The sequence below is a fragment of the Silene latifolia genome, chromosome X (assembly GCF_048544455.1).
Source record: "Silene latifolia isolate original U9 population chromosome X, ASM4854445v1, whole genome shotgun sequence".
Lineage (NCBI taxonomy): Eukaryota > Viridiplantae > Streptophyta > Magnoliopsida > Caryophyllales > Caryophyllaceae > Silene > Silene latifolia.
The window spans coordinates 344,336,706-344,408,794 of NC_133537.1; the positions used below are offsets into that span (position 1 = coordinate 344,336,706).

Below are 72,089 nucleotides of genomic sequence, written 5' to 3' on the forward strand. Positions count from 1 at the left end.
AGGAGGAGATGTGACCGATCGTCAGATATTTTTGGACAGTCCCATCTCCGGCGAAAGGGTAGTAGAAAAAGGGGGAACAAGAAGGGTTAGGTTTTGGGGGATTTTTAGAGATAAGTGAGATAAATTTTAGAGAGAGAGTTGTAGTATTGTTGTAGGTTTTGTCAATTACCACTCCCCTTAGCGGGCCGAGACCCTCCTCAATGATTAAATTGTCATGAACGAGTATTAAACTTATATTGCACTTGTCACACAACGATCATATTGTCAAAGTAAAAAGTAAAAAACCAATGTTGTTACTCGTTTAAGGCCTAGCTTGGCCAAAAACCGTGGAGGTTGTTCTTTAGCATTTTCGTATAAGTCGCTCGATGATAGTTAATGAGGGTTCAAATTAAATATCGCGTTGATTTGAGAAATAAGCACCAAACATTTTGACATTTGAGCGTTTGGTCGTGTCGTATTCAACATGTTATGATGATTACTCGTTACTATAACAAAGACCTCTATTTAATTGTAACGTTTAGGTTATCACGCATATACAAATTAAGAAAAAATAGTATTCACTTATGGTGAACAGGCTGACCTGTTAGCCGGTGAATTTAACTAGTTCGGTTCGCGGTTATGAACACCCCTAGTGACGAGGTCAAAGGTTGTATTTGGTTTGTACATATAAGAATTTGTATAAATCCTCACATATCTAACCCATATCTGAATTCAAGTTTTATTAACATATGGTATTTGGGCTAAATTCAAATTTGAGGATCAAATATAATTTTTCAAACACGCCATAATTAGGAATCACAAATTATTGGATAAGGCGGTCTCATAGCATAAGATCAACCGATTAACCAAAAAGCCCAACAAATATAAGAAAAAAGAATCACCTAAAAAGAAAGAAAAAAAATAACTGCTTTTACGTTACTCCCTATTAAGCACGATTATACTCTATTACTCTGCCCTTCACCTCTTTTGTTTGCCCTTATGCAACTCCATCCTCGCAAGTTAGCCATTAATGCCACCTAGAATGATAACCTCCAAACCAACCTCTGTCCCGATTACCTTCTTCCCGTAACTTTTCCACACAAGTATTCATGTCAAAGCCGTGATTTTATTATCTAAAACATTTGGTTTTCAAGCTAAATTGGTAGTCATTATCTAAAAATTTAGTTGACTGTATAAAGCAATATCTAAACTTGTAACAATAAGAAACAAAATAAAAAGTTGATTTTTGTTCATTATCATATGATGTTTTCCAGTGGGGAGTGCGAATTTAAAACTTTTAAATTATGTAATTTGAAACCCAAATTTTCAACTTAAAATTCTAAGTTCTTAATATAAAAAGATGAGTGTTCAAGTTAAAACAATAATTTGAGTTTAGAAGTATGGAATTTCAAGTTTAAAATTAGAAATTTCAAGATTAAATTTGAACCTAGGTAGTTGACGACTTTCCCTTTGCAGTGACGGTGACCATAATATTCTTCATCTATAGAAGGTGGTTAAGGTGTATCTGCAAGGTGGCGGCAGTGAGCAGGTGGACTACAAAGGTGGTGGAGCAGGTGGCAGTGGTGAGGCGGTGGGCCGCGAAGGAGTTGTCGTTGATGAGGGGGTAGAGGGTGTGGATTGTAGTGACAAACTGTCAATCGAATACAAGAGTTTTCAATTCTTTCGATTGGTTTTTATATAAGATCTTTTAATGAGCTAATTTATTATATTGGGCCCGTACTATGTTGTAAGATGGTGTTAGAGCATCTCCAATGGTAAGCAACAATTATACTAGCTTAACTTTACACATAAGTTGTTTAAGCTAAAACACTTTCAAGCTACAAACTATTCTAATGGTTAAGCTACTAAAGTTGTTGCTTAGATATACTCATATACATTTATTTAATTGGTGTACATCTCTTTTGTGGCCCATTTGAAATTTCTACTAATTTAATTTAGTTAATGCAGACTCGATAATTAAGAAAGTAGTTTGAATTTTTTTTATTTACAAGCAAATCCTTTTGCTTAACCATTAGAAATACTTTTATAAAAGAGTTACTGATTAGAAATTTATGACTCTAAAATTACATCCAAATTCAATACTCCATACTCCGTGTAATTTAACCCAACGCAACACTGAAGTCATTCCAACATATTGATGAAAAGCCAACCCATATGGGCATATCTATGTTACTGGAGCAGACTCAGGCCGAAGATGAAACACATCCAGTAGTCCACCACGCGAGATTGACCACACCGACTCAAACCCAATAAAAATAAAAATAAAAATAAAAATAAAAATAGATGATGTCGCGCTTCTGTTTTATTCCTTGTTCTAAAACAAAGCTACACATCTATCTGTGTTGGTTAAAAATCCCCCATTTATATTTTCTAGGGTTTCACTCAATTTTGGATCGGGGATTTCTAGTGCCCTTCATAATTCCTCAATTCCTCCAATTGACATCGAAAGGGCTTCTTCCTTTCAAACCCTAATTTCCTCAGGTATCATCTCTTCAATCTCTCTTAATTACTTTATTTCGCTTTCCTTTTCTTGAATCTGTATATATATTAATTAATTGAAATTAATTTTGTTGTTGTTACTTATCTGATCCGATGTCGTGGTTTTGGTTGTAATATGATGAGTGAAATAGAATGACGACTGCAGCTCGACCAACATGGGCACCAGCAAAAGGTGGAAACGAGCAAGGTGGTACAAGGATTTTTGGCCCGTCTCAAAAGTATTCTTCTAGGGATCTTGCGGCTCATACTTCTCTAAAGCCCAGGTAATAATGCCTATTCAATCATAATTTAACTTGCGCGCCTCTTGTTTTCTCATACTCAAATGCCTGTATAGTTAATGCGTAAACTTATTTCAACCCCAAAAGATTTTAACCAAATAAAATCTAATTGTCAACCTAATTGTTCACAAAAAGTCATTGCTAAGAGAAATCATTATCATTATCCTAAATTTTAAGTACAGACACAAGTTATGCACTTAGTTGTAAGGTGGAATAATGCACGAGTCTCACGTTTGCTCTAGAGGTCGTTGATGGATGATGCACTCTACTTAGATAGGAAACGAATAGATTTGGTTGAGAGACAACTGACTGATGAGTAGTGGTAAATAAATTACTCTTCATTTCTTTACTAGGTGTTTTGTCTTACGCACTCCATCCCAATTTTATTGTCTCCACTCCCCTCAATATTTATCTCAAAATTATTGTCCGTTTTCTAAATTTAGCATGTATTTACACTATAAATCAACTCATCTTTGCCATCTTATTAGCTTTTCTTGAATCCACCCAAAATAGAAATTAGTACAATTCATATTTACACTATAAGTCCACCCATGGTTAGTGTTAGTGTTAATGACATTGCGAAACTGGCTTCCTAGGAATATAAAAAAAACTTGTATAAAAAGACTGCAATCAGTGGCCTGAAAAAAAAAGGTGAAGGTAGACATGATATCCTCAAGCAATTGATCTGTCAAATATGAGTGTTGCTCGTATTGTATGATGGTTTAGAAACAGTTGCAACACTTGGATATATGCATGACAAAAGCGCGATGGCTATAATTGTCGATGAGGCACTAGCCAAAATGCCTTGAGATACCTTACGCGCGCCTTGGTTATTCAGCACTCTCTATTTTTTTTTTCTTATTTAGTTCTTTATTATACTAGTCCCTTTTCCTCAGTATACTTAGCTTTTATTCAATTACACATTTAACCTTCTTTAAAATCCAAAAAGGTGCACTATTGCATAAATTCTATTTTTGAAGTTACAAATCTGTTTGCAAAAATAAAATAAAATAAAACTGTGTGTGTGTGTGTCCAGTTCGCATGAGACTTGCAGCATCACCTTGCGTCTTTTAGAATGTGTTCTTCCTTATGTGGCAGTCCGTGGCAATACAGATATTCTCTTGGCATTGTGGTTTCTCTAAGACTTCTGGTGTTGCTGCATGCTCAAACTTGGCTGTTTCTTATTTGCTCAAAAGATCTGCAATAAAAATCAAGTCCACCTTCTTGACACGCGCTGGAATGCTCCGTATTTCTACACTTTGTAGGTGACTTAGTCATTAGGATCCTTGACTCTGGAAAAATAATTCAAATGAGCGGCATATAAAACTTTTAAGTATACGAGTATCATTTAAAGGAGAAAAATAAACCTGTAATTTTCCTAGAGCTAGCATTCTCACTTCTGGGTAGTTACTTCTATAATTATGGAGTTACGGGGTACATGGTTATAGACCAATTTTGCTTGGCTAGAAGCCATTCAGCCAGCTACGCTTACAGAAGACTACATTCAGGCTGATTTTGGCTAATTTGGATTAGGAGGCACGTGTGTCTTTTGGCGGTTGTGGTTTTCTTATGTTACCAACCGTGATATTTTTGAATCATGCGAAGCCGAGGTTTCCATTTCAATGGAGTCAAAGACTCGTTATTCATTGGTTCAGGGTTCTAATGAAATAAAGCAAAATTGTTCACTAAACTGGATATGATTCTTTTTATTGTCAAGTTGCAGTCATCACTCGTCCGATTTAGTTCGTGGTGCAGTTTTCATATTGGGTCATTCGAAAACAGTATTTTTTTTGTTGCTAGCACTCTAGGGCTGCGTACATCTGAACCTTCCCCCCCACCCCCTTACCACGCAATCTACAGGAAGCCGAATCTGAGGTCAAGACTCGGGTGGGATAGACTGGATGTAAACGCGGTGCAATGAATAATTAAGATTACGAAGAAATCTTCAATTTTCTTATTTGTTGTGGTATGGTTTTAAAATCAGTGCATTGCGGATATTTTCTCTGGCTGCTAACGTTTACATTGCTGTTCAGGAAGGATGGCCAGGAGACACAAGATGAACTGCGGAAGAAGGATTTCCGTGCTGAACTCGAGGAGCGGGAACGTAAACATTTTGGTTCGAAAGGGAAATCCTTTAGCGGTAAGTACAACTGAATGTTAACTGCTTGTGCTATTTACTTTTGGGCTTAGTTATTGGTTTAGCAATATTTCATGACCATTGTGCTGCTTGAATTCCAGTTCAAGATCCTTTCCCCCGCTCTTAAAGTATGTTGTGTTTATTTTGCAGAGGACAGAGATCGTAGAAAGGGAGGCCCATTTCTCTTAGAAGGTTTGTCTGGATCCCTTTTATTTTAGGTGAGGGTGGTGTGGATATACAGTTAAAATATTTGTAAAGTTGAAACGAACTTTTTATCTTATACAGGATCAAAACGAGATACTGATTTCATTCCGAAAAATGTAGATGCTGATGATTCTGATGTGGATGTAAAAAGTGACGACGAAAGGTAGTTACATAATTAATAAACTTTTGCCCCCACTTTTTACTGTAACAGTCGAGAGGGATACGGCACATGAAAACCTTCTCAAAGCTTTGCAATCCGACTCTCTCCAACTCACTATTTTGTCATTAATCCAAGGAATTGATTATGTGCTTTCAATTGGTGATCACTATCTATTCTGCACATAGACTTCTAGGTTCTGTTGCCCTCGTACTAGAACTATAAACTTTAAAATTTTACTTTTCGAGTGCATACCAAAATTTACATATCCTGTCCCCGTCCCTTACTACTTAGAGTCCTTGCAACATAGCCGGAAGCATAGTTGTTTCTGGAATTTGGTTTGAGGATGATATCTCTCCTTCACATGCAGCTATTTCTCATTATTATGCACTTTCTACTTACTTTTGCTAAGTATTGACTTACGTCTACTTTTCTGTTTAGTGATGATGATGATGACGATGACGAGGATGACACCGAAGCTCTTTTAGCTGAGCTTGAACAGATAAAGAGGGAAAAGGCTGAAGAGATGGCACGCAAGGTAAATTTTGATGAATCCATTTTTTTTAGCTTGGATGTGGTACAACTAGATTTGATCCATGTCAATTACGGAGTATCTTTTTATATGGTAATGTTTTTGACACATTCAATAAATGCAGGAAAGACAACAGCAAGAAGAAGAGCTGAAAACCAAGGAAGCAGAACTTATTAGAGGAAACCCACTGCTTAATATTAATAATCCCACCAACTTCAATGTCAAAAGAAGGTAAGAATTTCTATCCACCTTCTCTTTTCTACCTTCTCCTCTAATAACCGGTTAAAATATAGTATATTCGGCCTCATCCACTTGCCGTTCGACCCCACACGATATATATTATTTTAATCGTTTGTGAGAGATAAAGGGAGAAGGTGGGAGGGAGAAGGTAGATAGCACTCCTCAAAGAAGGTTAGCTTGTTGATAATATATTTTGCTGAAACCATCTAACCCCCACATAGAGGTTGTTTTCTTTCAAAAAGGAATTGCAAAGAATGAGGTGATGAGAACAAAATAGGTAGTAGAAATTTTGAAGGAGTGATGTGAGAAATTTTGAACAAAATATCTTTATTCAAGGCAAGGCGTGAAATGCGTGATAAACTATCTCAACAGTAATGGTTTTTTCCTTTTCTCCCAGTGAAAGTACTAGTTTCTTATCCCCAAGTTTTTCCTTGTATGTGGTGCAGGTGGGATGATGACGTTGTATTCAAGAACCAAGCTCGTGGTGAGACAAAGCTAGCTAAACGATTTATCAATGACACGATTCGTAGTGATTTCCACCGGAAATTTCTACACAAATACATGAAGTAGAGTGGTATATAACCCTGTTTGGGGAAAGGAGAAAGAAAAAGAGAGTGAACAATGTAATGAAACTACGAACTTCCCTTATTTCTGTGACATGAAAGTTGTTGGACAAAATCCTTTTTAACATATTGTTGCCTGATTCTGCACCTCTGCAAATGAATGTGCTTTAGGTTGTCTTCTACTTGTGTGTGTCGTATTGTAATTGACTAGTGGCTGCTAATCAGTGGTGTGCTTGCTGGTTATAATTTGTCGAATTTGGTTTATACTTTACGCCACTTTAGTATAGTGTTCTTGTTAGCGAGTTGAAAACCCGAAAAAAAAAGTGGGGGGTATAAATTATCGAGTTGAAAACCCGAAAAAATTACGAAATAGATTTTATTGTAAAAAAATGTGTGGGGTATGTTAAAGAGAGAGAAATGATGAAAGAGAGTGATGAGGAATAAGTGTAAATTATTGTTGGAAGTGTAAAATTAAAAAGTTGAGAAATAATGAGGTGAATGAGTAAGAAGTGATGAAAGAATGGGATGAGGAAGAGAATAGCTCATGGTTGACTATAGTCTACGGAAGATGAATGGAAAGGGAAACATGGACAATAAATGAAATTGAATGGAGTATTAAAAAAAAAAACTGAAATTAGCCAAAGTTAAGACTTTAGAACCCAACTTAGTCTTCCTATATGATCGGGTTAAACCAAAATTGAGTCAATGGCCATATCATATGCCCATCCATATCTATGTATCTACACCATATCTGACAAACTCTAGATTCAAGCTGAGCACGAGATCAAACACCATCAAACAAGCTGAGCAGCAAAGCTTTGCTCTATTTCTGTATGTCGAGCTAACTTTACACACCAACGTGAATACTTGGACTCAGGGCATTCAATGCCTTTTCAACCACATTCTTCAAGGAAACGTTCAAACAGGCAAATTGTCATTACAATCTCACATTTTCGATCCTATGTACACCTCTGCATCAGCTGACCCTAAAACAGAACTATACTTTTAGGGTGTAGCTTACTTGTACGTTCGGTCAATGTCCAAATTCTTATCGACGGCAAATTTGACTTCAGTTCTTTCTCTTTGCATTGCAGGTAACGGGCCGGGAGCTGTTGAATATCCAGTTCTTTCTCCAATTTGCCGAACTCGATCTCATAGTAGTCGTCATCCCAGTGCCGTCTCTTGGGTAGAGAGAGTTTGGACACTGCAAAGGGATAAACTAGTGTTATCGGCATGACGGCATCAATATACTACATCAGCCAAGTAGAAGTAAAAGTAGGGTAAGGTTTTACCTAAATTTTTGAATTTTCCTCCAACATCAAGGTCTCTGTGTAGCTTTTCACACTTCCACATATACTCTTCTTGGGTAAGTACGGATTGTTTCCTCCCGTGGTCCTCTCATTGATCTGCAAGGAGTTCGAAAGTACCTTCTTCACTCGGTTCCGCTGCCGATATCCAAGCATCCAGTATACGCCTATATGTTCTACGAGGGCTGTTTTGCAACTGGAAAAAAAAGGTCCTCTATTTTCACCATCTGTCTATTAGTAGAAAAGCTATTCCTTTAACAATTAACTAGTTTTGGAGCCCGTACAAATCACGGGATCGTTAATAATTGATCGTGTTTAAGAATTAATGAATAACTTATATGGAGTAGTCCCTCTCTCTCAATCATTTGTTTAATCTATAAAATATAATTAAAAGGCTACCCTAAAATGACAAATAAACGCCACATAGACAAAGTCAAGTAGGATCCAAAAAGCCACCTAGATTAAAATTTAATGTGACGTGGCATATTTAAATGTGATGTTGCATATTTTTAATATGACATGGCGAATTCATGTGACATGAATTATAATCAAAACAATACTATTATACTTCATACGAAATATTAGCCTTTCCTAATTCATGAGAAAATAAAATATAAACAAATCATTCAAAAAAATTATTTATCCAAAAAATATTGTGAGTTACAGAATAGTATATTTGATGGAAAACAAAAAAAATGATTTAAAGGCTGGAAACATTGGAATTGGAACAATGAATTGGAGAATAAGAATCGGTTTCTAACTAATTACTAATTATGCATAGCATTTATTATGCATATTATAACACTATGATAAGATCAAATTGACATATGTGCATCGTACTTTAACAGTTTGGCTAGCTGTTTGATTTGTAACCTGTTTGACAAAATAAAAATAGAACATAAGTGTTACAAAGGAGATTAAAGTGTAGGAAAGAGTGAAGGACAATAATGTAACAACATGTCAACATCTTATTAAAGATTTTTGTTACCATTCGATATTTCAAATACACCATTATAGAAAAAAAGAAAAACCGACAAAAGTGAAAGTCATTGAAACAAAGTAAAAATCTATAAAGAAGATCCATAACCATTATTTCCAATCTCGTGGATTGCTATTGATATGTGAGTATATCACCCTCCTATAATATTAATACAAACACAAAAAAAAACTAATAAAATTCTAATTAATTCAAAATATAACAAAAATATAAAGTGAAACAATTAATTTAGTTCTCTATGTATACTTTGTCTACCATACCAATTTTTTGAATAAATTTAAAAATTCATTCTCCTGCAATATTAATAAAAACATAAAAAATAACTAATAATATTCTTATTAATTCAAAATATAATAAGAACAAAAGGCGAAATAATTAATTTAGTTCTTTAGCTATACCTTACCTACCAATTTTTTGAATAAAGTTAGAAATTCATTCTCCTTCAATATTAATACAAACACAAAAAATAATAACAAATTAATGCAAAACATAAGAATAATAAAAGCGAAACAAATAATTTACTTTTCTATGTATTCTTTAGGTGCTATTTTTTTTGAATAAAATTGAAAATTAGGGTGAATATAATAGTTATATATATGGAAAATTCTATTACAAATTCTCTCAAATTTTATGAATGAAAGGAAAATAAAAAATATGGTACATAACTACTGAGTATATATAGTAATGATGAAAGGAAAGTTAAAAGGTCATTTCATTAAATAAAGGAAATAATGGTTAAATAAATAAGGTAAATAAATAACAAAATTTATGAGAGGAGATCAATAGTTTACAATATTTTTTTTCTTTCTTTTTTGTGTTTAATTTATACTTTAATTTTGAATAAAGTTGGAAATTCATTCCCATGCAATATTAATACAAACACAAAAAATAATAACAAATTAATACAAAACATAAAAACAATAAAAAACGAAACAATTAATTTACTTTTCTATGTTTACTTTAGGTGTTATTTTTTGAATTAAATTGAAAATTAGGGTAAATATAATAGTTATATTTATATATGAAAAATTCTATTACTAATTCTCTCAAATTTTATGAATGAAAGGAAAATAAAAAATATGGTACATAACTATTGAGTATATATAGTAATGATGAAAAGAAAGTTAAAAGATCATTTCATTAAATAAAAGAAATGATGGTTAAATAAATAAGGTAAATAAATAACAAAAATTATGAGAGGAGATCAATAGTTTATCATATTTTTTTTCTTTCTTTTTTGTGTTTATACCTTAATTTTTTTAACTTACATTTTTTAATTTTCTTAACTTGGTAATTGATGTCACTATTTTTTGTCATGTCACATTAAGAGTTGCTACATCACAATTAAACTTGCCATGTCACATTTTTTAGATTAGTCTTTTAATAAGATTTTATAGATTTTTTTGAATAAAATTGAAAATTAGGGTGAATATAATAGTTATATATATGAAAAATTCTATTACTAATTCTCTCAATTTTATGAATGAAAGAAAAATAAAAAATATGGTACATAACTACTGAGTATATATAGTAATGATGAAAGGAAAGTTAAAAGGTCATTTCATTAAATAAAAGAAATAATGGTTAAATAATTGATATGTGTGGCAATTGGGAGTGTGTTCGTGGCAATTGAAAGAGTGAGCGTGGCTTTTTTTCTAAGCCAATGTGGCATTCGTAATGCACGCATGGTTTTTTCTTCGCCTACGTGGCTTTGTCTACATGGCCTTTTAAGTTTACCCTTTTAATATAGTTTTATAGACGCAGGTTGAAACGGAAAAAAACTATAGCCAAACCTTCTTTTGTATCGAGTAGTCAAACATCTTTGGTCTTTTACTCAAGTGATCGGGCTGAGGCCAGAGGCCATGTATTGCAACGATCGTGCCCAATTCAGTCCCAAGTTTGCGTTCTGCTATATACTTTTGAAGGTCAACTCTCTGCTCCTTCTTCCAATCAGCAGTGTATCCCTTCAGGAACTGTCATATTTCAAGATAACAATATAAACTACTGTAACAAACATGAAAACAAACTATGGTACACCAGCATAACAAACATGAAAACAAACTACTGTTATTCGTATCCTTGATTTTATAACTTGGAGTGTCGGACACAAGGATTCGCACCCGTATTCATATCCGAGTCCGAGCACCATAGAAAACAAAACAATAATTGAAAAATAGGAAAGATGACTTACCGTTTCAACAAAGATATATCTTTCGGGACAATCTTGATCGACAAATGGGGGAAGAGGCCTGTAAACAACAAATAAATTCAGTATTATTATGTTACTAGTTTGGAAGACCGTGCGATGCACGGAGCTCCCATTAGGATTATCTGTAAAAAAATATATTCTTAAGTTGATAAAAAAAGTCCTACTATGTTGTCATTGCTGAAAGAAAAAAAAAATCGTGATTGATATAAATGATAACCGATGAATTATTAGTGCTTTTAGCATAAAAGTTTTGTCATCGATTAGTATAACATCAAATGACATAGTTATAGTATATGTCGTTAACTTTTTCATTGTTACAGTGACAACCGGTTTTTAATTAAATACAAAACGCTTTCTCTATAAACATGATGGAGCTCACCAATATCAACCCTTAATAACGGAGACATATCTTTATGAGTTTTGCAAATTATTTTATAACTACGTAAAACTGAACGATGTTACAAAAAACAGTTGGTATCATAATTATATATATTTAGTGCGTTGAGAGAAAATGTTAGATCTCTTACAAAATAAATTTTTCTTGACTATTTACACTTAAAAGTATATGCTCTTTATAGACATCTCGCAGTATCACTGATTCTATTAAATAGAATGCACAAGCACCTAGTAGTATTATCTGTGACAACACCAGTTAGTAGTTTATTTCATTTTTTAAAATAGTTGGGTTACCAAGTTAGTATAATAATCTCAGTTAGTAGTATATATTTTATGGCACCTCTGAAAACGTTATTTTACGTCACCATGGTCTGGTAATAGAAAACTATTAGATTTAACAAAAAGTCAAATTATGCTATAAATGGAAGCAAACAAAATTCGGAGGTTGATATAGATGAGGACATATTAATCATCAGTTCCAATAACAAAAAAGCAACGAAAGCGTTGTGGCATTTGATATTTAACTATATCAGTTGTATACTAACATTCACAGATATAGTTGGATTATAGAGTTACAATTCTTATTGTCTTAGCACCATCTATTTTTTACCGAAATAGTCTTTAACTACTTATCCTTAAAAACTTCATGCAAAATATATAATACGACATCTTAATTTGGTAAATTATGAAAACTTTTTTGTAAACAATGTCCTTCTTGTGGCCTTGATACATTTGGTCTCTATCATCGATGTAGAACCTTAATCTCTCGGATGACGTTGTTCTTGAAACTACATAAAGTTGGCCATTAATAAAAATTGGTTTCGGCAAGTAAATTTCAACATGATTTAATGACTGTCCATAACTCTTGTTGATTTAATGATTCAAATAACTGCTTTTATTCTTTAAACTGACGTTTCATAACTTTTAATCGTTTTTATTTAAACAATTTTACGACATCAGTTTTGTTTTCTAAACGGGTTAGTGGCTTGCACATAGTAATAATCATATGACAAGAAAGTGAGCCTTCTATTTGATTAAATTTCATTCAGATTTTGTAATTTTTTAATCAAACAATTTTGTTGGTTTGCCTTAACATGAAAATATCTTAATTTAAGTCAATTTGTGAAAATAGCGAATTTGGATTTCACTATTTTATATTTGTTCGAAAAATGACGGCAAATAGATGGTAAACGAGGTTAAAGGGTTTTGGTTGACATTTAACGACCCATTAATGTTATGTAAGTGGGTTGACACGAACACGACACAGATTTAATTGGGCTAGGTTTAGGTTGAGTACTCTACATACGAACCCGACACGAATAACATATTTACTAAATTAATCCCAAATTTTCTTGATCCTCAAATAAATATACTTACACTTTCCAAAAATTACATGACACGAAAACACGATACGAAATTAACGGATTAGGGTTGAGGTTTGATGACCTATTAATGTAACTGAATCGACACGAACACGACACGAGATTTAATTGGGTCGGGTTTGGGTTGAAGAGTTCGTGACCCGTTTAAATGTGACACCTGAACCCGACACGATTTGACTTGTTTGTCACGTCTACGTAGCATGGACTTAACATATATTGTCTCTGCTTAAGAACGAAAGAATCTTTGTATCTAAGGAAGTTATTACTATTCTCGAGTTCAGTACCTTTTGCCGACTTTGGAACCCGTAAGTATCTTCCTTTCTACTATGAATTTTCCAGGGCGATTGATAATAAGACAGGTCCTGTTAGATAATTCTCTTACAGAGTTAATGTTCCTCTACAACGTAAAACGGGCATACCACACTTGGTAGAGCATACTATTATGAGTTATATTAAAAAAAATTCATCATGATGTATACTCTTTCCCCTTCTTAAACTCTTCCACCTTGCTCCTTAGAGGTCAAACTTTTATAACTGACTATTAATATGTCAAAAATCATGATCAAACGTCCGCAATAACAATTGTGTAGAAGCAATACAGAAGATCATTGCGAAGAGGATGAAATACATTTAGTGTGAAATTCCTAAAAGATAATGAATCTTACTCCCAAAGTCCACACCAACTAAAATACCCGACCAAATCTCGCATAATGAAAATAAAAGCGACGCCTAAAAGTAAGAATGCCAAATGGCGGATAAGACATGACGAGTGTAGGCCTTCTCATACCCGTATTTAATAGAAAAATTACATGCCTCTACTTGTCGCAAGTAAATTTTCAAAACCATAACCGCTTCAACTTTGGGAGATCTTAAAATAGTTTCGTTCCATTTAAATGTCATATACTCGTCTATTCTATAATTTTCTCAAATAATTCTGATATTATTTTACCCATATATAACACCCATGGTTGGCACGATTTGAAATTCAGTTTGAGTCTAAAATTTTATTTATATTCGCTACATCCAAGACAAATGCGATATTGTTGGACACTGTGATAGATTTTTCCTTTTGATTAAATTAATTAGTTTTTTTATCTTATTGTAGAGCTAATAATAATTTTCATTCTTATGTAGAAAGCTAACATTTATTTTGAACCAATTACTTATTTATTCTGTTCCTCATGATTTTGGAGTATATATGTACCTAGTGGTACAGTGCCTAATTGCTAATATTTATTTTGAACCAAGAGCTATAATGGAGGTTATAAAATTAAAAATGGAACTTGAAATCAACTACTAACAATAGGGGCAAAAATAAGTAAACATTGGCAAAAAGAAAAATATAAAGGAGTAATTAATTAGATATGAGGAAGCTCGGTAGATCATGAAAAATCTCATATTTAGGATTTATTTCAAAGAAATTAGCGTTTGAGCAAAATTTCATTTATCTTAATATTTTTGTAAATATTTGATAGATAAATTATTTACCAAAATAAGAGTAGCATGTGAGAAATAAGTTACCTGTTTTTTTATTCATTCAACTTATAATATTAAATATAGAGAACTTATTACGTCCTTTTACCAAAAAACAAATACCTTTCTATTAGTTTGCCAAACATTTCTGGCTTAATCAATTAAATTATCATCTCTTAATTTTCAGTTACCTTTTAAGCTACATTTTTAGGTTTCAGTGAACTTTTCAGTTAGTATGACAAATGGAATTTAAGATTAGTAAAGTTAATTATATTTTACTCCCTTTTGAAATCTTTTGCTAAAATTACTCTCTTAAGTTGCATTTTTTTCCTAAAATTGCTTCAAAATTTCAATTTAAATGACTTATTTTCTTTGTTTTTGAACTCTCCCTCCATTTGTCTACATAGTTATACCTTTCAAGTATAAATTGGCTAACGCACAAACGGAATAAGTTCAAAAACTGACGAAATAGGTCACTTAAATTGGAGTTTTGAAATAATTTTAGGAAAAAATGCAACGAGGGAGTAATTTTAGCAAAAAAAATTCAAGAGGGAGTAATTTTAAAAATGTGAATTTCAAAAGGGAGTAAAATCTAATTAACTCGATATAGAATATGAATAATGTTTATATTATAATTAATATACCATATAATTAGTTACATTGTGTATTTTGAGCATCACCTACTTATACTTATATTAGAATAATCTTACTAAAATAAATTTAATCTACTTATATTAGGATAACTTTATTAAAATATTAAGAAATCTACTTTTATTAGAAGAATTTTATTAAATTTGTTTGAAATCTACTATTGTTAGGAATTCTAAAAAAATTGGACTCTCTAATATCGCTTGAAAAGTTTCTGGTTTATATTATAACTTCAAAAACAGATGAAATAGGTCACTTAAATTGGAGTTTTGAAATAATTTTAGAAAAAAAATGCAACGTGGGAGTAATTTTAGCAAAAAAAAATTCAAGAGAGAGTAATTTTAATAATGTGAATTTCAAAAGGGAGTAAAATCTAATTAACTCGATATAGAATATGAATAATGTTTATATTATAATTAATATACCATATAATTAGTTACATTGTGTATTTTGAGCATCACCTACTTATATTAGAATAATCTTATTAAAATAAATTTAATCTACTTATATTAGGATAACTTTATTAAAATATTAAGAAATCTACTTTTATTAGGAGAATTTTATTAAATTTGTTTGAAATCTACTCTTGTTAGGAATTCTTAAAAAATTGGACTCTCTAATATTGCTCGAAAATTTTCTGCTTTATATATATGTATTGATTGATTGATTGATTTAATAGGAATAATCCATTCTATGTCCTTCCTTCTCATTTTAATCCATCCTATAGTTTAACCCATATTAATCTGAACTATTCACCCGTTTTTCATGAAACTTAGCCTTAAATTTACCTGTTGCAATGGGTAAATTTCCCCATTATTCCTAACTTCGCTCTTTGTCATGTTAGCCAACTTGAAAACGCCTAAAAAGCTATTGTTGCCAAAGTTTTATTTAGAAATTGCAATAACTGAATTAATGAGCTCACTACAAGCTTATGAAGAAAGAATGAAAAGATTTTCCGACGAGCCACTAGAACAAGCATTGACTAGTGGCTGCTAATCAGTGGTGTGCTTGCTGGTTATAATTTGTCGAATTTGGTTATACTTTACGCCACTTTAGTATAGTGTTCTTGTTAGCAGATTAGTTTATTGGTGTAGTAAAGTAAAGGGTTTAGGTTAGGCCTTGTTTGGATGGAGTAGTAAATGGGAGGGAAATAGGTGGAGAAGAGCTTCATTGTTTGGTTAGAAGTGATTATTATTATTAGTTGAATGTTCAAGAGTACATACTACATTATACTTGGTATAATACTCCATAGTAAGTTGTGTCTACTACATCTATCCCGTTTTTACTCTTTTTGGTCTTTGATATTCAGTTTTGGTTAACACTGATCAGTAGAGGGAGCAAGTGTGCATCGTCCTGCATTCGCTCTAGTTGGAGTGGGCAAGGTTCTTGTGGGTACAGATATAGTACCCGCCATGAGTGATATATAGGGTGAAGGGTGGATTCTGCATCATTTGACCTATTATATTACTCCCTCCTATTCTATATATATTCTTCCCTATTTCCTAAAACGGATTATTCAGGTTTTCTTCCCCTTTCTTATTTTGGAAACTTTTACTCTTATTTTATTCATTTTTCTCTCCTATCACCAAACCCCACCCAACTTTTTTACTCATATTTTATTACTTTCCTTAATATTTTGGCCCCACCATTTCCTATTTAACTCATAATTATTCATCCCTCTCTCCTACTACAAAACCCCATCCAACTTTTTACTCTTATTTTATTCTTCTCCTTAATTCTCGTGCCCACAAACAAAGGGCAGAATACATAGAATTGGAGGGAGTATAAAAAAGATTCATATTACTTCGTATTATTATGGAGTACTATTTTTAGAAAGCCGTTTATCGAGTGGTGAATAATCAAAATCTTAAATTATAAAGCCAAATTCAAGATCTTTTGAAAATTTGTAGTAATTAAACCAATTCTTACTTAAAAAACGATTGCATAGAACTATACTATAGAGGGTTAATGAATGAGTAAGCGGGCAGATACGGTTTCAGAATTTTATTTGTTTTGAGAACTTGTACTGCCATGGATGTGGAGCAGGTAGTTCTGATTGGCTCCACTGTTGCCCAATCTCAATGGCAAGTTTCTGCTTATTATTATCACAAATTCTCATTTGACTGATGTTGTCTTAAGTTTAAGACGGATTAAATATATACCCAATCACATGGCAAGTTGCCTGGAAAATGCCAAAGTTTTTCTCTTTATTACCACAAAGTAAATATTTGGTCTGTTTTAAGATTTAAGACGGCCAATCCGTTTTAAGCAAGACTTGCCGGATTATTCTTATTCTTATTCTTATTATGAAGGGATGCGCGCAGCTTTCATTAAAATAAGAATAAAAGTTTACATGAAATTGGTGGGGAGCCGAGAAACAAGCTGGGCTCCCACACCCTTAGCAACAGCAAAGCTAAGTCAATTTGGACCAGGTACAGGTACAAATAAAATATTATTATTATTATTATTATTATTGTGGAACAGGTACAAATAAAATATGAGTTTTGCTTGCCTCCTATCTCAATTTGGACCATTGAAAGGAAATGGACGAGAGAGAATGAAGAGGACTCAAATTGGTGGGACGGATCACTGCCTCTAGCAGACAAAACCTTCTAAAACAATAATCTTGGCACCAAATCATACTCATCAGCAAGTAAATAAATATACTCCGTATATTGTAGAAGGACCACTCACATACACATATGCTGCTTTCATTACAGTTGATTATTACAGAGTATAAAAATAAAATAGAATTTTTAATCAAGTCACCAAAAAACGCTTCAATAAAATATACAAAATAAAGTTGAAAGTTGAAAGCCTCACCAAGCTTTGCAATCATGAGAAATGATTTTATACAACTTTTGACGCAAATCGCAATAACAATCAACGTAAGAATTACGAACGAACAGGACAGTCTGTCTACAGAAGCCTCCTTCAAATGCGCTGCCAAGAATAGCTGGGATATCAGTAATGTCCAGCAACCTGATTCGAGATTGCCAATATACACAAGACTGTCACTTGCACCCACGGTTAAAGCACTATCGAACACAACCATAAACTTGATACTGGAATGTAGGCATTGTGCTAGAGGTAGAGGTAAACCGAGTAGGATAAGATTCTACTTGTTGTTTTCCTTGGGTTCATTCAGAACAAATTCAGTATATAAGTCCTTTAAAGCGATGACAACAGTCGTAATCAGAGGTCCCATTATTGCTCCCTGGATGACAAAATAGTAATAATATCAGTGACCATGCTTGCTCACAAAGAAATGCAATAATGAAAGATCGTCCGTCCAACTCTTATGGGAATCATTGTAATTGTATCTCAAAACTTGGGAATTCCAACTGATATTTGTCGCTGAAAGTAAAAGGATCCCAAGTCCTAATTTGGATAGAGGGATAAGAGAGAAAGAGTGGGGAGTAAGGGAAAGGGAATAAAAAGTAGGCAAACAATCTCATATGTTGGAAACCAGTAGAGGAAAGAAAAGCCCCTTGTTCAATGTTCATCTATCAATGCAAACAAAAACAAAAACCTCAAATCATCTTTGCTATTGCTTCCTCCATATCCCCTTATCCCAAGGATTGTGAATTGTGATATAAAGATGTGACTTGCATATATAAATAATATATAGTAACGGAGCAATTGATCAAGAACAACCAAACAACAGTATAAACAACCATAAACAAAATTGCAGTAGCGCAATACCTCCAATGCAGACGGGAACAATGTCATTCCACCAATAATGCTAAGCCCGGTAAGGTATGCACTGTGACCCGGTATATCTTCCAGGATTTCGGATGCTCCGTATTCCAAGAGCACTAAATGAATGACTGATAAACATATGGCCAATATATATTTACCCTCTAAAAGAAGCTGTACAGCTGCTGGAATTGTTGCCAAACAAGTTGGAAAAAGTGGCAATAAAGGGCTAATGAATGCAAGCAATGTCGACATGTACACGAAATGAATTGAGAATAGCCTAAAAAGAAGCCAAGTCAAACAACCCTGTACAAACGCAACTTGTGCAGTGGCAAGCATAACACCAGAGATGGCCTTGTCAATAACTTCAACACACCGGGTTCTTGTAGCAGTCGAAATAGGAAGCAAGTGCATCACCTGATCCGTGACTCCTCCAGAGTCTGATGTTATAAGATAATACAAAACCCAAAAGAACACCATGGATTGTGATATGAAGTTAATAAAGCCAGCTGCTCCAGAAAGGATTGAGGCAACAATTGTGAACATAAACTTAGCGCCTCCCCCAACAACAGACTTACTGCTTGAAAACACACGCTGCCCAACATCAAGTCCTTGTATAGCAAACCCTTTAACCTTGTCAACCAAATCAACTTTGCTAGAAATAAGCTCCCTGAGAATGTCATCGAGATCGGTATAGATATCCCCCCATGCCCTGTCCTTAAACTTTGCCCTCAAACTAATAAGCTTCTCAGTATAAGGGGAAGGAGACATTAATTCAGTGGAATGCATAGATTCATTAGCCGGCTTGATAACAAACTGCTTAATCCCAGTGACAAACTCTGTCATATTATACTGCATAGCCAATCCATCAATCTGGTCGGAAACAGTATCATAAATCTTAGTGCTGTACTTATCAACCATCCCAGGCACATCATTATCATCCATCCACTTTTTAATCCCTATTTTCTCAGCATAATTATTCTCCTCCACATGAGACTTCAACGCAAACACAGCATCCCTACCCTCAACACCAATCTTATACGAAAAGAAGATAACGCAAGCCAAAAACCCGACAATCATGACAACTATCAATCCCACAGCAACCAGTGTCTCCAACCTCTTCAATATCCCCCTTGTAAAAAAGGCGGTCATCCTGCTCCTCCTAAAGCTGTGACTTCGGAAATTGGAAACAGTTTCCATAGTAGAGTCGACAGTATTGGCACTGAACATAAACCCAAAAGCCAAGATAAGAACCGCCCCAAACAAGCCAAATCTCTCATAAACAAGAACAAATACACTAAATGATAACAACCAACGCAACAACTTGGAAAACCCAGTTCTAGTCTTCTTCCTCTTGATCATTTTGTTGGCTACAAAATGAAAAATTGAATATTTGGTATTCTATTCTATTAATGAAGTAGAATTAAAGTTAAACAAGAAAATGAAGAATTAAATGATTGATTATTACCAGTAGGAGGCGGGGGGTTACGACGAAGAAGAAAGCTGAAAAGAAGGGCTTTAATATCAACAATGGTGCCAACAAAAACACGGAAAACGGAAACAGGAATAGCAAGGAAGGTCTCGGTGAGGCCCAAATGAAGAGGGTGAGACCAAAAGGAGACGAGGGTTCGTTGGATGCCACGCAATGGAATGGAACACAAGACAGCCCATTGAAGAGGACGGAGGTATGCTTCAAGGAGCCTGAATACGCCATAAACAGTTAGGATTGTGAAGAGGAGGAAAGCGTGGGCCATAGCTATGTACATGGCTAGTCGTACTTGAGGGTCGGTGGAGAGGGATGATGATGGTGGTGGTGGTGGTGGTGGTGGTGCCGCATCTGCATCTGCGTCGGTGGGTTTCCGTACGGAAGCTGATCGGAACATTTCGTGCCAAGGTGGGGTGGAGGTTGAGGATGTTTCTTCTGGGTCTGAGTATGGGACCAGGTCCATTTCTCTTCTGTTAAATGTTCCTCCTTGCTCTCATCTCATCTACTCATTTTGGATTCAATCATTCTTTCTCTTATCTTTATTTAATGACCCCAACTTACGTTATAGGGTCGCTTTACTAAAATCTCATTATCTCATGTCTCCTCCCAAATTTTACCATCCCCTGCTACTAAGAGAATAAAAATTCTCTTAGTTTTCCCTCCAAAAATCATCTAACTAAATAAGGTAATAAATAAAAATTTCTTTCATTACATTATTATCTTTTCAATGAATATAATCTTATAAATAAACTCTAATTTTTTAAATAAATTCATAATTATGATGTTTTCATCAAAATAAAGTAAATTTGATATTAAATTATAAAGTATAAGATGCTAAATTTTTCAGTAATGCAATAATTATTATTGTAGAGAATAACTTGACACATGCTTACTATTAGGTTCGTGACAAAAAACACACTAAAAAAAAATCACAACTTAAATAATTTTTTTTGTTAGTTTTCCATTTCAATTTTTTTTGTTTCATATCAAAATACAATCGAGTGAACTGATAAATATTAATGAGGTGCAAGTTTTAAAAGTATAAATTCTCCTATATACTAAGAGAATACAACTTCTCTAAAAATTTTTTTCCAAAGTGCTCAAATTTATATATGGAAACAAATTAGATTTTCATTTATTAAACTATTTTTTCATTTAAAATAATCTATACATAAAAATTGTATCTCCTATTATTAACTTCGTGACCTAAAAAGACGTTTTTAAAAAAAATTGATGTAGTTAAAATATTTTCATAAAAAACATAATTCATGAAATTATTAAATTCTTTTGATTAATTTTGATATTAGTTATTTTTTATAAAAATTTGCGAGATATAAATTTAAAATCTATAACTAATATACTAAAAATTAAAATGCCTATATTACCGCGCATTTGCACGGGATCTACACTAGTTAATAAATAATTAATTCTAATTTTCAAACATTATTAAAATTTTAGTACCGAGGATGTCTTAATCTTGTGTTTAAGACGGATATATTGTTCGGTAATTTTCGGTAATTTTATGAAAATAACACATCTTTTATATATTAAGAGAAGGCTCGTTTTGTTCGTTAAAGAATCTGTAACTCCAGAGAAGTAGCAATTCACATGATTATATATTTCACGTGAATTAGGAAAAAGTTGGTTGTTTGCCTGGAATGTGGGAGTTAGCTTTCACAGGAATTTTCACTTACCTAGGGGTTAATTAAGCAACTCCCTCCATGGTGGAGGAATTGGAGTTCGTATTGAGTTTTAATTCATGACATTTTGGGCAAACAAACAACACATTAATTATGCAAATTCCATGTACAATTCATGTGTTTTGAAAAGGATAACTAAACAACCTCTAAAAAAGTTGAAATATTTTTTCCTCCAGAATGCATTCCCAAATGAGATTAGATTTTCTTTAATTAAACTTTTATCCTTTCGTTAACATATAATCTCTTCGTGACACTATAATTTTTTAAAAATCAAACTCTAAATTGTAATCTTTTAATTAAAATAAAATATAACATAAGTTACAAACCTACTAAATTTTTCATTTCGTGTTACATGACCAACCATCACCCTTTTCCAATTCAATGAGGATTATCTGTCCCACTTTTGTGTCCTGTTGTGTGTGTCACTCTACTTACCTTTTGACACATTACTTATTACAAAATAAAATATTGCAACAAATATATAAACTTGTTGAAGTGTTATAAGGTAAGTGATGTGACACATATAATGAGACACAAAATGTGATAGAGGATTCTCACTGCTTCCAATTACCATCATCTTAAAACCCATATTTTGATCGCGGTGATCAACCCTAACCCATTAACTCTGACATCCTCCTTCCCCCAACTACCCGTCAACACAAAATCTCATTGAAGACGGGCGATATCCGTCACAAGCTTGTGACGGATACCGTTTTCTCTCACAAAGTATCCATTGAAAGGTGAGTGGGAAGCACATGGGGGGTGCCCCACCTTATCCCCTCTCCCTTTTTGTGAGAGGTCACAAGCTTGTGACGGGATTAGCCCGTCACAAGCAAGACTACCTGACCCATCAAACCCTCTTTTAACCTTATTCCAAAAAAAGGGTTCATCGTTCCCCCAACTACCATCAAACCTTCTTTTAACCTCATAAATTCAGAATTTCCACCTCATAAAAAGTTTTTGCAAATGACTCAATTCCCACAAAACTCCTTTAGGAATAACAAATATGTTGGCTCAATATGTATATATAGAAGTTAAGACCAAATTAAATAAGGCAAGTCTCCAAGTATAGAAAATTTCTTTATCCCAAATCGTCTTACTCTCTCAAGGATTACGAAAACTTGAAGCTTGGGAGGACTCTGCAATTTTTCTGTCCCAAATCTTGGGCTTACAAGAAGCTTCGGCCCCTATTCACACAATCTTCTGCTATGTCGAGAACTTCACGGGAAGCAGTAGTTCCCTCTTTTTCTCCTTCGCCCATGAATCATTATACAATTGTGGACATTTGTCCGCCTAGTAATTTGGTTAATTTTGATGAAGATGAAGTTGATTCTCATGAAGTTAATCGACCTCGTTTGTCACAAGATAAGATTTCCGATCACTTTAAGAAGGTTTGCAAAGTTTCATTGACTGAAGGCGCCTTTTTTTACCAACTTGGGAAGGTCGGTCCTAACCCCTTGTCATGTCAAAGTCAGTTTGTTTTCTCAGCCGTGAGGTTGCATTCAATTAGAGCATGTAGCCGAGTTGTGGGGAAGTGTTTTTGACGACACTGTTCGAGCTAAAGTAAAGAATAAGTCTATGTTGATAGTTAGTCGTTCATCTATTTTTTGCAGGTTTACCGAACACGAGCTTTGAAGATGGTTGCAGGTTCCAAGAGAAAAGAGGAAGGCTCGATCCAATTTCACCATCATCCCCCGTTTAAAAAGCGTTGTGTTTGTGTTTTTGATAATTTGGTTTGTAATATTAGTTATGTTAGTTGTGTTTCTAGTAGTTTAGGGGTCTCTACTGGCCCTCAGTTTGATTTGCAACAGGTTTGTATGTACTCGAATATCATGCAGTATATAAAAATAGTACACCTTTGTCTAAAAAAAACTTAGGAGGTCATATTTCAGTTACGTATTAAGTTTGTCTTGATGAAATAATGCTTGTTTCTTTGGATCACAACGAAATATTCAAGTACTGAAAAAACCCGCTCCTTCCTACAATCCTACCCAATTCATTGGTAACATTTAGTTTTTTGAGGTCAAACTTTGAAAATTTTAACATTTACATTTTTGAGGTCAAAGTTGGAAAACTTTGACCGTAAATTTCGAAAAAACCATGAAACTTTGAAAGACGAAACAAACATCTTTGGATTTCCAATGAAAAAGTCTATTATAAGATATATTTTTTGTAGAAAAAAAACGTATATAAATGAAAAAAATACGGTCAAAGTGTTGCCTCAAAGACCACCCAAAAATAGAGGTTACCAATAGATTTGATAAGCAATTGGCCTCCCTTGTGATGGGTTACCATTTGTGGCGGATATTTTGTGAGTTAAAATGGTAACAAAATGAGTTAGTGGAGAAAGGGGACCACATGAATAGTGTTGCAGAGAGAGAAAAAGTGGGTACTTTGTGAGGTAAAATGGTATCCGTCACTCAAGAGTGACGGATATGTGGCGTCACAAACAAGAATTTGTGTTTGATAAGAGAGAGTACTATTTAAGCACATCATATTTTTTTCCTCAGGGTATATATTGTTCCATTATTAAGAGGCATAACCATGGTTATCAAAATCCAAAATTGATCCTATAACTATACGTCGAATAAAAATTTGATCGATCCTGATCCCACGAATCTATCCAGAAAATCCTCCATCATTATTTGACTCCAATCGTACTAACCATTATTTATGATCATTCTTTCCCCCACAACGCCAGATCCGACCAACCATAGTTACGAAGTCTCTCGTCCCTTTTTTATTAAGATGGATTACATGTTACATATACACACGTAAAACTTAAAAACTACTATAAATTATTTATTCGTGACTTAACCACTTAGTGAACTCGTTCTAACACTAATATTAACAATACTAGTTTAGATCCCGCGCAATGCATGCGCGACATATATAAATTTTTATGCATTGCTTATATTTAATTGATACCTCGTTAGTTTTTTAATTTCACCTTGATCATGTACTTTGAATTGAGAAAATAATCGATCTATAAAACTAATTATAATAATAGTTATAGTTTGCTTTATACGAAGTAAGTATAAATTAAATCATTTTCTTATAATAACACCAATAAAATATTTAGCAATTTGTAGCTTATGAGTTCATACATTTTTTTTTAATTTAAAGATTATATTTTGGCGTTTGATAAATAAAAAAAAATTATAATTTCATGAAAATATTATATGTTAGTGAAAAGATTATAATTTTAATAAAAGAATAAAGGTTTAATGAAAGAAAATGTAATTTTATTTGTTTCCTTATTTAGATGGTGCATTTTTGAGGGAAAACATTTAAATTTTTATTGTTTTAGTATATAGAGGATTTGATTTGATTTGAAGGTCATGTTTAGTAATTGAAAAATAAATAATAGTAGAAGCGGATTATAAATGACAGATTAAGTCAGCAAGTTTGACTTATATACTTCAATCGATAGATATAATTAAAGGTGTGTGGTAATTAGAAGATTAAGTTTGATTTAAAAACGATTGTATGTGTAAATACAAATACGAACATGTAAAGAACATCATCACCTGAAATATATTTATTTTAGAGTATACTAATGTCAATTCATTGTTAAATCGATTATTGCAGATTACAATTTGGTGGGTGAAGTAACATATTGTAAAATTGTAATTGAGGCCAAAGTCTGTCATCACAGTATCCTTTAAAAGATCTAAATCTGCTCAAAATAACCTAATTTAATGTTTACGAAACGTTCACAATATTTCACTTTAAAAAAAAAAATAGATAAGAAAAAAATCACAAATAATAAATAAATATAATGAGATAAAGTGGATAGAAGGAACTTAGTCTTTCCGGTTTCAAAAGTAATTATTTTATATAATCATTTAGAAATGAAATAAGAGAGTAACATTTATCGATTGGGCTCTTTATGGACATCTTTTACTCTTTCATTAAGTTTTTTTTTGTTTTCCATTTGCATGCCCCTTTAGAAAACAAGAAAAACAAATTCTCCCTTCTCTTCTCTTGTTCTCTTTCTTTCACAAATTAATCAATATCTTACCAAATTCATCAATGATTGACTTAATTCATCCAGTAAACAAGTAATAACTGTAATTCCGTCAACAATACATTAAATTTTTTATACCAAAATGAGCTAGTTACAAATCCAATTACACTAAATTTACAATTAGGGTGTAACTCAATAAGTGGTAATTGGGGTGGCTAGGGTGGGCGTGGCAGGTAGTGCATGGTGGTGGCACGACGTCCGTTGCCGACACTGGTGTCAGTGTTACTGGTGGTGGCAGGGTAGAGGTGGAGAGGGTTGTCCCATAAATTAAGGTTGGTTTTAGTCCGTTGCCGGCGTTGGGGTGAGGCACAACGTCAGTCACTGGCGTTGGAGTGAGGCACGATGTCCGTCGCCGGCAGTGGTGCCGGTGTTGGTGGTAGTGTAGGGGTGCTGGGTAGAGAGTGTTGTCCCATGTACTACTTTTATTTATTTATTTTATTTTTATAATTTTGTTAAATGAAGTCTTTAAAATAAGAGTGGTATAATGGCCATTTACATTAATGAAAGAGTAAAATTCGTCCATAAATGAGCACCATCTCAAGACAATTATATAAGTTTTAGGTATAAAAGGCGAGCCAAAACTATCTTAAATAAAACAAGAGTTTGGCATTCCTTAACATTTATCAATTTGACATGTTTTAGATTTAAGATAAACACTTCCTCCGTTTCATATGATAGTTTACGTTTGCTTTATGCACGTATGCCATGCTTGTTTTATTTTCTTCATATCTTTAGTTACATATTATTAAAAATCATAAAAAATTGATATTTATAATGCACTCGCATAACTATATTTTATGTTATACATTAGAAGTTGTATTGAAAATTCTTCTCACCATCATGAATAATACACAAAAAAACAAAGGTAAATAATTAAAAGAAGGGAGTATAAAGACACCCCTAAATTTGACCTGAGGAAAGAAATTGCCCTCAAACATAAAAGCCTCCTCATATTGTAACCTCTCCTCCTCTTTCTCTCTCTGTGAGCTGCTCAGAAAAGAAAACAACAACAATAATAATATTAAGGCAGGCAGGCAGCAGCAGATTTAATCAGACACTCACAAACACACAAAAATGAGCAATAGCAATGGCGGTGTTTCTTCTTCAACTTCTAGGGTTTCGATCCCAAACAGCATGAAAAAAACTATCTTAAACATCAAAGAGATCGCTAAAAACCACAGCCAAGATGACATCTATGCTATGCTTAAGGAGTGTTCTATGGATCCTAATGAAACTGTTCAACGCCTCCTTCATCTCGGTTCCTTCTCTCTCTTTTCTTACTTCTCTTTTCCTTTTCTTTTGTTTTCACTTTCATTTACCCATTTTTTTTGGGGGTTTTCATGACTTGATGAACTTTATTCTACTTTATTTATGTGTTTTTTCGATTTGGGTTTGTCGTAGTTTCCTGTATTTCTCAAGGCTGTTGTTTAAAGTCATGAATTTTATTGATGTTCAAGTTAAAAGGGCATATCTTGTTATCTACATTGTTTCCTCGATTCGTCTACTCCCTCCGTCCTAATCATTTGTTTACCTCTTTTATTCATTGTGAGGAGGAGTATTTAATCAAAGCTAAACAAATGATTGGGACAGAGGGAGTATTAATTCGTATAGTAGCGGAATAGGGTGTTTTCCTTGTCGTTTTTTCGATTTCACTTTAGGGTTATTTGCTTTGTTGAAAAGTTCTAGTGCCGCAATTACAAATTTCTGAAAGATGAGATATTTCATGTGCTTATCCACTCATTTGTTGAACATAGTTGTTTTCTGCTTCTGCAGATACATTTCACCAGGTTAAAAGTAAGCGCGGCAAGAAAAATGAGGTATTTTGCATATGACTTGTCCCAAAACCTTTTAGGATTCTACTCACTGTAACTCTAATGATGTCAAGGCATGTGTGCTCCACCCGATTGTGCGTGTGAAGCAACATTTTTTCCGTTGTTTCAATAACGATCCCGGTTAATCTTGGCTTATAGTTCTGTGATTGTATTTTTTCCAATGTACTAAACTGATCGTGATGGAGTACCGGAATTTTTTCCAATGAATTAGTTTATATTTGATTGCAGATTTCTATCGGATGTATTCATGTTTTTGTTTTATGTTCTATGTTCTGTTGATGCTGCGTTGGCATTTTACTCCAACTCTTAGGAGTACTATTACTGTGTTGTCACAGGTTGTGAAGAGCAGACCAGGTGAAGATTCTAGGTGGAAACCTAATCATCATGTGCGAGGGCCTAGGGGTGCTCGAGTTAACACTTCTTCTCAGTATAGCTCTAGTGGTAATTCTTAAACTTTTTATAACCTAGTGCAGTTAAAATCCGTTCTGTTTTATAGATTCTTTTAAACTTGAAATTGAAATTTTGCTAAAGTATTGACTGTGGCTCTTACAAAACTTTCACCACTATTATTCATTGACTGTAACTCCACCAACCGAGCTCACTGAGTGATTTTATATACTTTTTTGCTCGTAGATATGATCCACTGTGATTTTAAGCATATTCACCTCTCTATCTTTTTTGGGTTTTGTTGATCAAGTCCTGTATACTATATTGCTATTCCTAAACTTTTGATTAACATGCCGGCCTTTGTTATTCCTATCTTATACAAAGTTCCTCGCTGAACATAAATAAAATACTATTCATTTAATTTGGAGTTTCCATGCGAAGTATATTGAATTCTTATGCTTTACGTTCCATTGTTTTTAATTGATAAGATATTTCTTTCAAAAGGGTTCCATGATTAAATTGGTACGACCGTACAATCATACATTGTTGTGTTTCATTATTTATTATTTATTTTTTTCTGTTATTTCTTTTATCCCTTCTGTTACATCTTCATAGTGGAGGATAAGCAATACTGTTTCGTAGGGCAAGAATCATGCATCTTGATTATGACACCGACTAATTCATCATGTATTATCCGTAACGCTTCATTCTTTGGCATCTTGTAAACACTTGCCGTTATTCTATGCTAGTAGAAATTGGTTGTTAGTTCACAATTTCACATATCTTGTTGATCTTGATCGGCGCTTGTTACTAATATTTACTTGCTTTCCGGTTTTAGATACTGGAGGTCGGTTGAGTAATTCCACTAGGAAAGAAAATGGAGGGGAAGAAGTTAGAGAAAAAGGTTTGAGGAACCCACCTGCTCCTGTTGTAAAGAAAGTAGATACTGTTCAGCCACATCATGTGGAGAAGTAAGTGTCTTCTTGCTTACAGTGATATATGATAATCAAGCAAATAGAAGGATAAGTTCAATGTGCATTTGGTCCTCTTTACATCAACAACAACAATGTATGTCAATGACTTCCGCAAATAGTGGGGTAGGAGACCGGGAGGGGGTTTGGATGATGCATGTGTACCCGTAGCAAACAGAGAAGCAGTTTATGGACGGCCCTTGATGAAATGCGTCAATAATTGCATTGAATGAATGCCACTTCACAATAAAAATAAGGGCAACCAAATAGTCATTTGTTTTTTGCCATCACGGTCCAAAATCAATGAATAGTGAGTCTTTGACTACTCTAGGATTTGGATAAGTTCAGCGAGGATTTTCGTACTGCTTAACTAATAATTTATTTTACTACAGTTTGAATATAGTTTGTCTTTATGGCTTCTCTGCAGACCATTGCCTGTTCCGATGAACGCGCTAGTAAAGATGCCTAATGGTAATCTAGGCGGTGGGCATGATTTCAATCCCGATCGAAAAGATACCACAGCTACAGGTGCTAGTTTTGAAAGTTTATTAACTAGAACTCCCAGGGCTAGTGCTGAACATGTTCCCTCTGCTTCAAATCCCGTGCTACTGCTCTTGGATGATTCCTTGATTCCTATGGCAGTTGGTGGCACTAAACAGGAAGCAAGTGCTCACGGACCTGTTGATTCTGGTCTGGGTAGGACTGATTCTACAAGCAATAGTCATCCGAATCAATCTGACTCTCGAAATGTGGATAAATCTCCAACATCCCCGTCAATGGTTCAGACAGAAGTTTACAAACCTGAAAATGTTTTGAGAGACTTGCCTGCGACTGAGAATAATCACGGTACTGACAGAATCTCTGTTGTTAAGCCTTCCTCACCTTGGGGTGTTGGCCCACTGCAAGGTAATTGCAGTCTCAGTAATTTTTTAGTGTATTATATTACTGACTTCTCATGTCTGATTATATTGAGATCAGATAGTTAGAAACTGCTGTCTGTTGCTGTGTGACATTTGGTGCTCTGTGTCTTGCATGTGAAGTTTATGTTGTTCAAACCATGGCATTGAATCTAGGCTGCGACACTAATAACAACCGAGCTATCAGGGTTTTAAGGGGTTACTTTGACCGTGTTTTAATGTGGTGTTGACCTCATTCACGGCGCAACATCCGAGATTAGAACATGGCTCCAATTTAAAATTTCAAGTCTCAAACCAAGATTTAGTTCCTAGGTGGAAACAGTTTAGTAATCCAGTGGGATATGGATATACGTGATTTGGGTTCTGAATCAAGACTTTCTTGATTTTGGCTCCTAGTGTATGGCACCATAGATTTCCTTCTCAAGCTACTACGGAGATCAAGGTCAACGTCATGTGGCTTAGGTGTTTATACTTTGGTAAACCTGGTTCTTGTTATGGTAGTTTTTCGAAGGCCAATGTTGTGATTGATTTGAAGATAGAAATTTATAATCTCTTTGATTAAAAAAATAATCATGTCAAAATTAATGGAGCTGTACATAATAGACAGTGGACAAAAAGTCCTCTTTGATAAAAAAATATTCGCGTCAAAACTGCTTAGCTCCTAATTAGGAAACCTTATAGTTTACCAGACAACCACCTTTGCCTGTTATAATTGCTGAGTTTGATTTTTCTGGATTTTTTTTGTTCTTTGCGTGTTAGGACTTGGGCCACAGGTAGTTAATGAAATGTTATATTGAACTCCTGAATAGTTTTGTTATGGGTTTGTCTAAATACGATTTTCAAATAGACTGGTAATAGCTGTGTAATGATTTTGGTTGAAAAAGATTCGTTTGTAAATAATTCAAAAAATTTCAGGTGTGGAGGACGGAAACTCAAAACTAGTAAAGGTGAGATTCTATCAGGGCCAACATGTCATCATTCCTGATCACATTCAGGTCCCAGATGCTGTTAAGAATGCGTTAAGTTTTGGTAGCATTAATGCAAGTTTTGGAGTCAAAGAAAACCATCTAAAAAATGAAGACATTGAGAACTTACACTCTACTGCGGATGTAGCTCCTGGCAAAGCTATGGAAAACTTGTCTTTATGGTCAGTGAATATTAGCATAGTTTTCTTTCTGACCTTGCTCTGCTGGCCAACTTTTTTTTCTGATTTTGTTTAGAGTAGTTTATTTTGAAAAATATCTTGGCTTTTTTAATATGTCAGTATAGCTACGGTATTGTTTCAAATTTGATTGACGACATGAAATGAGTATTTCTTAGTTAAAAATTATTCCCTCCGGACACCTATTTTTTTCCCATTTCAATATAATACTCCTCACATATATTAGAGAAATGGGAAGAAAATTATCGTCCGGAGGGAGTATATGATAAACAAGACCTTTACGAAAATGTAAGGGAAGTGATGTGGCATATGTGAAAGATGTTATAGCTATCCCTGTAGTGTCTCCTAAGTTGAAATCAAAATTAAGCTATTGGATTCATGGTATTATCAGCCACAACAGTGCATTTCGACCAGATTTTCAAGATTTTAAACGCTGTGATTGCATTTTGAGGTAGTATTAGCCACATTTATAGTCGTATTTGTAGCAAGACAATCCAGATTAGGCTGTGAATCCGTGACTACCAATTCGGAGATCAAGTCTCAGATTTAGAGTTTATATTAGACTTACAAATTGCCGTGGCAACAAGGCATGTTCATTGCCCTTCCCATCTGCAAGTCATGTGAATGTTGTAGAGTTTCATTTGTCTTTATGAGTATGTTATGTTTCCTTGCATATAATATTGATTGACAACATTGTACTCAATTTTTTTTGTTTGCCCTAATGCTTCTGTGCATCTGTGGTTCCATGTGTTGAGCTACATTATGATCGTCTGGTTATCTAATGTCTTCCCTTTTTCTATGAGGGGTATCTATACTTGGGAGTTATGCTGCTTGTGCATTACTATTGATCCTGATTCCTGAGTCTGTTGCTTTATGGAAATTACGTGCAGTGATAAAGATGCAGCATCTTCTGCAATGCAAGCAGAGCACACAGATAATAAACAGCCCCAATCAGATTTGCCTGATGAAAATCCCATAGATAGCCAAGTTTCCTCTTCTGATAATAATCATGGTCAGCCGAAGGACGGTAGTTTGCCTGCGGTGGGCCCACCCTTTCCAGTCATTCAAACTACTCCTAGCTATAGCTTTGGTTTCATGCCTCCCATGCTCGCGAATACCCTTTTGCAACCTGAACGATTTGAGTCTCAAGCTCACCTCTCAAGTTCGCTGGTATGTTTTAGTGGGGGCAGCTTACATCAATTTTCAAGCTTTTTTGATCCTGTTTTTTTCGTCTTTTAGCTCTTCTATTTTACTTTTAAAAGGATTTACGTTGAAGGCCTTTCTTAGTGGCGGAAGACTTAGCATCATATATTCTTATTACTTGATTTTGGTCGTGACTTAAATTTAGTCTGTCAATTACAGACTTACTGGCAACGGGTTTTGGGTCTTTGGAGAGTAATGTATGTTTGATACCAACATGTCCTCTATTTGTCAAACAATGGAATGTATGGAAAACATGTCACTTGGTTTGCCTACAAGCCCTCATTCTGTCACACGTATTATATATCGTATTTTGTCTGGAAAACCTGTCACTTGGGTTGCTCTGCAGAACCATGGGTTATGGATTGCTTGAAATTTATAGGATATTATATATCGTATTTTGTGGGATATAAAAGCAATATGCTTTTTATGAGTGTGTATAACATAAGTTCTAGCTAGGACTAATTAGTAATATGCGGAGCCGCATTCACCTATGCTCGTTGTTCTCTTCCTTCCTCTTCTTTTCAAGTTTTTCTTCTACACTGTAATGAGATTCCCACCTTGGATGTCAAGTGGAAGTAATCATAATACTTCATGTGATGGTGTTTATATAAAAGGTGCAGTTCACTTTTGCGTTCTGAAAAGTGTGTACTTTAAGATGACATTGCATAGCCTATCAAGTAAAATGTTCCCTGCTTCGTAGCTTAAAAAACTTGGAAGGAGAAAGTCTGACCCTTTTTTTGTCTATCCCTTTTAGTTAATTTATCTCCCGATTTTTCTTCATATTGACCCTTGTCCATCAATTCGTAGTATATATTTTTAAAGTAGTCAATGAAATTAGACTTCTTTGTAATTGTTTGCTACCAAGTACCTCCAAGTCTTCTGTTACAAGTTTATGGTTTCAATATTTAGTTATTTACTCTTTACCTGTTTTTTCCTAATATAAAAAAATAATTAGATCATTAGGCCTTCAAGACCTTAGCCTTGAGTGATTTGGTCAGGTCCTTTGCATATTAGAAAATATAGGCTCGACATGATGAAAGTCCCTTACATTTCTGGCTCATAGAGTCATAGTCCCATATCTAATTAGATACACTTACACAATTCCACTTAAAAAGTAAATGGGTTGGAGCACCTTGTCTCTCACAAGTGACATTTTTAAATTTCCATCTACAAACTTTTGTATGTGATTTAAATGGATCAGATGTTTGACCAATTACATAAGAACCTCAAAACTTTAAATCACAGTAGTTGGGTGCAATGTTGATTAGATAGTAAGCTGGGTTGGAGGGAAGCAAAGTGGGGAGGGAAATGGAGTGATTAATTTTCCTTCCTATAAGTCAAATCCTTTCAAAACACGGAAAGATTATTCCCTCCCTTCCCTTTCCATCCTCAACTTGTCTTTAAACAAAGGGTAACAGTTACTATTAGTTATAGTCATAACCTGCCTAGCTATGTATTTTGGCTCATTTAACTGTTTGATCCTAAGTTCTGACTTATTATTGTAAATTGCAGAGTGAAGGTTCGGCAACAGTTTCTTCTCCATCATTAACGCCGCCTCTAACACAGTCTTCTGGTGTAGGGCAGGCATCTGTGACTCCACAGCAAATTCCTTTATTTCGCCAACCCTATCCTCCTATTCATATTCCTTACGGCCACTACTTGTCTCCTTTTTATGTGCCACCCAATATGCATCAATATTATGGCCACACTGCATTCCCCCTCCTCCCCAACTAGCAATGTGTTTCTACCTCCACCCTCCGCTACAGCAGCAACAAAAACTACTTCTGCACATTATAAACCAGGAGTCAATGCTGGAAATCAAGCTCCTAATGGAGTGCCAGCTGGTTATGGGGTCTACAACTCTTCTCAGGCAGCTATGACATCTGGAATTCCGAGCACAAGTGGAGATCTTATGCCTACTGTTTCTAAGGACAACTATATATACTCAGGGCAGCAGGTTGGTTTTCCTATTTCTCTTGTATGTCAATTTTTGTTTCTTTTAATAGCTGAAGTTATATTGTTTTTTTGAACTGCTATGCTCTTTAGTATAAGTGTTTACTAAGTTTGACTATGATTATTTTGACTTTGAGCATTTAATGTGGTAGAGTTCTCTAGGGGACACTTGATAACACTTCGATGTTTGAAATTTGATCATTGTCAGAGAAATAAATGGGTTCAAAGTTCTGTTTTCAGAGCATTGCTCACAGCTTACGAGTTACCAGACTTAGGTGCAAGTCTTTTAATATAGTCCACGTCTGTGGTCTAAAGTAGTGTGTCAAGAAGTCTTAAAATAACTTAAGTTAGGGTTGAAAAGAGTGCCGTGCAGTGCTATATCGACATGTGACGTGTGGCAAAAGTAGTTTTCAAGTTACACAACTAACGGTTGGAATGGCTGGATTTGGTGGGCGCATTTATTATCTCTTCACTAATCTCAAATCTCAATTGATCCTCTTTATTTGTCTTATTGTTTCTCATCAGTTGTTGATATAAGTTTCTAATATTACTGCTTGGTTAATCAATTATTTTCTATTTCTGAATATGTTTCTGACTTCTTCACCATGTCTCGTTTAGTTAGGAGCCTCATGCTATATTGAAAGTCAAGAAATGGTTTATGAATACAGTACTTTATTGTCAGAAATGGATCTGTATTGTTGATTTGCTAGAGCTAGATTACTAAAACCTATAAATCCGGACTTCGATTTTAAAACCTATAAATTTACCTTGACTTTGTATTATGTTTCGCTCTCCCTGTTGTTCATTTTTCCCTTTTCTATTTTTTTCGCATTTTGAGGCGTGTGTTCACTTATGGACGGTTCTAAAGGATGATTCATGTCAGCCGACCCCGAATCATTTTGGGATTAAGGCTCTGATGTTGTTGTTGTTGTATTAAATTGAAGTACTTGTTGCCTTGTGTATTTTATCCCTCTGCAATCTGACTGCGAACTACAATTACCGATTATCTTGATCCTCTATGTCTTCTCTCAAACATTTTGATCCTCTCCCAATGCATAGTTCATATGCCTGCTCCAACATCTCTTCTCTAACATCACTCATCTTTTAAAAAGCTTGAACTACTTGATTTTGTCAGCTGACAGCTACCCATGTGCTAAAGCATAGAACCTATAAATTTTAGTAAACCTACAAGATGTACTGTAGAGGACAGCCTTTAGAGAAGTGAAGTATTGAGAATAAAGATCGTCATGGTGAACAGGAAAGAAAGAAAAGAATGAGGTGGCAAAACCCATGTTTTTTAATAAAGAATAAATGTATATTTAAAAACAAAATTACGTAAATCATTTCTCCAAAGCTGTCCCCTTTTCCAGTGAGCAGTTGACAGTATATTGCCAATTAGGTTTGATTTCACACCAAGTTAAACTTATGGGGTTAATTTGCTTCAATTGATAGCTGCGGGGTTTAACTGCACATAGTGTCAAAGGTTTTGGTGCTATTTACTACGCTGCCCTTGTTGACACATGCATTTTGCTTATCTTCATGATGAATTTAGACAACCCCTGGGATCTTGAGCTGTCTACTTCAAGGTTCATCAAGATTCTGGGGTTAGGAAATCCACAAGCTAAATATATGTAATATTCGTACAATGATCTCACACAAGACTAACTCTTGTGCTTTTGTACCGTTTTTGTTTCAGAGTGAAGGTTCAACCGTCTGGCTTCCTACACCAGGCCGGGACCCAGCTAGCTTCCCACTGAACTCATTCTTAAGCCACTTTCCTCCACAAGGACATCAAGGCCCCTTTGCTGTTTATCACACCCTGCAACCTATGCCCACTTTAGCACCCGGTCTTCCACTTCTCCAGCAGTCTCAACCAGTAATTGGACCAGTCGACTCAGTGGGGCCACCTTCCAACGGTTATCAGTCACACATCAATTGGAACATGTAGTTTTAGGGTAAGGCATTTAAAGCACAACTATACTTGGTACATTGACTAGAGTCACCAATACCGTTGAAGCCTTCAGAGAAGAGAGCCTATACTCCGGCCTGCTTGATCAGAGTGTAAATATCAAACCTGTGGCCGTGAATTTGAAACAAGATAGGTAAGTAGTTTTTGTCGTAACGAGCCCATTCATATACAATCCTTTCAGCATAGTATAGTAGTTAGCGGCTTCCATTTTTTCTCTTCAATATTTTGCGGGGGTCAGAGGGTAATAGGAATTTAAACAAGTATGAGTTGGCAGCTTTACTTTTAGGAAAAAAACTCGCCTATGTATTGAATTTCGGTGAATTAATGTTTGTAATTGGTAGTGGGAAACCAGGTAACTTTTATTTGAACATGATGGCAAGATGTTGTTTGCAACATTCTTGCCTCTTACCCAGCGGTAGAGATTTCTTTTCTCATCAACAAAGGCGGAAGGAGGGGGGGATAATAGGTCGATTACATGTCCCAAATGGCGTCTTATTTACCGTTCCATTACCTTTTTGATTTGCTACTTCTTAAGTTATAATTACAGAAATTTAAGAATTCCAGAGAACCCATTGTAACTATCCTTTGTGGAAGTTAGAATTACCTGAGAAAGCAATTTGGGGAGGTGGTGATCTTCATATTTGTTATGAAGGTGGGGTTGTTTGGAGTCAATGTTTTGTTGAATTGCAGTTTGAATGAGATCTATCTTGGTTTTTCCATTTTTTTAGTACAAAATGTTTTGTTTTGATAAATGGTTAGTGGGTTGACTCTAGCCTCCCCTAAAATAATCCCAAATTGTTTGTTGAACAATAATCTATATCACGAATGATTTGGACCAAAACAAAATGAATAAGCTTGACACAATTTTCTGTCTGAAATGTGCCCTTATTTCCCATTTATATGATTATATTGAAGATTCCTTTTACATAATTTTATGTAATACCTCTTTACTAAGACTTAACTATTTCAAATTAATAATTATTGAAAATGAGTTAACATAAAAATAAGTTATACCATGTATTTTTAGCTAACTTGAAATAACCGGCACCGACCACAGGAAAGGAAAGATTATGCTTTCTATATGTCTATTTAAAACAATATGCCAATTCAGTTACCTTGTGTCATTTTTATATCTCTTAGAGATTGCGTTGCGAGTTTCGAAACATATTTTCCCGGGGCAGCGGTATTTGTTGATTATCTGAATCCGGACAGATTTTTTTCTGAACGCTTATTTATAAAACCATTGTCTATAAATGGCTATTGGATTTTCAGATCCACTTTAAAACAACATAGAATCTAAATTACAACTTGTTTCGTCTACAATTAACACGATGCGAAAAAAGTCTTAAGATCTCTAAATGTCTTTTCATCAAACCATATGTCAATTTGGATACGCTGAGTTATTATTATATGTCTTACAGAGATTGCAACCAAATTTCAAAATTATTTCGTGACCGAGTTGACCCGAAAGCGTGAAAATAACCTTTAAAATAAGCGGTTTTCATCTATTTTCAAATACAGTTTTGCTTAATGGTTATCTATAGGGCCATTTTATGTTTACAGGACTCCCGAGTGCTCAGATACCTTTTAAATCAACATAGAATAGAGAATACAACTAGTTTCGTCGATTACAAACATGATTCCAGAAAGTAGAATTAAGGTTTCTAAATGTCTCTATTTTAAACAATATGTCAATATAATTATCACGTATCTATAATATAAAATTTTGTGCGGTCGCTTTATTTAGCATGACTCTCTGTACGATTTCAAGGCATTTTTTTTCTCTGGCACTCGGTAATCCTGAAAACCGTGTATTTTAACTTCAATTTGAGTTGTTCGAGAGGTCGTATCGGACCATGTTATTTTTCTCCCGGTTTTTCTTCCACATTTCCGGATTACTTCCGGAGTTACCCTACTTCAATTTGGCCGTTTGGGAAGTCGTACCGGACCCTGTTTCTTTTTCTCCCTGTTTTTTTATCACGCGTCCGAGGTCATTTCAGGAGTTAACCTATTCGATTTCAGCCTCGGATAACGAGTATTAATACATTTTTAACGATTATCTAAGGTTCGACGAATGTTGGTTTATGGCATACCGGCACCCCCAAATGTCTTCCGTTGCTACTCAAATGTTGCGTGGCCGCTTTATCTGACCCGAGTAACGTTTTACGCGATTTCCGGAGAATTTTGTTTCGGTACCCTGGAATCCCGAAAAACCGTGTATTATACACTTCAATTTGAGCCGTTCGGGAGGTCGTACCAGACCCTGTTTCTTTTTCTCCCGGTTTTTTTAATCACGCGCCCGAGGTCATTTCAGGAGGTAAACGATTCGACTTCAGCATCGGATAGCGAGTATTAATATATTTTTCACGATTATCCGAGGTTCGACGAATGCTAGTTTATGGCATACCGGCACCCCCAAATGTCTTCCTTTGCTACTCAAATTTTGCGTGGCCGCTTTATCTGACCCAAGGAACTTTCTGCGCGATTTCTGGAGAATTTTGTTTAGGTACCCTGGAATCCTGAAAAACCGTGTATTATATACTTCAATTTGAGCCGTTCGGAGGTCGTACCGGACCCTGTTTCTTTTTCTCCCGGTTTTTTTATCATGCGTCCGAGGTCATTTCAGGAGTTAACCTATTCGATTTCAGCCTCGGATAAAGAGTATTGATACATTTTTCACGATTATCCGAGGTTCGACGAATGCTGGTTTATGGCATACCGACACCCCCAAATGTCTTCCGTTGCTACTCAAATTTTGCGTGGCCGATTCATCTGACCCGATGAACTTTCTGCGCGATTTTTCGGAAAATTTTGTTCCAGTATCCTAGAATCCCGAAAAACCGTGTATTATACACTTCAATTTAAGCTGTTTGGGAGGTCCTACCGGACCCTGTTTCTTTTTCTCCCGATTTTTTTATCACGCGTCCCAGGTCATTTAAGGAGTTAACCGATTCGATTTCAGCCTCGGATAACGAGTATTAATACATTTTTCACAATTATCTGAGGTTCGACGAATGCTGGTTTATGGCATACCGGCACCCCCAAATGTCTTCCATTGCTACTCAAATTCTGCGTTGCCGCTTTATCTGAACCGAGTAACTTTCTGCGCGATTTCCGAAGAATTTTGTTCCGACACCCTGGAATCCCGAAAAACCGTGTATTATACACTTCAATTTAAGCTCTTTGGGAGGTCCTACCGGACCCTGTTTCTTTTTCTCCCGATTTTTTTATCACGCGTCCCAGGTCATTTAAGGAGTTAACCGATTCGATTTCAGCCTCGGATAACGAGTATTAATACATTTTTCACAATTATCTGAGGTTCGACGAATGCTGGTTTATGGCATACCGGCACCCCCAAATGTCTTCCATTGCTACTCAAATTCTGCGTTGCCGCTTTATCTGAACCGAGTAACTTTCTGCGCGATTTTCGAAGAATTTTGTTCCGACACCCTGGAATCCCGAAAAACCGTGTATTATACACTTCAATTTGAGCCGTTCGGGAGGTCGTACCGGACCCTGTTTCTTTTTCTCCCGGTTTTTTTTATCACGCGTCCGCGGTCATTTCAGGAGTTAACTTATTCGATTTCAGCCTCGGATAACGAGTATTAATACATTTTTCACGATTATCCGAGGTTCGACGAATGCTGGTTTATGGCATACCGACACCCCCAAATGTCTTCCGTTGCTACTCAAATTTTGCGTGACTCGAGTAACTTTCTACGCGATTTCCGGAGAATTTTGTTCTGGTACCCTGGAATTCCGAAAAACCGTGTATTATACACTTCAATTTGAGCCGTTCGGGAGGTCGTACCGAACCCTGTTTCTTTTTCTCCCTGTTTTTCAAACACGCGTCCGAGCTTATTTCAGGAATCAACCTGTTCGATTTCGGCCTCAAATAACGAGCTTTAACACATTTTTCACGATAATCCGAGTTTCGGCGAATGCTGGTTTGTGGCACACCGGCACCCCCAAATGTCTTCCGTTGGTGCTCAACCTTTGCGTGACCGCTTTTTCTGACCCGAGGAACTTTCTATGTAATTTCCGGAAAATTTTGTTCCGGACCCCTAATCAATTTCACTAGTTCGGAAGGTCGTATCGGACCACTGTTTCTTTTTCTCCTATTTTTCAATCAAGCGTATGAGCTCATTTCAGAATCAACCTGTTCGATTTCGGTGAATCAACCTCTTCGATTTCAGATTCAAATAACGAGCTTTAACACATTTTTCACGATAATCCGAGTTTCGGCGAATCTTGGTTTGTGGCACACCGGCACCCCCAAATGTCTTCCGTTGGTGCTCAAACTTTGCGTGGCCGCTTTATCTGACCCGAGGAACTTTCTTTGTGATTTCCGGAGAATTTTGTTCCGGGACCACGGAATCCCGAAAAACCGTGTATTATACACTTCAATTTCGACCGTTCGGAAGGTCGTGACCGGACCACGTTTCTTTTTCTCCCCGTTTTTCAATCACGCGCCCGAGCTCATTTCAGAATCAACTTTGTTCGATTTCACCTCAAATAACGAGCTTTAACACATTTTTCACGATAATCCGAGTTTCGCGAATCTTTGGTTTGTGGCACACCGGCACCCCCAAATGTCTTCCGTTGGTGCTCAACCTTTGCGTGACCGCTTTTTCTGACCCGAGGAACTTTCTATGTAATTTCCGGAGAATTTTGTTCCGGGACCCCGGAATCAATTTCAGCCGTTCGGAAGGTCGTATCGGACCCTGTTTCTTTTTCTCCCTATTTTTCAATCAAGCGTATGAGCTCATTTCAGGAATCAACCTGTTCGATTTCAGGAATCAACCTCTTCGATTTCAGCCTCAAATAACGAGCTTTAACACATTTTTCACGATAATCCGAGTTTCGGCGAATGCTGGTTTGTGGCACACCGGCACCCCCAAATGTCTTTAGTTGGTGCTCAAACTTTGCGTGGCCGCTTTATCTGACCCGAGGAACTTTCTTTGTGATTTCCGGAGAATTTTGTTCCGGGACCCCGGAATCCCGAAAAACCGTGTATTATACACTTCAATTTCAGCCGTTCGGAAGGTCGTACCGGACCCGGTTTCTTTTTCTCCCTGTTTTTCAATCACGCGTCCGAGCTCATTTCAGGAATCAACCTGTTCGATTTCAGCCTCAAATAACGAGCTTTAACACATTTTTCACGATAATCCGAGTTTCGGCGAATGCTGCTTTGTGGCACACCGGCACCCCCAAATGTTTTCCGTTGGTGCTCAAATTTTGCGTGGCCGCTTTATCTGTCACAAGGAACGTTCTATGTGAGTTCCGGAGAATTTTGTTCCGGGACCCCGGAATCCCGAAAAACCATGTATTATACACTTCAATTTTTGCCGTTCGGAAGTTCGTACCGGACCCTGATTCTTTTTCTCCCTGTTTTTCAATCACGCGTCCGAGCTCATTTCTGGAATCAACCTGTTCAATTTCAAGAATCAACCTGTTCGATTTCAGCCTCAAATAACGAGTTTTAACATATTTTTCACGATAATCCGAGTTTTGGCGAATGCTGGTTTGTGGCACACCGGCACCCCCAAATGTCTTTCGTTGGTGCTAAAACTTTGAGTGGCCGCTTTATCCGACCCGAGAAACTTTCTATGTGATTTCCGGAGAATTTTGTTCCGGGACCCCGGAAACCAGAAAAACCGTGTATTATACACTTCAATTTTAGCCGTTCGGAAGGTCGTACCGGACCCTGTTTCTTTTTCTCCCTGTTTTTCAAACACGCGTCCGAGCTCATTTCAGGAATCAACCTGTTCGATTTCAACCTCAAATAATGAGCTTTAACACATTTTTCACGATAATCCGAGTTTTGGCGAATGCTGGTTTGTGGCACCGGCACCCCCAAATGTCTTCCGTTGGTGCTCAAATTTTGCGTGGCCGCTTTATCTGTCACAAGGAACGTTCTATGTGAGTTCCGGAGAATTTTGTTCCGGGACCCCGTAATCCTGAAAAACCATGTATTATACACTTCAATTTAAGTCGTTCGGGAGGTCGTACCGAACCCTGTTTCTTTTTCTCCCTACTTTTCAAACATGCGTCCGAGCTCATTTCAGGAATCAACCTGTTCGATTTCAGCCTCAAATAACGAGCTTTAACACATTTTTCACGATAATCCGAGTTTCGGCGAATGCTGGTTTGTGGCACACCGACACCCCCAAATGTCTTCCGTTGGTGCTCAAACTTTGCGTGGCCTCTTTATCTGACCCGTTGAACTTTCTATGTGATTTCCGGAGAATTTTGTTCCGGGACCCCGGAATCCCGAAAAACCGTGTATTAAACACTTCAATTTCAGTCGTTCGGAAGGTCGTACCGGACCGTGTTTCTTTTTCTCCCTGTTATTCAATCACGCGTCCGAGCTCATTTCAGGTATCAAGCTGTTCGATTTCAGCCTCAAATAATGAGCTTTAACACATTTTTCACGATAACCCGAGTTTCGGCGAATACTGGTTTGTGGCACACCGACACCCCCAAATTTCTTCCGTTGGTGCTCAAACTTTGCGTGGCCGCTTTGTCTGACCCGAGGAACTTTCTATGTGATTTACGGAGAATTTTATTCCGGGACCCTGGAATCCCGAAAAACCGTGTATTAAACACTTCAATTTCAGCCGTTCGGAAGGTCGTAACGGACCCTGTTTCTTTTTCTCCCTGTTTTTCAATCACGTGTCCAAGCTCATTTCAGGAATCAACCTGTTCGATTTATGGAATCAAACAACGCGTTTTAACACATTTTTCACGATAATCCGAGTTTCGGCGAATGCTGGTTTGTGGCACACCGACACCCCCAAATGTTTTCCGTTGGTGCTCAAACTTTGCGTGGACGCTTTATCTGACCCAATGAACTTTCTATGTGATTTCCGGAGATTTTTATTCCGGGATCCCGAAAAACCGTGTATTATACTCTTCAGTTTTAGCCGTTCGGAAGGTCGTACCGGACCCTGTTTCTTTTTCTCCCTATTTTTCAATCACGCGTCCGAGCTCATTTCAGGAATCAACCTGTTCGATTTCAGGAACCAACCTGTTCTATTTCAGCCTCAAATAACGAGCTTTAACACATTTTTCACGATAATCCGAGTTTCGGCGAATACTGGTTTGTGGCACACCGGCACCCCCAAATGTCTTCCGTTGGTGCTCAAACCTTGCCTGGACGCTTTATCTGATCCGAGGAACTTTCTAAGTGATTTCCGGAGAATTTTGTTCCGGGACCCCGGAATCCCGAATAACCGTGTATTATATACACTTAAATTTCAGCCGTTCGGAAGGTCGTACCGGACCCTGTTTCTTTTTCTCCCTGTTTTTCAATCACGCGTCCGAGCTCATTTCAGAATCAACTTTGTTCGATTTGTGAACCAACTGTTTCTATTTCAGCCTCAAATAACGAGCTTTAACACATTTTTCACGATAATGCGAGTTTCGGTAAATGGTTGTTTGTGGCACACCGGCACCCCCAAATATCATCCGTTGGTGCTCAAACTTTGCGTGGCCGCTTTATCTGACCCGAGGAACTTTTTATGTGATTTCCGGAGAATTTTGTTCCGGGACCCCGGAATCCCGAAAAACCGTGTATTATACACCTCAATTTCAGCCGTTCGGAAGGTCATACCGGACCCTGTTTCTTTTTCTCCCTAGTTTTCAATCACGCGTCCGAGCTCATTTCAGGAATCAACCTGTTCGTTTTCAGCCTCAAATAACGAGCTTTATCACATTTTTCACGATAATCCGAGTTTCGGCGAATGCTGGTTTGTGGCACACCGGCACCCCCAAATGTCTTCCGTTGGTGCTCAAACTTTGCATGACCGCTTTATCCGACCCGAGGAACTTTCAATGTGATTTCCGGAGAATTTTGTTCCGGGACCCCGGAATCCCGAATAACCGTGTATTATATATACACTTAAATTTCAGCCGTTCGGAAGGTCGTACCGGACACAGTTTCTTTTTCTACCTTTTTTTCAATCACGCGTCCGATCTCATTTTAGGAATCAACCTGTTCGATTTCAGGAATCAACCAACGAGCTTTAACAAATTTTTTACGATAATCCGAGTTTTAGCGAATGCTAGTTTGTGGCTCACCGGCACCCCTAAATGTCTTCCGTTGGTGCTCAAACTTCACGTGGCTGCTTTATCTAACCCGAGGAATTTTCTATGTGATTTCCGGAAAATTTTGTTCCGGGACCCCGGAATCCCGATAAACCGTGTATTATAAACTTCAATTTCAGGCGTTCGGAAGGTCGTACCGAACCCTGTTTCTTTTTCTCCCTGTTTTTCAATCACGCGTCCGAGCTCATTTCAGGAATCAACCTGTTCGATTTCAGGAACCAACCTGTTCTATTTCAGACTCAAATAACGAGCTTTAACACATTTTTCACGATAATCCGAGTTTCGATGAATGCCGGTTTGTGGCATACCCGCACCCCCAAATGTCATCCGTTGGTGCTCAAACATTGCGTAGCCGCTTTATCTTACCCGAGGAACATTCTATGTGATTTCCGGAGAATTTTGTTCCGGGACCCCGAAATCCCGAAAAACCGTGTATTATACACTTCAATTTCAGCCGTTTGGAAGGTCGTACCGGCCCTATTTCTTTTTCTCCCTGTTTTTAAATCACGCTTCCGAACTCATTTCTGGAATCAACCTGTTCGATCACAGCCTCAAATAACAAGCTTTAAAACATTTTTCACGATAATCCGAGTTTCGGCGAATGCTGGTTTGTGGCAAGCCGGCACCCCCAAATTTCTTCCGTTGGTGCTCAAACTTTGCGTGACCGCTTTATCTGACCCGAGGAACTTTCTATGTGATTTCCGGAGAAATTGTTCCTGGACCCCGGAATCCCGAAAGATCGCGTATTATGCACTTCAATTTCAGGCGTTCGGAAGGTCGTACCGGACCCTGTTTTTTTTCTCCCTGTTTTTACATCACGCGTTCGAGCTCATTTCAGGAATCAACCTGTTCGATTTCAGGAATCAACCAACGAACTTTAACACATTTTTCACGATAATCCGAGTTTCGGCGAATGCTGGTTTCTGGCACATCGGCACCCCCAAATGTCTTCCGTTGGTGCTCAAACTTTGCGTGGCAGCTATATCTGACCCGAGGAACTTTTTATGTGATTTCCGGAAAATTTTGTTCCGGGACCCCGGAATCCCGAAAAACCGTGTATTATACACTTCAATTTCAGCCGTTCGGAAGGTCATACCGGACCCTGTTTTTTTTCTCCCTGTTTTTCAATCACGCGTCCGAGCTCATTTCAGGAATCAACCTGTTCGATTTCAGGAATAAACCAACGAGCTTTAACACATTTTTCACGATAATCCGAGTTTTGGTGAATGCTGGTTTGTGGCACACTAGCACCCCCAAATGTCATCCGTTGGTGCTCAAACATTGCGTGGCCGCTTTATCTGACCAGAGGAACTTTCTATGTGATTTCCGTAGAATTTTGTTCCGGGACCCCAGAATCCTGAAAAACCGTGTATTATATACACTTCAATTTCAGCCGTTCGGAAGGTCGTATCGACCACTTTTCTTTTTCTACCTGTTTTTCAATCACGCGTCCGAGCTCATTTCAGGAATCAACCTGTTCGATTTCAGGAATCAACCAACGAGCTTTAACAAATTTTTCACGATAATCCGAGTTTCACCGAATGCTGGTTTGTGGCACACCGGCACCCCTAAATGTCTTCCGTTGGTGCTCAAACTTCACGTGGCCGCTTTATCTGACCCGAGTAATTTTCTATGTGATTTGCGGAAAATTTTGTTCCGGGACCCCGGAATCCCGAAAAACCGTGTATTATACACTTCAATTTCAGGCGTTCAGAAGGTCGTACCGGACCCTGTTTCTTTTTATACCTGTTTTTCAATCACGCGTCCGAGCTCATTTCAGGAATCAACCTGTTCGATTTCAGGAACCAACCTGTTCTATTTTAGCCTCAAGTAACGAGCTTTAACACATTTTTCACGATAATCCGAGTTTCGGTGAATGCTGGTTTGTGGCACACCGGCATCCCCAAATGTCATCCGTTGGTGCTCAAACTTTGCGTGGCCGCTTTATCTGACCCGAGAAACTTTTTATGTGATTTCCGGAGAATTTTGTTCCGGGACCCCGGAATCCCGAAAAACCGTGTATTATACACTTCAATTTCAGCCGTTCGGAAGGTCATACCGGACCCTGTTTCTTTTTCTCCCTAGTTTTCAATCATGCGTCCGAGCTCATTTCAGGAATCAACCTGTTCGATTTCAGCCTCAAATAACGAGCTTTATCACATTTTTCACGATAATCCGACTTTCGGCGAATGCTGGTTTGTGGCACACCGGCACCCCCAAATGTCTTCCGTTGGTGCTCAAAGTTTGCATGGCCGCTTTATCTGACCCAAGGAACTTTCTATGTGATTTCCGGAGAATTTTGTTCCGGGACCCCGGAATCCCGAATAACCGTGTATTATATATACACATAAATTTCAGCCGTTCGGAAGGTCGTACCGGACCCTGTTTCTATTTCTACCTTTTTTTCAATCACGCGTCCGATCTCATTTCAGGAATCAACCTGTTCGATTTCAGGAATAAACCAACGAGCTTTAACAAATTTTTCACGATAATCCGAGTTTCAGCGAATGCTGGTTTGTGGCTCACCGGCACCCCTAAATGTCTTCCGTTGGTTCTCAAACTTCACGTGGCCGCTTTATCTGACCCGAGGAATTTTCTATGTGATTTCCGGAAAATTTTGTTCCGGGACCCCGGAATCCCGAAAAACCGTGTATTATACACTTCAATTTCAGGCGTTCGGAATGTCGTACCGAACCCTGTTTCTTTTGCACCCTGTTTTTCAATCACGCGTCCAAGCTCATTTCAGGAATCAACCTGTTCGATTTCAGGAACCAACCTGTTCTATTTCAGCCTCAAATAACGAGCTTTAACACATTTTTCACGATAATCCGAGTTTCGGTGAATGCTGGTTTGTGGCACACCGGCACCCCCAAATGTCATCCGTTGGTGCTCAAACATTGCGTAGCCGCTTTATCTTACCCGAGGAACTTTCTATGTGATTTCCGGAGAATTTTGTTCCGGGACCCCGAAATCCCGAAAAACCGTGTATTATACATTTCAATTTCAGCCGTTTGGAAGGTCGTACTGAACCCTATTTCTTTTTCTCCCTGTTTTTCAATCACGCTTCCAAACTCATTTCAGGAATCAACCTGTTCGATTACAGCCTCAAATGACGAGCTTTAAAACATTTTTCACGATAATCCGAGTTTCGGCGAATGCTGGTTTGTGGCAAGCCGGCACCCCCAAATTTATTCCGTTGGTGCTCAAACTTTGTATGACCGCTTTATCTGACCCGAGGAACTTTCTATGTGATTTCCGGAGAAATTGTTCCGGGACCCCGGAATCCCGAAAGACCGTGTATTATACACTTCAATTTCAGGCGTTCGGAAGGTCGTACCGGACCCTGTTTTTTTCTCCCTGTTTTTACATCACGCGTCCGAGCTCATTTCAGGAATCAACCTGTTCAATTTCAGGAATCAACCATTGAGCTTTAACACATTTTTCACGATAATCCGAGTTTCGGCGAATGCTGGTTTCTGGCACACCGGCACCCCCAAATGTCTTCCGTTGGTGCTCAAACTTTGCGTGGCAGCTATATCTGACCCGAGGAACTTTTTATGTGATTTCCGGAAAATTTTGTTCCGGGACCCCGGAATCCCGAAAAACCGTGTATTATACACTTCAATTTCAGCCGTTCGGAAGGTCATACCGGACCCTGTTTCTTTTTCTCCCTGTTTTTCAATCACGCGTCCGAGCTCATTTCAGGAATCAACCTGTTCGATTTCAGGAATCAACCAACGAGCTTTAACGCATTTTTCACGATAATCCGAGTTTTGGTGAATCTTTGGTTTGTGGCTGGCACCCCCAAATGTCTTCCGTTGGTGCTCAAACTTTGTGTGGCCGCTTTATCCGACCCGAGGAACTTTCTATGTGATTTCCGTAGAATTTTGTTCCGGGACCCCGATCCCGAAAAAGTGTGTATTATATACACTTCAATTTCAAATGTTCGGAAGGTCGTACGGACCTGTTTATTTTTATCCCTGTTTTTCAATCACGCGTCCGAGCTCATTTCAGAATCAACCTTGTTCGATTTGAGAATCAACCAACGAGCTTTAACACATTTTTCACGATATTCCGAGTTTTGGTGAATCTTTGGTTTGTGGCACACTGGCACCCCAAATGTCATCCGTTGGTGCTCAAACATTGCGTGGCCGCTTTATCTGACCCGAGGAACTTTCTATGTGATTTCCGTAGAATTTTGTTCCGGGACCCCAGAATCCCGAAAAACCGTGTAATATATACACTTCAATTTCAGCCGTTCGGAAGGTCGTACCGGACCCTGTTTCTTTTTCTACCTGTTTTTCAATCACGCGTCCGAGCTCATTTCAGGAATCAACCTGTTCGATTTCAGGAATCAACCAACGAGCTTTAACAAATTTTTCACGATAATCCGAGTTTCAACGAACGCTGGTTTGTGGCACACCGGCACCCCCAAATGTCTTCCGTAGGTGCTCAAACTTCATATGGCCGCTTTATCTGACCCGAGGAACTTTCTATGTGATTTCCGGAGAATTTTGTTCCGGGACCCCGGAATCCCGAAAAACAGTGTATTATACATTTCAATTTCAGCCGTTCGGAAGGTCATATCGGACCCTGTTTCTTTTTCTCCCTAGTTTTCAATCACGCGTCCGAGCTCTTTTCAGGAATCAACCTGTTCGATTTCAGCCTCAAATAACGAGCTTTATCACATTTTTCACGATAATCCGAGTTTCGGCGAATGCTGGTTTGTGGCACACCGGCACCCCCAAATGTCTTCCGTTGGTGCTCAAACTTTGCATGGCCGCTTTATCCGACCCGAGGAACTTTCTATGTGATTTCCGGAGAATTTTGTTCCGGGACCCCGGAATCCCGAATAACCGTGTATTATATATACACTTAAATTTCAGCCGTTCGGAAGGTCGTGCCGGACTCTGTTTCTTTTTCTACCTTTTTTTCAATCACGCGTCCGATCTCATTTCAGGAATCAACCTGTTCGATTTCAGGAATCAACCAACGAGCTTTAACAAATTTTTCACGATAATCCGAGTTTCAGCGAATGCTGGTTTGTGGCTCACCGGCACCCCAAAATGTCTTCCGTTGGTGCTCAAACTTTGCGTGGCCGCTTTATCTGACCCGAGGAACTTTCTATGTGATTTCCGGAAAATTTTGTTCCGGGACCCCGGAATCCCGAATAACCGTGTATTATATACACTTAAATTTCAGCCGTTCAGATGGTCGTACCGGACCCTGTTTCTTTTTCTTCCTGTTTTTCAATCACGCGTCCGAGCTCATTTCAGGAATCAACCTGTTCGATTTCAGGAATCAACCAACGAGCTTTAACAAATTTTTCACGATAATCCGAGTTTCAGCGAATGCTGGTTTGTGGCACACCGGCACCCCTAAATGTCTTACGTTGGTGCTCAAACTTCACGTGGCCGCTTTATCTGACCCGAGGAACTTTCTATGTGATTTCCGGAGAATTTTGTTCCGGGACCCCGGAATCCCGAAAAACCTTGTATTATACACTTCAATTTCAGACGTTCGGAAGGTCGTACCGGACCCTGTTTCTCTTTCTCTCTGTTTTTCAATCACGCGTCCGAGCTCATTTCAGGAATCAACCTGTTCGATTTCAGGAATCAACCTGTTCGATTTCAGCCTCAAATAACGTGCTTTAACACATTTTTCACGATAATCCGAGTTTCGGCGAATGCTAGTTTGTGGCATACCGGCACCCCCAAATGTCTTCCGTTGGTATTCAAACTTTGCGTGGCCGCTTTATCTGAACCGAGGAACTTTCTATGTGATTTCCGGAGAATTTTGTTCCGGGACCCCGGAATCCCAAAAAACCGTGTATTATACACTTCAATTTCAGCCGTTCGGAAGGTTGTACCGGACCCTGTTTCTTTTTCTCCCTGTTTTTCAATCACGTGTCCAAGCTCATTTCAGGAATCAACCTGTTCGATTTCAGGAATCAACCTGTTCGATTTCTGTCTCAAATAACGAGCTTCAACACATTTTTCACGATAATCCGAGTTTCGGCGAATGCTGTTTTGTGGCACACCAGCATCCCCAAATGTATTCCGTTGGTGCTCAAAATTTGCGTGGCTGCTTTATCTAACCCAAGGAGCTTTTTATGTGATTTCCGGAGAATTTTGTTCCGGGACCCCAGAATTCCGAAAAACCGTGTATTATACACTTCAATTTCAGCCGTTCGGAAGGTCGTACCGGATCCTGTTTCTTTTTCTCCCTGTTTTTCAATCACGCGTCCGAGCTCATTTCAGGAATCAACCTGTTCGATTTCAGCCTCAACTAACGAGTTTTAACACATTTTTCACGATAATCCGAGTTTCGGCGAATGCTGGTTTGTGGCACACCGGCACCCCCAAATGTCATCCGTTGATGCTCAAACATTGCGTGGCCGCTTTATTTGACCCGAGGAACTTTCTATGTGATTTCCGAAAAATTTTGTTCCGGGACCCCGTAATCCCGAGAAACCGTGTATTATACACTTCAATTTCAGCCGTACGGAAGGTCGTACAGGACCCTGCTTCTTTTTCTCCTCGTTTTTCAATCACGCGTCCGAGCTCACTTCAGGAATCAACCTGTTCGATTTCTGGAATCAACATGTTCGATTTAAGCCTCAAATAACGAGTTTTAACACATTTTTCACGATAATACGAGTTTCGGCGAATGCTGGTTTGTGGCACACCGGCACCCCCAAATGTCTTCCGTTGGTGCTTATACTTTGCGTGGCCGCTTTATTTGACCCGAGGAAATTTATATGTGATTTCCGGAGAATTTTATTCCGGGACCCCGGAATCCCGAAAAACCGTGTATCATACACTTCAATTTCAGCCGTTCGGTAGGTCGTACCGGAACCTGTTTCTTTTTCTCCCTGTTTTTCAATCACGCGTCCGAGCTCACTTCAGGAATCAACCTGTTCGATTTCAGGAATCAACCTGTTCGATTTCAGCCTCAAATAACGAGCATTAACACATTTTTCACGATAATCCGAGTTTCGGCGAATCTTTGGTTTGGGTACACCGCACCCCAAATGTCTTCCGTTGGTGCTCAAACTTTGCGTGGCTGCTTTATCTGACCCGAGAAAATTTCTATGTTATTTCCGGAGAATTTTATTCCGAGACTCCGGAATCCCGAAAAACCGTGTATTATATACACTTCAATTTCAGCCGTTCGGAAGGTTGTACAGGAACCTGTTTTTTTTTCTCCCAGTTTTTCAATCACGCGTTCGAGCTCATTTCAGGAATCAACCTGTTCGATTTCAGCCTTAAATAACGAGCTTCAACACATTTCTCACGATAATCCGAGTTTCGGCGAATGCAGGTTTGTGGCACACTGGCACTCCCAAATGTCTTCCGTTGGTGCTCAAACTTTGCGTGGCTGCTTTATCTGACCCGAGAAAATTTCTATGTGATTTCCGGAGAATTTTATTCCGGGACCCCGGAATCCCGAAAAAGCGTGTATTATTATACACTTCAATTTCAACCGTTCGGAAGGTCGTACTGGAACCTGTTTCTTTTTCTCCTGTTTTAAATCACGCGTCCGAGCTCATTTCTGGAATCAACGTGTTCGATTTCAGCCTCAAATAACGAGCTTTAACACATTTTTCAAGATAATCCGAGTTTCGGTGAATGTTGGTTTGTGGCACACCGGCACCCCCTAATGTCTTCCGGTTGTGCTCAAACTTTGCGTGGCAGCTTTATCTGACCCGATGAACTTTCTATGTGATTTTCGGAGAATTTTATGCCCGGACCCCGGAATCCCGAAAAACCGTGTATTATACACTTCAATTTCAGCCGTTCGGAAGGTCGTACCGGACCCTATTTCATTTTATCCCTTTTTCAATCACGCGTCTGAGCTCATTTCTGGAATCAACCTGTTCGATTTCAGCCTCAAATAACGAGCTTTAACACATTTTTCACGATAATCCGAGTTTCGGCGAATGCTGGTTCGTGGCCTCGCGGCACCCCCAAATGTCTTCCGTTGGTGCTCAAACTTTGCGTGGCTGCTTTATCTGACCCGAGAAACTTTCTATGTGATTCCCGGAGAATTTTATTCCGGGACTCCGGAATCCCGAAAAACCGTGTATTTATACACTTCAATTTCAGCCGTTCGAAAGGTCGTACCAGACCCTGTTTCTTTGTGTCCCTGTTTCTCAATCACGCGTCCGAGCTCATTTCAGGAATCAACTTGTTCGATTTCAGCCTTAAATAGCGAGCTTTAACACATTTTTCACGATAATCCGAGTTTCGGCGAATGCTGGTTTGTGGCACACCGGGACCCCCAAATGTCTTCCGTTGGTGCTCAAAATTTTGCGTGGCCGCTTTATCTGACCCGAAGAAATTTCTATGTGATTTCCGGAGAATTTTGTTCCGGGACCCTCGAATCTCGAAAAACCGTGTAATATATACTTCAATTTCAGCCGTTCGGAAGGTCGTACCGGGCCCTGTTTCTTTTTCTCCCTGTTTTTCAATCACGCGTCCGAGCTCATTTCAGGAATCAACCTGTTCGATTTCAGCCTCAAATAACGAGCTTTAACACATTTTCACGATAATCCGAGTTTCGGCGAATGCTGGTTTGTGGCACATCGGCACCCCCAAATGTCTTTCGTTGGTTCTCAAACTTTGCGTGACCGCTTTATCTGACCCGAGAAACTTTCTATGTGATTGCCGGAGAATTTTGTTCCGGGACCTCGGAATCCCGAAAAACCGTGTATTATACAATTCAATTTTAGCGGTTCGGAAGGTCGTACCGGGCCCTGTTTATTTTTCTCTCTGTTTTTCAATCACGCGTCCCAGCTCATTTCAGGAATCAATCTGTTCGATTTCAGCCTCAAATAACGAGCTTTAACACATTTTTCACGATAATCCAAGTTTCGGCGAATGTTGCTTTGTGGCACACCGGTACCCCCAAATGTCTTCCGTTGGTGCTCAATCTTTGCGTGGCCGCTTTATCTGACCCGAGGAACTTTCTATGTGATTTATGGAGAATTTTGTTCCGGGATCTCGGAATCCCGAAAAACCGTGTATTATACACTTCAATTTCAGCCGTTCAGAAGGTCGTACCGGACCATGTTTCTTTTTATCCCTGTTTTTCAATCACGCGTCCGAGCTCATTTCAGGAATCAACCTGTTCGATTTCAGGAATCAACCTGTTTGATTTTAACCCTCAAATAACGAGCTTTAATACATTTTTCACGATAATCCGAGTTTCGGCGAATGTTGGTTTGTGGCACACCGACACCCCCAAATGTCATCCGTTGGTGCTCAAACTTTGCGTGGCTGCTTTATCTGACCCGAGGAACTTTCTATGTGATTTCCGGAGAATTTTGTTCCCGGACCCCGGAATCCCGAAAAACCGTGTATTATACACTTCAATTTCATCCGTTCGGAAGGTCGTACCGGACACTATTTCATTTTCTCCCTTTTTCAATCAGGCGTCTGAGCTCATTTCTGGAATCAACCTGTTCGATTTCAGCCTCAAATAACGAGCTTTAACACATTTTTCACGATAATCCGAGTTTCGGTGAATGTTGGTTTGTGGCACACCGGCACCCCCAAATGTCTTCCGGTTGTCGTCAAACTTTGCGTGGCAGCTTTATCTGACCCGATGAACTTTCTATGTGATTTCCGGAGAATTTTGTTCCAGGACCCCGGAATCCCGGATAACCGTGTATTATACACTTCAATTTCAGCCGTTCGGACGGTCGTACAGGAACCGTTTTTTTTCTCCCTGTTTTTCAATCACGCGTCCGAACTCATTTCAGGAATCAACCTGTTCGATTTCAGCCTCAAATAACGAGCTTTAACACATTTTTCACGATAATCCGAGTTTCGGCGAATGTTGGTTTGTGGCACACCGGCACCCCCAAATGTCTTCCGTTGGTGCTCAAACTTTGCGTGGCTGCTTTATCTGACCCGAGGAACTTTCTATGTGATTTCCGGAGAATTTTGTTCCCGAACCCCGGAATCCCGAAAAACAGTGTATTATATACTTCAATTTCAGCCGTTCGGAAGGTCGTACCGGACCCTATTTCATTTTCTCCCTTTTTCAATCACGCGTCTGAGCTCATTTCTGGAATCAACCTGTTCGATTTCAGCCTCAAATAACGAGCTTTAACACATTTTTCACGATAATCCGAGTTTCGGCGAATGCTGGTTCGTGGCACACCGGCACCCTCAAATGTCTTCCGTTGGTGCTCAAACTTTGCGTGGCCGCTTTATCTGACCCGAGAAACTTTCTATGTGATTTCCGGAGAACTTTATTCCGGGACTCCGGAATCCCGAAAAACCGTGTATTTATACACTTTAATTTCAAATGCCGTTGAAAGGTCGTACTGACTCGCTTTTTTCTCCTCGTTTCTCAATCACGCGCCCGAGCTCATTTCAGGAATCAACCTGTTTGATTTCAGCCTCAAATAACGAGCTTTAACACATTTTTCACGATAATCCGAGTTTCGGCGAATGCTGGTTTGTGGCACACCGGCACCCCCAAATGTTTTCCGTTGGTGCTCTAACTTTGTGTAAACGTTTTATCTGATCCGAGGAACTTTCTATGTGATTTCTGGAGAATTTTGTTCCGGGACCCCGGAATCCCGAAAAACCGTGTATTATACAATTCAATTTCAGCCGTTCGGAAGGTCGTGCCGGACCCTGTTTCTTTTTCTCCCTGTTTTTCAATCACGCGTCCAAGCTCATTTCAGGAATTAACCTGATCTATTTCAGGAATCAACCTGTTCGTTTTCAGTCTCAAATAACGAGCTTTAACACATTTTTCACGATAATCCGAGTTTCGGCGAATGCTGGTTCGTGGCACACCGGCACCGCCAAATGTCTTCCGTTGGTGCTCAAACTTTGCGTGGCCGCTTTATCTGACCCGAGAAACTTTCTATGTGATTTCCGGAGAATTTTATTCCGGGACTCCGGAATCCCGAAAAACCGTGTATTATACACTTCAATTTCAGCCGTTCGAAAGGTCGTACCGGACCATGTTTCTTTTTCTCCCTGTTTCTCAATCACGCGTCCGAGCTCATTTCAGGAATCAACCTGTTCGATTTCAGCCTCAAATAACGAGCTTTAACACATTTTTCACGATAATCCGAGTTTCGGCGAATGCTGGTTTGTGGCACACCGGGACCCTAAGTGTCTTCCGTTGGTGTTCAACATTTTGCGTGGCCGCTTTATCTGACCCGAGGAAATTTCTATGTGATTTCCGGAAAAATTTGTTCTGGGACCCTCGAATCCCGAAAAACCGTGTAATATATACTTCAATTTCAGCCATTCGGAAGGTCGTGCTGGGCCCTGTTTCTTTTTCTTCCTGTTTTTCAATCACGCGTCCGAGCTCATTAAGGAATCAACCTGTTCGATTTCAGCCTCAAATAACGAGCTTTAACACATTTTCACGATAATCCGAGTTTCGGCGAATGCTGTTTTGTGGCACATCGGCACCCCCAAATGTCTTTCGTTGGTGCTCAAACTTTGCGTGACCGCTTTATCTTACCCGAGAAACTTTCTATGTGATTGCCGGAGAATTTTTTTCTGGGACCCCGGAATCCCGAAAAACCGTGTATTACACACTTCAATTTCAGCCGTTCGGAAGGTCCTACCGAACCCTGTTTCTTTTTCTCCCTGTTTTTCAATCACGCGTCCAAGCTCATTTCAGAAATCAACCTGATCGATTTCAGGAATCAACCTGTTCGTTTTCAGCCTCAAATAACGAGCTTTAACACATTTTTCACGATAATCTAAGTTTCCGCGAATGCTGGTTTGTGGCACACCGGCACCTCCAAATGTTTTCCGTTGGTGCTCAAACTTTGCGTAAACGTTTTATCTGATCCGAGGAACTTTCTATGTGATTTCCGGAGAATTTTGTTCCGGGACCCCGGAATCCCGAAAAACCGTGTATTATACAATTCAATTTTAGCGGTTCGGAAGGTCGTACCGGACCCTGTTTATTTTTCTCTCTGTTTTTCAATCACGCGTCCGAGCTTATTTCAGGAATCAATCTTTTCGATTTCAGCCTCAAATAACGAGCTTTAACACATTTTTTCACGATAATCCAAGTTTCGGCGAATGTTGCTTTGTGGCACACCGGCACACCCAAATGTCTTCCGTTGGTGCTCAATCTTTGCGTGGCCGCTTTATCCGACCCGAGGAACTTTCTATGTGATTTATGGAGAATTTTGTTCCGGGACCTCGGAATCCCGAAAAACCGTGTATTATACACTTCAATTTGACCGTTCTCGAAGGTCGTGATCAACCATGTTTCTTTTTATCCCTGTTTTTCAATCACGCGTCCGAGCTCATTTCAGGAATAAACCTGTTCGATTTCAGGAATCAACCTGTTTGATTTTAACCCTCAAATAACGAGCTTTAATACATTTTTCACGATAATCCGAGTTTCGGCGAATGCTGGTTTGTGGCACACCGGCCCCCCCAAATGGCTTCCGTTGGTGCTCAAACTTTGCGTGGCCGCTTTATCTGACCCGAGGAACTTTCTATGTGATTTCCGGAGATTTTTGTTCCGGGACCCCGTAATCCCGAAAAACCGTGTATTACACTTCAATTTCAGCCGTTCAGAAGCTCGTACCAGACCCTATTTCTTTTTCTCCCTGTTTTTCAATCACGCATCCGAGCTCATTTCAGGAATCAACCTGTTCGATTTCAGCCTCAAATAACGAGTTTGAACACATTTTTCGCGATAATCCGAGTTTCTGCGAATGCTGGTTTGTGGCACACCGGCACCCCCAAATGTCTTCCGTTGTTGCTAAAACTTTGCGTGGTTGATTTATCTGACCCGAGGAACTTTCTACGTGATTTCCGGAGAATTTTGTTCCGGGTCCCGGAATCCCGAAAAACCGTGTATTATACACTTCAATTTCAGCTGTTCGAAAGGTCGTACCGGACCCTGTTTCTTTTTCTCCCTGTTTTTCAATCACGCGTCCGAGCTCATTTCAGGAATCAACCTGTTCGATTTCAGCCTCAAATAACGAGCTTTAACACATTTTTCACGATAATCCGAGTTTCGGCGAATGCTGGTTTGTGGCACACTGATGAGTCCCCATTTTGTGTCTATTTCACCTTTCTTTTCTTTGCATATTTCCCGATCACATGCGGGTTTTGACCCTTTTTAGCCCCGTTTTGTAGCTTTAACCCGTACTATGAAATTTATATGTCTCACTGCAGATTTTTGCATAAGGAAGAGGGCTAAGGGAGCTAGGTGTTGAACTTTCAAGGGAAGCTTAGAAGAAGGGAGTGAAATGGAGAGAAGAAGAGTGAATTGAGGAGAAGAAGGACTCCCGGCCGGTCGGCCGGCAGCCGGTCCACCGGCTGAGAGTCCTACTAGCTTTCATTGACTTTTGAAGACCGAAGAAGGAGCCCCGGTAAATGGCTAGGCGCAATGGTCCACCGTGAAGGCACCCAGAGCCGGTCAAATGACCGCGGCCGCCCACCGGCTTGCCATACCTGATGATTAAATTGGAACACAAAACTTCCAGAGGGTTTTGTGCGGTCAAATGACCGCGGCGGTCCACCGCCGACTCCCTTCTCCGCGTTTTGAACCCTTTTGTAATTTTCGACCTAAACAGTTGTAAGCTATAAATACCCCCCTCCTTAATTCATTTGACACATAACCCTAGATCTGAAAAACTTTCCTTATTAATTGTAATCCTTTCTTAATCAAGTACTAATCTTTCAATAATTATTATTAATATTTAGCAAGAATTAGTTAGTCCTAGTAATAGTCAATTGTTTACACTTGTTTGTTGAAGTTTGTATTGGGGATTTTGAAGGGTTTTCCTTCTTATTAATCAATCAAGCTTCCATCTTTCCTTTTGTTGGTATAATTTCTCTCCTTCCTTTTACTTGTTTATCATTTTGTTTACATTTTCCTTGTCTTTTGATTTTGTTACAACCTTCATTATGTCTTCTCCTTGTGTTGTTTGCTTTTCTTCTCTATCTAGCACAATTTCCCTTAACATGAGTGAGTAGATCCCTTCTAGGGTTTAGGGTGATTCTTTATGGGATTTGTGGGCATGATTCTTTGAATATTTTGGTCTTTGGTGAAATTGTTTAACTTTCCTATTCTATGCACTCAAGGTGTTTGTTGATTTGCTCAAGTGAAAGCTTTGGCCTTTCTTCATTTATTGCTTAATTCTCCTTTGAAATGGAAGTTTTTGGGAGTCTTGATGTATGTTAGGAGAGGAGGGATGCTTAATGAAAATTAGTAGCCTTCCTTAAGATACCCAAGACATTGGTTCTTCATCTTAGGTTATTCTATCACTATTGACCCTTTTTGATCTTAATGTTTGCCCCTAACCCATATTGATGACCCCGAAGGCCCTAGCTTTTAATTAACCGTATTCATTACCATAATTTTGTTTGTCTTTTGCTCTAGTGATTATAACCAAAACCTTTACTCTTAAATTTGATTAAACTTGACTCATAATTAAACTTTGTAGCAACCCCCGCCGTCCTTGAGTTCGACCCCGACTAAATACTACGCTTTTTCGGGTTTTACAAATAGTTTTGATATAGGGAGTAGACGACAAATTTCCTACTATCAAATGGCGCCGTTGCCGGGGATGGCGTTAGGTTATGCTTAGTTTTATTTAGAGTCTTTGCTTTAATCTTGTCTCAATTGTCATTTTTGCTTTAGTAGTTGATTGTTGTTTGTAGAGTGTGTGTGATTTTTGCCTTTCCCTAGTGTGTAAAAACACTAGGAGACTTACGATTTGTCAAGTGTATGCCTAGAAGGAATCACCAAGCTCTCCTATTCAACTCCGACCCCGAAAGGCTTTTTAGAACCTTGAGGACTAGGACTCTTGAAAGAGTGAGGAACAATTCCACCCAAGCAAACATTGATCAACCAAACTCACACATCCCACAAAATTTTGATACAACAACTACGATTCAACCAAATACCACAATTGAGACCTTAGTAGAGAACCCATTTCATAACTTCCTTAATTACAATAGTCCACCTCAAACACCACCACATCAAGAACCGAACCACCCACCACAAATGGCTCTTAGAGATCACAACCGGCCTAACCATAATGATTCATGTAACCCCATCAACTTTGGCACTTTGGCCCCAAACAATTTTGAAATGCACCCCTCCCAAGTCGGGTTAGTTGAGAAGGACTTGTTTGGAGGTCATCTTGAGGAGGATGCCCATGCTCATCTCCGGAAGTTCAAGAGGAAAGTATCATTGATGAAGAAGAATGGGGTGTCCGAAGACACCTTGAGAATGATGTTATTTCCGTTTTCATTAACGGGCAAAGCGGACCGGTGGTTGAACATTCACCCACCGGATACTTTCACTACTTGGGATGACTTAGCCCAAGCATTTATGGCTAAGTACTACCCTTCCTCAAAGACCGCGATGCTCCGCAACGAGATCCATACGTTCCAACAAGAGGATGGGGAGTCCTTAGGTGAGGCTTGGGACCGTTATCAAGATTTGATAGCAAGTTGCCCCCACCATGGAATACCGGAATGGTACATTACTCAAACATTCTTCCAAACTCTACTACCAAGAACTAAGGAGATGGTAAATGCCTCCGCGGGGGGAGGTTTTGACCACTTGAATGATGAAGAGGGCACGGCATTGATCAAAAAAATGGTAGACTCGGAGGCAAACTATGGTTCTAGAGGGAACATGCTACGAAGGAACGGGAAATATCCTAAGGAAAATGCCTCCAACTCCGAAACAAATGCCAAGCTTGACTTGCTCACAAAGCAATTTGAGAAGTTTTCAAAGAATCAAGTGAACCAAGCCGCGACCTCATATGGCCCGCCCATGGAAGAAGTTGCTCAAGTTGCGAGTTGTGAACTTTGTGGAGGAAGTGGCCATACATATGACTTGTGTGGGAACAATTACAATGGTGCCTATGAAGAGAATACTCAAGAGGTGAACGCTTTTCAAAGCTACAACAACAATCCTAGGCCACCAAGGCCTCCTTACAACAACCCACACACCTACAATCCAAATACCAATTTCTACCACCCCGGGTTAAGGAACCACCCCAACTTTAGCTACAAAAGCACCAATGTTCAAAACCCCCAACATCTCCAACCACAAACCCAAACCAATCCACCCGGTTTTGCTCAACCAAGGGGAATTCTCCCAAACCCAAGAAATAATTTTGGAAATCAAAGCCAATGGTCAAGCAACAATCCACCCCAAAACTATGGCAACCAACAACAAGGGCACCAAGAGTTTGGAGGAAACCAAGGCAACCAAGGGTTTTACCAAGGGAATCAAGTAAATCAAGCAAATCAAGGATTTGGGCAAGGGTATGTTCAAGGGTCTCAATAACAAGGTCAAGGATCAAATTTCAACAACTATGGTCCGAGAGGTAACCTACAAGTGGGGCAAAACAACAACCAAGGTTCTAATGCTAGATATGACTATGGGTTCCCTTTACCCATAGCCAACCAACCTCATCAAGAACCCCAAGGTGAGCTCTCTCAAGTGGAGCTTTTGAAGATGATTAAGAATATGCAACTTCAACATAGCCAAGAGATAGCTAACTTTGCAAAAGCTACTCAACAAGAACAAGCAAACTTGAGAGCTACATTTCTTAAGGACATGAGGGAAATGGAATCTAGGATGGCTTCTCATGCTATGGCTAACCCTCAAAGGCCACCCGGTGGTTTGTTGGCTCAAGGGCAAAGCTCCAAAGATGCCTCAAATAGCCACCATGCTCATGCGGTAGTGCTAAGGAGTGGTTTAGAGCTTGAGGACCCTTACAAAGACCTTGAGTTGGAAGTTGATGAAGATCCCAAGGGGAATGAGGTAGAAATGGATGATGAAGAAGAAAGCTCACCCATTGAGGCTTCGGGTAAAGCTAATGAAGACACCAAAGGAAAGAAAGCTTGTGAAGATTTGACTAGAAAAGGAATTCAAGTGGACAAGGATGTTGATGGATATGTGGAAGACCTCCCTTATGAGGAGGAAGCTATTGAAGAAATACCTTTGCAACATTCTAAAAAGGTAACAAAAAGTTCGGCTCCTCCAAAGGTATCTTCCAATTCCCAACTTGTTTCTAAAATTCCTTACCCTTCAAGAGCCATAAAGAGTAGGGAAAACCTCAAGTATGCAAAATTTTGTGATATGCTTGAGAAACTTGAGGTTACCCTACCCTTTACGGAGGTGATAATGAACATGCCAACCTACTCAAAATTTTTAAAAGATATTTTGACAAAGAAAAGAGTCTTGGGTGACCAAGAAATAGTGGCTATGGAAGAAGCATGTAGTGCTCATATCCTTAACAAATTGCCCACTAAACTTGGTGACCCGGGAAGCTTCTCCATTCCTTGCGTAGTTGGCGGTGTTCCCATCTCTAGAGCTCTATGTGACTTGGGAGCAAGTGTTAGTGTTATTCCTTTGAAAGTTGCAAAAAGGATTGGCATTCAAAACTTGGCTCCCACTACCATGACTCTCCAATTGGCGGATAGGTCCGTCAAGCGCCCTATGGGGGTACTTGAGGACGTGCCCGTCAAGGTTGGAAAGTTTTTGATTCCCACCGATTTTGTTGTCCTTGATATTCCGGAGGATAGCCACACTCCCATCATCCTAGGTAGGCCATTTTTGGCTACCGGAGGAGTACTCATTGATGTGAAGAATGGGCGGCTAACCTTCCAAATTGAGGGCAACAAAACCGAATTTAACTTGCCAAATTTGATGAAAGGTCCAAGTATAGAAAGATTGAGCACAATCGAGGTAATTGATGAAGTAGTGCACGAAGTAGCCCGTGAAGAGGCGGAGATGGAAGAGGTTTTTCAAATCTCTTTGCATGATGAGGCAATGAAGGAGGATCATGAGGTTGATGAAGAGCTATTGAAGAAAGTGGAGGGCTTTCTCCCTCCAAAGGTACAACTCAAACCCTTGCCTCCCTCACTCAAATATGCTTTTCTTGATGAGGGAGAGACCTATCCGGTGATCGTTAATGCTAACCTAAGTGAGTCCCAAGAAAAGAAGCTTTTGGACATCTTGAAAACTCATAGAGGAGCACTTGGGTATAGCATTGATGACATCAAAGGTTTAAGTCCGAGTTTGTGCATGCATAGAATAGTTTTGGAAGAGGGGAGTCAACCCAAAGTTGATGGCCTTAGGAGGATTAACCCAAAGATGGCCGAGGTGGTGAAAAATGAAGTGTTGAAACTCCTAGAGGCCGGTATCATATACCAAATTACCGATAGCAAATGGGTTAGTCCGGTCCACGTGGTACCCAAAAAAGGGGGATACAAATGGTTGAACAAGAGGATGGCACCACCCTACCCACTGGACCCGTGGACCGGGTGGCGTATGTGTATTGACTACCGCAAGCTCAATGCCGCCACCCTCAAAGACCACTTCCCAATTCCCTTCATTGACCAAATGCTAGAGAGACTCGCGGGCCATGCTTACTATTGCTTCTTAGACGGTTATTCCGGGTTTTTCCAAATTCCCATCCACCCGGATGACCAAGAGAAGACGACCTTCACTTGTCCAATAGGAGTTTATGCCTACCGTAGGATGCCATTCGGGCTTTGTAATGCGCCCGGTACCTTTCAAAGGTGCATGATGGCAATCTTTTCGGACTTTCTAGAGAAAAGCATGGAAGTCTTCATGGACGACTTTAGTATCCATGGAGACTCATTTGATCATGGTCTGGAGAACTTGACTAGTGTGTTGAAGAGATGTGAGGAGCACAACCTCGTCCTCAATTGGGAAAAATGCCATTTTATGGTAGAGGAAGGGGTTGTACTCGGTCACATTGTCTCTAGTAGGGGTATTGAGGTTGATGGTGCCAAAGTTGCGGTCATAGAGAACTTGTCACCCCCTTCCAATGTCAAGGGAGTGAGAAGTTTTCTAGGCCATGCCGGGTTTTATCGGCGTTTTATCAAGGATTTTTCAAAAATAGCAAAGCCCCTAACCTCATTACTCCTCAAGGATTCCCCCTTTGTGTTTGATGATTCTTGTCTTGAAGCTTTCAATAGGTTGAAGAGAGCATTGGTCACGGCACCGATAATCCGGTCTCCGGATTGGAATCTTCCCTTTGAGATAATGTGTGATGCTTCGGACTTCGCGGTTGGTGCGGTACTTGGGCAAGTTGTGGATAAGAAGCATCATGTGATATATTACACAAGCAAGACTCTTGATCAAACTCAATGTGGATATGCTACTACCGAAAAGGAAATGTTGGCAATTGTTCATGCCGTGGAGAAATTTCGGCAATACCTTGTTGGGTCTAAGGTGGTGGTTTACTCCGATCACACCGCCTTGAGACAATTGATGGTGAAAAAGGATGCAAAGCCCCGGCTCTTGAGATGGGTCCTTCTTCTTCAAGAATTTGATTTAGAGATTAAAGATAAGGCCGGTTCGGAAAATGTTGTAGCCGACCACTTATCTAGATTGACCGTTGAAGACCATGGGATACAAGACAAGAGTGGACCCATCAATGAGTGGTTGCGGGATGATGGACTCATGGAAGTTACCGCCAAAACTCCTTGGTTTGCGGATCTTGCAAATTACATTGTAAGCGGTTTCTTGCCGGATGAAATGGAGCCAAGAGAAAGACGGAAGTTGAGAAATGATGCTAGAAGATACTTTTGGAATGACCCACATTTGTTTCGCAAGTGTGGGGATGGTATGTTCCGGAGATGCGTGTCTAGAGAGGAAGGCTTGGAAATTGTTGACCGGGTTCACAATTCCGCCTACGGGGGACACTTGGCCACTTCTAGAACAATTGCCAAGATCCTCCAAGGTGGGTTTTATTGGCCCTCCATGTTCAAAGACATTCACTACTTGGTTAAATCTTGCGATGCTTGTCAAAGAGTTGGGAACATTGGGAAGAGAAGTGAGATGCCCTTGACTAACATATTGGAGATTGAGCTTTTCGATTGTTGGGGCATAGACTTCATGGGACCCTTTCCCAACTCTTGTGGAAATGAATACATCTTGGTTGCGGTGGACTATGTATCCAAATGGATTGAAGCGGTTGCCTCTCCCACCAATGATAGCAAAGTTGTGATGAAACTTTTTAAAGGCACGATTTTCCCAAGATTCGGAACTCCAAGGGTAGTTATAAGTGATGGCGGATCTCATTTCCGCAAAAGTACCTTCAAGGCTCTCCTTGAATCACATGGTGTGCGGCACAAGACCGCACTTGCCTACCACCCTCAAACTAGTGGGCAAGTGGAGGTTTCTAACCGCCAAATCAAAGTCATTTTGGAGAAAGTAGCCAACAAGAGCCGGAAAGATTGGTCTCAAAAGCTCCCGGATGTCTTGTGGGCATTGAGAACCGCCTTCAAGACACCACTTGGCACCACCCCGTATAAACTTGTGTACGGAAAAGCTTGCCATTTGCCGGTGGAGTTGGAGCACAAAGCTTGGTGGGCTCTTAAAGAAATGAATTTTGACTTTGATGCCGCCGGAGAAGTGCGGTTTCTCCAAATGAATGAGCTTGAAGAATTGAGATTGGAGGCTTATGAGAGCTCCAAAATCTACAAGGATCAAACGAAGAAATGGCATGATGCCAAGATCATGAAGAAAGAGGTTAGTGTTGGAGACCTCGTTCTCCTTTTTAACTCCAAAATCAAGGTGTTTCCGGGCAAGCTCAAATCACGATGGTCCGGACCCTTTAAGGTGATGAAAGTATTTCCTTATGGTGCTTTCGAACTTTGGAGTGAAGAAGGGGGAACTTTTAGGGTCAATGGTCAAAGAGTCAAGCGATACTATGACGGTGATGACAAAGGTCCTATTGAAGTGCTCTATCTCGGGGAACCCCTCCCCGAGGAGAGGGGAAGTTGAAATTCTTGAAAGCAATTTGGTTTGGTGGAGTTCCTCAAGAACCACCTCTTGTACATAGCATGCATTTTTAGTTAGTTTATGAGAAAATTGGAAGGGATCGTACTTGGAAAGATGGAGTTGGTAAGGTTTGGAGAGAGCCTACTCGACTTTTGGGAAAGGTTCAAGCTTGCAAAGTGAGTGACGAGAGAAAAAGGGTTCCTGGCCGGTCCACCGGCCGCCGGTCATTTGACCGGCACAGAACCAACTGTAAGTTTTGGGTTGCAATTTTGAGAAGGGACTCCCAGCCGGTCGGCCGGCAGCCGGCTCACCGGCTGAGAGTCATGGTGACGTGGATTTTGGAGGAGTTTACGAAAGAAGGACTCCCGGCCGGTCGGCCGGCAGCCGGCTCACCGGCTGAGAGTCACTTATATACTTAGATTTTTTTTTTTTCAAAAAAAAAGGAAAAGGACTCCTGGCCGGTAGACCGGCCGCCGGTCAAATGACCGGCACAAAACCAACTGTAAGCTTTTGGAACCCCAGCCGGTCAACCGGCCGCCGGTCCCCTGACCGGCCCAGATCCCACCCGTGCCCCTTTATACCTTCTCAACCTCTCATTTCTTCCTCACTTTACCAAAATCACTCTCTCTCTCTTCAACCCAAAACACACCATCTCCATTTTCCCTTCACCTACCTAACCTCAAATCATCACAATCATCATCCAATCCTCCATTTTATGAGGTAAAACTTCCTTTTAACCCTATATTATCACTCCAAACTCCATTTTTCATCTTCAAAACACCAAAAAACTCAGAAAATCGTCACTTCCAAGGCTAGGGTTTGAAAAATCCGAAAATGCAACATCATATTTTTGGGTAAGTTCTTCACTCTAGTTTCATTTATATAAGGTTTAATTATCCTTTTAAGCCTTTTTGGTGGAGAAATAGGAGATTTTGTTGTGGGTTAGTAAGGGTAGTTGCATTTTTGGGATTAATGGCTCCAAGCAAGAGAGCTAGGGCGGCGGCTAGTGGATCGGAGATAGCCCGCGACCCAACTTTCCCGGAGGTCCAATTCATTTCCGAGGAACACAAGGTGAGATTTTCTCATTTAAAATCTACTGAAATTATCCCTACTAGATTTATTTGCCGGAATACCTTGAGAAAGCTAGGTTGGGACACCGATTGCGAAAAGTTGTTTAATGGGGTCGGGATGGGAGCTATGTTCAACCTCCATCGCCAAACCTTTGCTAGGATCACACTTGAGTTTCTATCCTCCCTCGAGGTAGAAAAGAATAAGAATACAAGCAAAATTACCGGTATCTCCTTCCGGTTAATGAACAAAACCATTGAAGTGACCCTTGAGAGAATTGGAAGAATTTTTGGGTTGCCTTGTACGGGGAGCCACCTTCCCCCGTCTAGGTATGATCAACAAGAATTATGGAAAGCAATTGCCGGTGAGAATGTTAAGGATGAGCCTAAGATGAAGGAGCACCATATTCATAGCCCTATTATCCGGACTTGGCACCGTTCTATGGGTTGGACGATATTTGGGAGGCATGAGCCTCACAATATGCGTTCGGACGAGCTCTTTATACTCGGGAGCTACCTTAGGCAACGCCCAACGGCGTATCAAATTAATATTGCTCATCATTTGATACTTCATTTGCAAAAGCTTGGCAACAACATCCGTACCAATACGCCAATCGTGGTAGGGGGTTTGATAACCCAAATTGCCAAAGAGACCGTGGGGTTTGTGGAATCAAGGCATCAACCGATAAATGGAGTCACCATTATGGATAGTAATCATTTGAGCTCCCTCTTCTTTACTAAGTATGACTTCAATGACAAGAAGACTTACCTATTGATTAGGCAAAGCTTGACCTCTATCCCTCTCCCAAATGCCGACTTGGTCGCTCTTGAGCCGGACCAAGAAAGATATCTCCTTCCTATTGCAAGCACCACCGACCCTTCCACGCGGGATAAGGCCCGTACCACCCTCTCTTACGGAAGAAATGCTCAAGGGCCTACTCAATCTTCTTACAATTATGAGGCCCCGCCCGAAACCGGCGCATCTTCCTCCGCCCAAACCTCCCAATACCAACCCATTGATCCTAAGATTTGGGAGCTCATGGAGGGCATGAACCTTGGGATTGGAAAGGTGCAATCCACCTTGGAAGACTTCCGCACCCACGTCGACAAGCGATTTGAGCAAGTCGACGACTCTTTAGGCCGAGCCCACCAAAAAATTGATCGGATCTACGTGGATCAAGCTCTCGGCAACTACCCTCTCTATGAAGACTACGCTTCCCGGCGTATGGTCCCTCCGGACGGTCCTTTTCCCTCCTACTTCAACCTACCTAATGGAGGGTACACTAAACCGGGGATTCATGGGGGCCTCAACTTAAACCCCGACTACTATAGCGCTCCTTCCTTCCAATCTAGTGGAGGATATGACTTCAACCAAGGGAGTGGCTACGGTGGTTTTGGGGGAGGCTATGATAGCCAAGGGGGATCGGGAGGCTACCACACCAACATCTCTATGGATGCTCCTTACAACCCTCAAGTCAACCTAGGAGGGTTTGTTGGTAGTGGTAGTGGCCAAGGAGTTAGTGGAAGTGAGCAAGGGATGGATACTAGCATTTATGATGATATTAGTTTTGATGTGGGAAATGTTGAGTATGGCGGGAGCGGATTTAATGCTCCTAGAAGTGATTTTGATGCTAGTGGAAGCGGTTTTGGAGACTATGGTTATCAAGGCGGCTTTGTTGATCAAAGCCGTGATAAAGGAAAATGTGTGGTTACCATTGATGACGATGATGATGATGATGTCAATGACAATGATTTTGATGATGGAGACGATGATGTTGATGATGATACCCCACGTGCCGAGCTAGTGGACTATGGCTCGGATCTTGATTGAGCCCCTATCTTTGCTCCCTCCTTGAAAAATCCAAAGCCAAGTATGATTTTCCCCCTTAAATCCAAATTTTCTCATTCATATTTAAATTTTGTATGCATTTAGTTAGAACTTCATATAATTGCATTCATATAGAATTGCATTAGATTTCAATTTTGTAATATATTGTCACATTTAGTAATTGCATTCACTTAGCATAATTTGCATTGTCATTTCAATTTAGCATATAGAATAGAGCATGCATTGCATTTTCAAGATAAAAACCAACTAAAAATTGAAAAAATGACCAAACCACCAAAAACATGTTATTTTATTTCACTAATTTGCCCTCCCATGTCTATAAATAAGTGTGGGGAGGGCCTAAAAAAAAAAACCAAAAACATGCATTTTAATTCCCAAACATCAAAAATACCAAAAACATGTTATTTTTTTTCAAATATTCAAAAATCCAAAAATATGTTTTTATTTTCAAAAACAAATTAAAAAACCACCAAAAATATGTTATTTATTTTTCCTATTCTCTCCCTATACTTTGTTCCATTGAGGACAATGTAAATTTCAAGTGTGGGGAGGGAAATATCCACTTTGTGAATATTTGTTTGCACCTTTAAATTCGATAAAAATTCAAAAATATGCCTAAAAATTGAAAAATTCCAAAAATTCAAAAATAAAAAAATTGCATTGTATATATATGTTTGTCTAACAAGTGGTGCAGGCACACACGGGACATTTGAGGCATTAGGAGACTAGAAGACCGCTCGGTTCAATCTTTCCTATCTCTTTCTCCTTTTCCATTCCTTTTCTTTTACAATTGTTGTATGTATGGAGGAGGATGGGCTATGTTGATGAGGATGTTCCATTTTGGAACTTGGTGTGTGTTGCTTACGTGCTGCTAGGTTTAGACAATTGTTGCATGTTTATTTAGGTTGCTAGTACTTAGAAATGCATTTCGTACCTTGTGAATACGTGTTTGTTGCTTTATTTACATTTTGCATCGAGTTTGTACATAAATTCTTGAACAAATTTGGTCTAGGAAGGGAGTATGATACCTCAATGATGATAATGTCTTGACCGTGCCTTCCCCCTCCCCTTGGCTCGCACCCGTGTCACAATGGTTAGCATATGGGAAAAAGGGCATGTCCACCAAGTTTTGGCCGCCTTGTGAGACCGAGAGGACCGTAGGCTAGACCTAGACCTCGACTTAGCTACTCAAATGTGAGGATTAGAGCCTCTTTGGGTCGGTGCATTCATACCCGACCCCCACTTAGGATTGTGAGTAGGTCTCCTCGCGAGACGTGTTATGTCTAGACGCATAAGTGTGTCATTCCGTCCTTAGGCCATGATTTGCATTCCATTTTTTGTGCACAAGCTATGAAATAAAATTTGTTTCCACATGCATATGAACCTCACATAGCCAAATTGCCTTGTTTTGTCCCTTGCATTGTCGCCCTTTTTGTTTCACCCCCCTTGAGCCTTAGCCTATTCATTTGGCAAACCCACTTAAAATAGCTACATTCCCATAACCACCCTTCCTTAATCAAGAATTGGTCGGTTTTTGTAGTAGTGTTATAGGAGGTGATTTGGGTCATAGTGGTGGATAGTATACATATCCACTTGGGTCGGAACTTGGTATGCATTTGGCATTGTATATAATTAAGAGGTTTTGAAAAAGAAATGAAAAACAAAATAAAAAAGTGAAAAAGTTGTGAAAAATCCAAAAAGAATTAGTTGTGTTGTATATATACGTGTTAAGAAAAGAAAAAGGCAAGCAACACCCCTCCTCATCATTAAAAGGGGTAGAAAAAGCCGTTGCTAAATAAAGGAGCAAATTGATATTTTTCCAAAATGAGTCGGGTCTACACAATTTTTGCAAGACTTGAGAAACCGAGTCTTTGTTAGGGTGTAGACGTTACCATTTGTTGAAATAAGAGGAGTACTTTCAAAGTTTTTCCAATTTGAGTTGGGTTTATGCAATTTTTGCATAGTTTTGGTGATCCATGCTATGTTAGGGCATAGACGTGTCTCATGTGTTGCAATAAGGAAATGGATGTGATGTGTCGACAATTCTTGATTTGAACTCCACATGTCTAAACGGTGCTTGCACCAATCCCGTTCCGTCCTACTCCTTAGCCCCATTACAACCCTCATTTCATGGCTTGCGCATTGTTACATTTTGCATCTCAATTGGACATAGGACGGTCTTACACATTAGATTGCGGACACGTTCTCACGAGTCGTAGTAGGAGAGTGTTTGGCTACTTTTTGTACAAAAACACCCGGTCTTTAAATGAGTGACGAGGGAAATCCGTGAGGTTGCCGATGGTCTAAGTTCCCTTAGCCATGGGTCTCTTTTGGTTGAATCTTATGCGTGTCATGTCATTCTTGGAGGGTTAGCCTTGCTTCCCCTTTTCCCCGCCTTAGAATGTGTTTCTTTGGCTTTTGTGAACATATTTGGGTTGCTTGTGCCACGTTTAGGGAGTTGGCACCTCGTTGAGACTATGAGACGGTATCTCCCGATCAAGACCTTTAATCGTTCAAAGTAAAACGGCCGCTTAGATGAGGAAAGCGGTTTGATTTTTGTGATGCATCATATATGTCGACTTGAGCTTAATTAAATGTTTGCATCAAAAATTTTGTAGCAAGACCCAACTTGCCTTGCAATAGGGCACTCTTCCCTCATGAGTGTCAAATTGCGAGTTGAAGGGGCGTTGAGTGCGCTAATACTCAATCGGCTTAGGTAGTATTCTAGTTGAGTGATGCTTATATTGTGCACCCACTCTCCTTATCTATTATAGTAGCGACTTTTGCATTGATCTAGGACTTACTCGAGGGCGAGTAAGAGTTAAGTGTGGGGAGGTTGATGAGTCCCCATTTTGTGTCTATTTCACCTTTCTTTTCTTTGCATATTTCCCGATCACATGCGGGTTTTGACCCTTTTTAGCCCCGTTTTGTAGCTTTAGCCCGTACTATGAAATTTATATGTCTCACTGCAGATTTTTGCATAAGGAAGAGGGCTAAGGGAGCTAGGTGTTGAACTTTCAAGGGAAGCTTAGAAGAAGGGAGTGAAATGGAGAGAAGAAGAGTGAATTGAGGAGAAGAAGGACTCCCGGCCGGTCGGCCGGCAGCCGGTCCACCGGCTGAGAGTCCTACTAGCTTTCATTGACTTTTGAAGACCTGAAGAAGGAGCCCCAGCCGGCTAGGCGGCAGCCGGTCCACCGGCTGAAGGCACCCCCCTGGAGCCGGTCAAATGACCGGCGGCCGGCCCACCGGCTTGCCATACCTGATGATTAAATTGGAACACAAAACTTCCAGAGGGTTTTGTGCCGGTCAAATGACCGGCGGCCGGTCCACCGGCTCAGACTCCCTTCTCCGCGTTTTGAACCCTTTTGTAATTTTCGACCTAAACAGTTGTAAGCTATAAATACCCCCCTCCTTAATTCATTTGACACATAACCCTAGATCTGAAAAACTTTCCTTATTAATTGTAATCCTTTCTTAATCAAGTACTAATCTTTCAATAATTATTATTAATATTTAGCAAGAATTAGTTAGTCCTAGTAATAGTCAATTGTTTACACTTGTTTGTTGAAGTTTGTATTGGGGATTTTGAAGGGTTTTCCTTCTTATTAATCAATCAAGCTTCCATCTTTCCTTTTGTTGGTATAATTTCTCTCCTTCCTTTTACTTGTTTATCATTTTGTTTACATTTTCCTTGTCTTTTGATTTTGTTACAACCTTCATTATGTCTTCTCCTTGTGTTGTTTGCTTTTCTTCTCTATCTAGCACAATTTCCCTTAACATGAGTGAGTAGATCCCTTCTAGGGTTTAGGGTGATTCTTTATGGGATTTGTGGGCATGATTCTTTGAATATTTTGGTCTTTGGTGAAATTGTTTAACTTTCCTATTCTATGCACTCAAGGTGTTTGTTGATTTGCTCAAGTGAAAGCTTTGGCCTTTC

At 39.0% G+C, this 72,089-nt stretch overlaps 2 protein-coding genes, 1 long non-coding RNA gene, 1 other non-coding gene and 1 pseudogene across 5 annotated transcripts; 2 read left to right on the forward strand and 3 right to left on the reverse strand.

The window, feature by feature from the left end:
- The first annotated feature begins 2,273 nt into the window (after window positions 1-2,273).
- LOC141619738 (uncharacterized) lies at window positions 2,274-6,725 on the forward strand. 2 transcript variants are annotated; one of them, XM_074436757.1, is made up of 8 exons: window positions 2,274-2,481; window positions 2,631-2,762; window positions 4,811-4,917; window positions 5,065-5,106; window positions 5,200-5,281; window positions 5,717-5,813; window positions 5,932-6,038; window positions 6,494-6,725. In XM_074436757.1, exons 2-8 carry the CDS (start codon window positions 2,632-2,634, stop codon window positions 6,615-6,617), a joined length of 690 nt encoding a protein of 229 aa, XP_074292858.1. In that variant the 5' UTR covers window positions 2,274-2,481; window position 2,631; the 3' UTR covers window positions 6,618-6,725. The 2 variants fall into 2 exon arrangements, with proteins under 2 accessions (XP_074292858.1, XP_074292859.1); XM_074436758.1 differs by having other exon boundaries at window positions 2,290-2,481; window positions 2,623-2,762.
- A 1,090-nt stretch (window positions 6,726-7,815) lies between these two features.
- On the reverse strand, window positions 7,816-11,164 carry LOC141622738 (uncharacterized). The gene is made up of 3 exons (XR_012533079.1): window positions 11,106-11,164; window positions 10,708-10,887; window positions 7,816-8,113 (listed from the first exon to the last, which is right to left on the reverse strand). It is a non-coding gene; the product is annotated as an uncharacterized LOC141622738 (long non-coding RNA).
- A 6,512-nt stretch (window positions 11,165-17,676) lies between these two features.
- LOC141619739 (uncharacterized) lies at window positions 17,677-20,747 on the reverse strand. Its single transcript, XM_074436759.1, has 3 exons — window positions 20,190-20,747; window positions 18,728-20,091; window positions 17,677-18,239 (listed from the first exon to the last, which is right to left on the reverse strand). The coding sequence occupies exons 1-3, from the start codon at window positions 20,668-20,670 to the stop codon at window positions 18,141-18,143; spliced, it is 1,944 nt and encodes a 647-aa protein (XP_074292860.1). The 5' UTR covers window positions 20,671-20,747; the 3' UTR covers window positions 17,677-18,140.
- Window positions 20,748-26,857: 6,110 nt separating this feature from the next.
- Window positions 26,858-36,743, forward strand: LOC141619740 (GBF-interacting protein 1-like; annotated as a pseudogene).
- Window positions 36,744-59,824: 23,081 nt separating this feature from the next.
- Window positions 59,825-59,931, reverse strand: LOC141624949 (small nucleolar RNA R71). The gene has a single exon (XR_012534751.1). It is a non-coding gene; the product is annotated as a small nucleolar RNA R71 (small nucleolar RNA).
- Between the last annotated feature and the right edge of the window lie 12,158 nt (window positions 59,932-72,089).

What these genes read in the sequence shown, in the direction of transcription:
- LOC141619738 (XM_074436757.1), top strand. Translation starts at nt 2,632, where the DNA reads ATGACGACTGCAGCTCGACCAACATGGGCACCAGCAAAAGGTGGAAAC. An exon ending in CATACTTCTCTAAAGCCCAG is followed by an intron (nt 2,763 to 4,810) that starts GTAATAATGCCT and finishes ATTGCTGTTCAG; the next exon opens with GAAGGATGGCCAGGAGACAC. An exon ending in CTGAAGAGATGGCACGCAAG is followed by an intron (nt 5,814 to 5,931) that starts GTAAATTTTGAT and finishes CAATAAATGCAG; the next exon opens with GAAAGACAACAGCAAGAAGA.
- LOC141619739 (XM_074436759.1), bottom strand. Translation starts at nt 20,670, where the DNA reads ATGGACCTGGTCCCATACTCAGACCCAGAAGAAACATCCTCAACCTCC. An exon ending in TAACCCCCCGCCTCCTACTG is followed by an intron (nt 20,092 to 20,189) that starts GTAATAATCAAT and finishes TTCATTTTGTAG; the next exon opens with CCAACAAAATGATCAAGAGG. An exon ending in TGTTCCCGTCTGCATTGGAG is followed by an intron (nt 18,240 to 18,727) that starts GTATTGCGCTAC and finishes TTTGTCATCCAG; the next exon opens with GGAGCAATAATGGGACCTCT.